This window comes from Taudactylus pleione, unplaced genomic scaffold (assembly GCF_031769625.1).
Source record: "Taudactylus pleione unplaced genomic scaffold, aTauple2 ptg000687l, whole genome shotgun sequence".
NCBI classification, from domain to species: Eukaryota; Metazoa; Chordata; class Amphibia; order Anura; family Myobatrachidae; genus Taudactylus; species Taudactylus pleione.
Window position 1 is genome coordinate 1,373,202 of NW_028285089.1, and position 72,089 is coordinate 1,445,290.

General features: G+C 43.5%; 2 protein-coding genes across 2 annotated transcripts; one reads left to right on the forward strand and one right to left on the reverse strand.

The window, feature by feature from the left end:
• Nucleotides 1-4,211: 4,211 nt before the first annotated feature.
• On the reverse strand, nucleotides 4,212-21,848 carry DERL2 (derlin 2). Its single transcript, XM_088456140.1, has 7 exons — nucleotides 21,622-21,848; nucleotides 19,312-19,377; nucleotides 12,850-12,923; nucleotides 11,939-12,032; nucleotides 10,767-10,962; nucleotides 8,347-8,437; nucleotides 4,212-6,219 (listed from the first exon to the last, which is right to left on the reverse strand). Exons 1-7 carry the CDS (start codon nucleotides 21,712-21,714, stop codon nucleotides 6,114-6,116), a joined length of 720 nt encoding a protein of 239 aa, XP_088312266.1. The 5' UTR covers nucleotides 21,715-21,848; the 3' UTR covers nucleotides 4,212-6,113.
• A 231-nt stretch (nucleotides 21,849-22,079) lies between these two features.
• MIS12 (MIS12 kinetochore complex component) lies at nucleotides 22,080-35,091 on the forward strand. Its single transcript, XM_088456141.1, has 2 exons — nucleotides 22,080-22,415; nucleotides 32,885-35,091. Exon 2 carries the CDS (start codon nucleotides 32,902-32,904, stop codon nucleotides 33,586-33,588), a length of 687 nt encoding a protein of 228 aa, XP_088312267.1. The 5' UTR covers nucleotides 22,080-22,415; nucleotides 32,885-32,901; the 3' UTR covers nucleotides 33,589-35,091.
• The last annotated feature ends 36,998 nt before the right edge of the window (nucleotides 35,092-72,089 follow it).

Consider the following 72,089-nt stretch of genomic DNA (forward strand, 5'->3'; position numbering starts at 1 on the left):
GGTGATGTCGCTAGCGACCCGCTGGAGCGAGCATATCATGGGTACACACTAGACCAGGGATAGCCAACCCTGGTCCTCGAGAGCTACCAACAGTGCATGTTTTCCATGTCTCTTCACAGAATCACAAGTGAAATAATTAGCTCCACCTGTGGATCTTTTCAAATGTGTTAGTGAGTAATTACAACACCTGTGCACCAGCTAGGTGGTCTGGAAAATGTGAACTGTTAGTAGCTCTCGAGGACTGAGGTTGGCTACCCCTGCACTAGATGGTGTACCCGATATGTTGCTCTGATCCGGCAATGGTATATGGTGTGATACTTTCCCAGCACTGTGTGTATTCGTCCTTTCAGTATGATAGTGTGTAATACAGTCCACACAGGTTGGGTACGGGATCCCGACACCGGCATTTCAACAGGGTTAGGATAATGGACACCCGCAGGTAAGTAGCCTAACCCTCCGTCCCCCACAGTCTAAACCTAATCCTCCCTTGCACGCAGCTTAAACCTAGCCCTAAAGGCCCCCATACATCAGAAACTGATTGCAGCAATTTGCAATCGATTGAAAAAGGTAAAGATTTTTATACACAATCGATTGTGGCAATTCTGCAATTGATTGAAAAAGGAAAGATTTTTATACACAATCGATTGCAAATTGCACGATTGCTGCAATCAATTGCTGATGTATGGAGGCCTTAACCCCAATACTTACTGTCTGGATGCCAGCACCGAGATTCTGACTGGTGTCAGGATTCCAGCGCCAGCATTCCGACATCTGGGATATAATCTACATCCCATCCACACAGTGTGTGATACAGACAGTATAGAATATCACACCAGGCGCACGCAAGGCTGCAATTAGCTTGTGTTGCAGTAGGCCTGTTTAAGTTATTACCTGATAATTGTAATGTAAATATAGTTCTCAAAATATTAATAGAATTCCAGGGAAATTGTAGACTGTTGGCAGCATCATCATAGATTATATTTATAAGGGAATCGGTATGAAATACCGATAGATGGAATGCCGGCGGTCAAAAGACCGACGCTGGCATCACAATAGTTAAAAATTCCGTTGGGGGCTGGTGAGTACTCTAGAGCTGCAAAATGTATTGGCACTATACATAATAATAATACATATTCTGCAGCAGAGGCACATACCTGGCTGAAAAGTGCATCCCAGGCTTCATGTGGGCCTGATCAATCACAAAAAAAATATGATTTGATGGAATGTAACTTCCTTCTTTTTACCAAATAAAAGACAGGGAGTTTGTGTAAAAAACAACCAAAAAAAAACAAAACACTTATGTAGCAGGGTTTAGAAGATCCAAAGAGACTGACCCTCCATTACTGTGGTCTCTTCTTAATCCCTAATTCTGGATTTACCAGTATTTCAAACCCTTGAAAATCCTCTTCACTGACAACTATAAACATTACTGCCATTTTTCTTAGCGACACATGATTGTTATTTCAAAATGTGTTCAGAACTGAAAGGAAAAACAGGAAATGTAACAAAACTGTTTGTCATTATAAATTAGGGGTTTATAAATATAAAAACCAATACCTCTACTATAGCACTTCTGAATACATTACTGTAGTGTCAAGATGGGCACTTTTTTAGGGACTTTTTTTTTTTTTCACTGCATGCTCAAATTACTTATTTGTATGGTCCGCACATCTGCTGGAATGTATTCTGTAGTTTGTAGGGGATGCGGTGAAGATGCCGAACTTCAGTATACCGACGCCACCATCCCAAAGGTAAGTTTGCAGGTAAATGTTAGGATTAGGGACCTCCTGTGGTGGGTTAGGCACCGCCCAGGGAGGGTTGTTTAGGGTGCAGGAATGGGGAGTTAAGCTACTTACTGGCCCCTGTCGAGATCCTTCACTATCGGGATGCCGCTGTCTTCTTTCCGCCAGCATCCAGCCAGCCGGGAAATTATTCAGATTCCATTTGTGGTGTATAATCTAGGTCATCTTTTAATTGCGCTTGTCATCTTCCAGGTTGGCCTCACTGTAGAAACACTTAACATGGCTCACATGCATATAGAACATATGAGATAAGGCAAGGGATAGTTGAGGAAATAATGTATAGTGAGGGTCATGATGTGCCACAGAAAAGAGGTGCTTGCAACAGGACCTCTATATGTCAAGGACAACTGAAAGTAAAATTTTGCCTGTAGAGTGGAGAACTATAGTATACAGTCAGGTGCATAAATATTGGGACATTGACAGAATTTTCATACTTTGGCCTCTATTCACCACCACAATGGCTTTGAAATGAAACAAACAAGATGTGCTTTAACTGCAGACTTTCAGATTTAATTTGAGGGTAATTACATCCAAATCAGGTGAACGGTGTAGGAATTACAACGGTTTCTATATGTGCCTCCCACTTTTTAAGGGGCCAAAAGTAATGGGACTATCAACTCAAAAGCTATTTCATGGACAGGTGTGGGCTATTCCCTCGTTATTTCATTATCAATTAAGCAGGTAAAAGGTATGGAGTTGATTCTAGGTGTGACATTTGCATTTTGAATCAGTTTGCTGTCGACTCTCAATATGAGATCCAGAGTTGTCACTATCAGTGAAGCAAGCCATCATTAGGCTGAAAAATCAAAACAAACCCATCAGAGAGATAGCAAAAACATTAGGTGTGGCCAAATCAACTGTTCGGTGCATTCTTTCTTTTTAAGAATGTTCCAAACAGCTCAGCAACACCAAAAGACCCGGAAGACCACGGAAAACAACTGTGGTGGATGACAGAAGAATTATTTCCCTGGTGAAGAAAAACCCCTTCACAACAGTTGGCCAAATCAAGAACACTCTCCAGGAGGTAGGTGTATATGTGTCAAAGTCAACAATCAAGAGAACACTTCACAAGAGTGAATATAGAGTGTTCACCACAAGATGTATACCATTGGTGAGCCTCAAAAACAGGAAGACCAGATTAGTTTTCCAAATAACATCTAAAAAAGCCATTACAGTTCTGGAACAACATCCTATGGACAGATGAGACAAAGATCAACTTGTACCAGAGTGATGGGAAGAGAAGAGTATGGAGGAAAGGAACTGCTCATGATCCAAAACATACCACCTCATCAGTGAAGCATGGTGGTGGTAGTGTCATGTATGGCTGCCAATGGAACTGGTTCCCTTGTATTTATTGATGATGTGACTGCTGACAAAAGCAGCAGAATTAATTCTGAAATGTTTCGGGCAATATTATATGCTCATATTTAGTCAAATGCTTCAGAACTCATTGGACGGCGCTTCACAGTGCAGATGGACAATGACCCGAAGCATACTGCAAAAGCAACCAAAGAGTTTTTTAAGGCTAAAAAGTGGAATGTTATGCAATGGCCAAGTCAATCCCCTGACCTGAATCTGATTGAGCATGCATTTCACTTGATGAAGACAAAACTGAAGGGAAAATGCCCCAAGAACAAGCAGGAACTGAAGACATTTGCAGTAGAGGCCTGGCAGAGCATCACCAGGGATGAAACCCAGCGTCTGCTGATGTCTATGCGTTCCATACTTCAGGCTGTAATTGCCTGCAAAGGATTTGCAACAAAGTATTAAAAAGTGAAAGTTAGATTTAGGATTGTTTAGTTTGTCCCATTACTTTTGGCCCCTTAAAAAGTGGGAGGCACATATAGAAACAGTTGTAATTCCTACACCGTTCACCTGATTTGGATGTAATTACCCTCAAATTAAATCTGAAAGTCTGCAGTTAAAGCGCATCTTGTTTTTCATTTCAAAGCCATTGTGGTGGTGAATAGAGTCCAAAATATGAAAATTCTGTCAATGTCCCAATATTTATGCACCTGACTGTATATACAGGATGAGATAGCAGATTAAATGCAATAGTCAATTAAACTATTGGGGGGGGGGGGCTACAGGGCTGTTGGCAACCCTTTAAATAGATTCCTGGGACATTTTACTGTTAAAGGGATTAACTGAAGAAACTTACATGTGACACTGTCTCTGTGGTGGTGCGGTCATAATACCAACTACGGGGATTCCACCGATGGAATCCTGACACCTTTTAGAATTCTGCCACAGCATTCCGAAGGTAAGTAGCACGGTTAGGAGGGTTAGCTTTAGGGGTTAGGCACCAGGAAGGGAGGGTTATGATACAGATTGACAGGTGTCGGTATCCTAACCCTGTCGGGATATTGACTGCCGGCATCCCGTGCCCACCAGTCTTCTGTGGACTTGGGCTACTTACAAATGCAATCACGGCAAGTTCACAAAATTTGATTAGAACATGATTTGTTGCATTTTAAATGGTAATTTATAAATAAATATGAATTCTCTATATACAGAAAAAGGCATGTTTTGTGCAGTTAGTTAAGTCTTGAAAGCTTATAACTGTGCCTGAACACAAGTAACCGATGTGGCAAGTGTGGTACTGCTAAGATCAGGAAGCCAGGTCCCTCTGCAGCAACATCATTTGTATAGCCAGGTGATCATCCAATTCCATTTTACAAAAAGGTAACTGTGCTGCATCTTTACTTTGTTTTTGTAAATTAATCTACCCATCCCTATAATGTACACATACCTCCCAACCCAACTCCTTTCCATTGTGTGCAAAAATTCTGGTTCTGCTTTTCACACTCATTTTCCAATTGCAAAAACATGGGTTTCCCTTTCTAAACTGATGTTAAAAAGGTCAATAATGCCACAAAAACATTGTTGTGTTAGATAGATCAGATGTAACCAAGACTTTGACTGTGGAGTAATATATGGTCACCTGCAATAATAAATCACCACTGTGGCCATGGCTAGCTGTGGGGCACATTGGCAGGTTGTCAATTTTATTGGAAGGGACCCCCACAATAATCCAACACTGCAGGTGGGACGCCTCTCCCCACCCCTTCCTGTGATCACAGCACTGGTTTGGTGGCATATTCACTTTTCTGTTTTAATACATTTGTACTTACTGTATTTGTATCAGGGCTATCATTTTTACTAACTTTCTATTTAAGCATTTACACTTTTTAGTTGAAATGCAAACCTAAATATTTATTATGGTTTAATTGATATTATGAACATCCTGCATTATTAGGACAAAACATCTTGGTTGACCTCCAACGTTATTTTAAGCAATAGGTAGGCCTCAACTCACAACTTTGGCAACCCCCTCCCTCCCCCATATAAATAAAGAGATTTTCTATTACAAAAGCAGGGTATACGATCAAAGCAGATCTTAAGCTCCTACAAACAATACTAAAGTCACAGGGTAAGCAAACCTGAAAAAGAAACAAAAACCCTGAACTAGTCAGCTGAATCCTAGATGTGATGCATTACAAATGAAAAACAGTTTATTGTGGATGATGGATCATCAGATATGTTCTGCGTTGCACATTTCTAGAAATATGGTTTTGGACACTATGGATTTATTGCATTTATTAAAAACTGCTCATACATGTTCCCCTATATGGTTATTAGGATGCCACCACAGCTCCATTATCTTATTTAAATCCAATAATAAGATAGAAATTGTGACATTTCTGATGATAAAATCAGTTAGTTATAGTAGAACCTATAAAAATCAGAAACCATTGCAGATTTTATATGCCACTGCTAAAACAGTGGATAGTTTATGTTGCTATTTGTGTGTGTGTAAAAAAAAAACAACAACATTGCATGTTAAGTTACACAGCAGAGGAATGGTTGGTTGAGTTACTCCATTCTATTTGTGCATTATTTGTGAATAGTTCACTTGGCACAGACATATCAACACTTCACATAATGTCTGTGTTTGCAAATAGCAATACATTTCATATGAATCTTCTGCATATCAAAAGGAAAAAAAACCATCAACTATTAAGCAATAAACAAGTCTGCACAGTCCACTTGGTAAGTGTTGGTTTCCCGATGTCCAGTTTGTGTGTCCTTGGGACCAAGAGCTTCAAGTACCAATGCAAACAAAACCTCAACCGAGGCACTGGTGGGAAAATAAAAAGATTTCCTCAGGTCAAATCAATGCATTATAAAGTGCTTCCTGTTCTGGAGAACTGTAAAAAGTTAACTCTGCAACAGGGCCAATGTGCATTCCGGAAGTCATAAAATAAAGTTCAGCTGCCAGTTGCTGTATTTCCATGGACATCTTTTTCATTAACCGCCAAGTCGTTGCCCTTCTCCCCAAGCAAAACCTCCAGGACGATCTTCTGGCAGCGGGTTGTAATTTGGGTCATCATCTGGAGTATCAAATATTGCTTTCCTGTAAATTAAATTCTGTTTAGAGACATGCACTATTTGATATTTTGTACTTAATGTATTGATTTATGCATAACAATGAATGAAGAGTTTTTATTTTTACGTTTTCTTTCTTTAAAACTAAATACTCTGCTTAATCAGCCTATGATCCTGTGGTTGGTGCTACCCAAGTCACAGAAGTTTTCATCATTTTTCAGCTATAGCAAACTGGAGTAGAAAGGCCACAGTTCCAACACACTCTACTTGAATTAATTTATAGGCAGTTTGCAATACAACAAGACGGTTTATCCTCATCTTACACTATAAAACATATGGGCAGGGGAGAATGTATGTATACTATATGCATAACCATGAATTGGAGCATAATGCTTCTCCATTTAAAAAAAACCGCAGTATACAACCTTGGAAGTTGTATACATTTCATTTTTCTATGCACTATTTCCACCAATATATATGAGTTTGTCATTAACAATACTTTCAGGAAATAGTTCTTGCTGCACTTTTATATCAATCAAACTGCAGGCTAGTGATTTATGGTTTTAGTAGCCTCTCACTCTGAAAGAAAGGAGGAGGGGGATAGAGGACCATCATTGCACAAAGTTGCAATGTTAAGCTGAGTACACACTGATACATATTGGCCGGACAATTGATCTGGTGCCCATCGGCCAGTGACTACCAGCGATATGTCTGAACGACGTCATTCACAGACATATCGCATTGGCTGTGCTACACAGCCGATGGACAGATACACACTTGCTGATAGATTTATCTGCAGACATAAGGCAGACATAAGGCAGACACATGCAACAGCAGCTGCAGGTTGGAGGGCCGATCCGCAGCTACCTGGAACATTATGGTTGTTCAGTATATATGGACGACCATCTGCAGATATATCTGGCACACCACTCATTACAAAAGGTGCCAAACAATTGTTGGGTTCAGAGGGGAACTGAAAGTCCAATAAAATATAAACCACTTTAAACCAGTGGTTCTCAAACATAGCCCTCACATTTTCCTAACATGTCATGAGGATTTCTTTCTGTGGAAGCAGGTAGGATAATTACTGACCCAAAATAGGTTAAAGCCGGGTACCCACATTCTGATATAAATGGACAACTGAACGATAACATAATTGTTCAATAAATAGTGCAGTGGATATGCTGGCAACTACCAGCTATGCGCACTCCTGCTGGTCGTTGTCAGCATCGCTCATCGTTGAACATGACAGTCAACCTGACGATATCATCAGGTTGAGCATGTTCGGGTGATGAGGGTGGGTTCCTGCACTGAACGACATATAGTTCAGTGTGGGCATTGCAGTATAATGAACAACAACATTGTGAAGTCCTTCATTGTCGGCAAGTGGACACCCGCCTTAACTCACCTCTGAATGATTAAAGAAATACACAAAACATAACCTGTTGGTAGTACTTGAGGACTGGCGTTGGGATTTCCTGCTTTGAGCAATACAGCCGAAGCAATTTTGTTGGAAAATTGCATATTAGTTTGAAATTATGATAATGTGCAAAGCATTAATTCCATTAATCGTATGAGGACAGGAGTCTAGACAAAAATGTATTGCTCCTGTATATGGTGAAAACATTAACATTTGGAACCTTAAAGATTTTCAACAATGCGACATTTCTCAAAGTAAGCAGGGCCCTCTTACCTCTATGTCTGTCTGTTATTACCCTGTTTTGTTCTATCAATGTTTCCAATTGTAAAGCGCAACGGAATATGCTGCGCTATATAAGAAACTGTTAATAAATAAAGTAGAAATAACATGAGCGATCCAAGCAGTTCTCAACTGCAGCACTCATATTATTGTCAGAAAATGTGTGGTGCACTAAAATACCACTGCAGGCCAGTAACCAGAATGCAGCCACCACTGTGAGTGCTGTCTCTTGATAATAATTGATTGCTGGAGAACAAACATGAAGGCAGCTGGAATCCACAGCTCTCGCTGTTCGGATATAAATGGGTGTTGCCTTACCTCTCGGAGCTGTAACTTATAATGTAATACCTCAACAGCAAAATAGTTAAATGTAAGGGGGAAGGGAAAAAAAAAAGGAAGGGGCGAGGTACATATGGGGCAAAGACAAGTAGTGGAAATGAAACCAAATTTACTTACAAAATATATGGAGTCTTAAGAATCCTTCCACCTCCAGGTTGGTTAGGGAACACATCCTCTAGAAAGAAATAAATGTGCCCAACTGCAATACCTAAACAAAGCCATAGATAGCAGAATAGGATAAAGAGAAACATGTACCTGATAAATATACACAGACACTCAAAATCATAAACCTAGATCAGGTCTGCAGAAAAGAACAATCTAGTTCATGAGTGTGTATTGAGTCTTACTCTGATTTGAAGCACAGGACTGAATATTTGAGAATGTAAAAATGAAATGATACCTGACTACCCCTGCTACCACATGGTTATCAAACAAACATGTAGGGACCATAATAGCACAATTTTTAATGGAGCTTAAAAGGTAAGTGATCCTAGGGGTATCATTTTAGATTACAGAACTATGCCTTCAAAAGAGATAAATTGGAGACCAATCAGCTCCTAACTGTCGCTTTATAGGCTGTATTTGAAAAATGGCAGTTAGAAGCTCATTGGTTGGTACGTCATCATCACTTTTCAAGGCTTAGTACATCTCCCCCTAGATCTTATGTCTTTTTTACATAGCTCTTGTTTAGGTATGAAGAGATACCCACAATAGATTACAGGTCCCTTATATTCCTCATGGTGAAAAAAAAAAAAAATATCAATACATAAAAACACAAACCGTCCCAAAGCCACTCATGACACCAATTTACATTTAAACCTATTTATTATGTATCAGTCATTGGAAAAGTCTAACTCTCATGAGCTATTGGTTTAGTTGAAAACTTGTTTTTGGAAACAGAAAATAATCTAAAAGTAAAATATCATGTATTTATCCCAAGCATTATATAAAATATATTTTATTGCTACCTATGGCATATTACACCTGACAGGAGTTTCAGGTTTCTAAAACTTTAGATAGATAGATCGATCTAAACATATAACAATTAATGAACCAGAGACAGGAGGTGAGTGCATTGCCAAATCATAGGAGATTAAGGGCTCAATCCAATTATCCTTAATTTACTCATGGGTGAATGCAAGTGCAGCTATATGCCTCGCCTATAGCACCCACCAGATTCATGGATTTTTGTTCACAGCCCATGCTGTGAACAAAAAGCCACGTATCTGGGGCGAGTTCGGACGAGTTTCGATGCAGATATTTACACCCCTTTTATATCAGAACCAAACCCGGTAATTGCAGGGTTAACCCAGGTAGCTCCTTGGTGTAAAAGGGGACTGGGTTGGATTCCCGAGTGAAGTGACCCGGCAATCTAACCCAGGCAACTTGGAGGGTTTTACACGGGAATAATCCTGCAGCGTAAACGGCGTGATCCGTGTCACAATGACCTGGATCGTGCTGCATGCCTGCCTCTGCACTCGGCTCAGGTTTGAACGGCACAGACTCGGGAATATCCTGGGTCGGCGCCAGCTAAATTCCAGGTCTGATCCAGTTAGGAACCCTGTTCAAAACCTCCGGGTCAGACCCAGGATTTAGGTATAAAAGCAGTACAACAGGCTGTTGTAATGGTAATTCACCCTCCCTCATTTGCAGAGGTGAGTTAATTGAATTTAGCCCTAATTGGTTTTTTTTTTGTTTGTTTTTAAATAAAAGTAACACTTATTTTATGTTCTTAGGGAAAAAAAAAAAAAAAGTTACCACTCTGCTACAAATGTTTTTTTTAGTATAACTTTAGTAAAATAACCAAAGGTCCGTAAGATGTGGTTTAAATGGGCTTTACATAATCCAATTTATAACTAAACTACAGGTTGAGTCTCCCATATCCAAAATGCTTGGGACCAGGGGTATTTTGAATAATGGAATATTCCGTATTTTGGAATATTTGCATATCATAATGAAAGATGTTGGGAATGGGACCCAAATATACACACAGAATGCATATATGTATTATATACACCTTATACACACAGCCTGCAGGTCATTTTATAGAATATTTTCAATAATTTTGTGGCTCAAGCAAAGTTTGTGTACAGATATGAAATTGATTTATGTTTCATATACCCCTTATACACACAGCCCGAAGGTAATTTTATACAATATTTTTAATCATTTGTGCCTTAGACAAAGTTTGTGTACATTGAACCTTCAAAAATCAAAGGTTTCATTATCTCAGTCATGCCAAAATTATTCCTATTTCGGAATATTTGGATATGGGAGACTCAACCTGTAACAGATTGTGACAGCTTAAAATGGAGAGGAGTAATACATTAAAAAAAAAAAAGTTGCCTGCTGCACTTTGTAGGTGGAATGGGCGATTGTGGAATGTTTGCACTATTTACCAAATATAATAAAACAGCACATTTACCATAGAGATTATGCAATTGCAGCAGTTGAAATAGTTTAATGAATGCAGCCAAGTGCGGCTTAGAGGTCCCTGAGTGTATGAGCCCTGAGTGGTCATCACATGCACTTCTTACCCAAGAGGTCCACAATGATGGAGTTCCCCAGCAACAGTGAAAAGCCCATGAGGACCCATGGAAGGAAGGGAGCCTGGAAATTTAGAAGTCCAAAAAAGTTCATCCGAACATAAGGATTTCTTCTGCTCCACACATACACAAGCATTATTGTAAAAGCTTGGCCTAGGAACACTAAATTAACAAACAGCCCAAAGATCTAAAGATAATTAAGGAATGTCAAACTCAATTCTGGAAGTGCAGAACACATTGCTTTCAAACAAGTTTCCAACCCCACCACCTCAGTTCATACTATGGCCTCGATACCAATTGTTTCACTAGCATCCTTTTGTGCTAGTAAACCGTTTGGTTGGCCGTTGTTACCCAGGTAACGCACAATTAACCCAGAAGTTGGCTTTAAATACATGGCTCACTCATGAACAACCTTTCCTTTTAATTTTAATATTGAATGCATTAAAAAAAAAAAAAATCCAAAATTCCTATATCTATTATTTGATCAAATCAAGTGTTTGATTCAAGAGCCTGGGAATCTAGGAACAAGCAGAAAACAAAAAGGAGCCAGGTAACATCTGCATCCATTGATATAAATAGATAAGATGCAATTTGTTAGTTATTTTTTTTTCTGTCTTATTTCTAAGATGCACTGGCCACCACTCTGCTACTAATATTGAAGTGCAGCTCACCATACTTGTTTGGAAGTACAAATTAAAACTATTAAAAAAAATAAAATGTTTTCTTTTTGGAACTCAAAAGCCTTCAAATAATTATGGCCATGCTACCAAGAGATTGATGAAAACAGCAATATTGTAGCAACTATTCATGCCTGCATGAGGGCCATCTGTTTCACAGCTAAGATCACAGAAGAACCCTAGCCCAAAATGTTATTTTTGGGAACACTTAACACCTTAAAAACCACATTATTAGATGCCCAATTTTGATTATTTCTGTTTCAGATGGCAATGACACCATTTCCCTTACTTTGAGCACTGCAAGCATGCACCTTCAGTTATTTGATGCCAGTGTTATAAAGATGTATGAAGGTAAAGAACTTTATGATGTTTGCACAAGTTTTAGCTGTATTGACCTACTGAGTCTACCATATGAAAAAGTGATTAAGAATATTCTGCCTTTATCTTCCTTTTATAAAACCAGTTTACTTATTGGAAGAAGGATACAGCCATTAAAAGCCCACCAAAAAGGAACATAAATACAAAATCTGCTGTGCGACCACGGAAAGATCCTTCTTCAAGCATCCGGCAGTATCTGTATCTGTAGTAAATGCCTAGTCAAAGAAAAGGTTTCTCTACAGGAATTTACGGAGCATACATTTTAAATATATTAAACATCTAACAATTCAAATGATGCATTAAAGAAGAAGTTCTTGGCTATTCAGGCTTCTTTAATACCATGTCAATGTAGAGCAATTTTAAGAGGCAAATTAGTCTAGTGCGTCAGCACCTTTTGTAGGAAGTTTCAAACCACTGATTTGTGACTCCACCTTTACCTGCAAATGGGCTGGGAGCTTTTCTGTATTTCTTCTCCATTTAACGAATGAAGTCTTTCTCAATGCATGCCTCTCTCAGTTGTTGTTCTAAGGCTTTTATCACATGCGCTGCAAGATTATTATTAACTAAAAGGGACTTTTATCAACAGTCATGGTGTATGGCCCCATTTTACTCCTAACACTGCCAGAAGGGTTCTAGGTGACACCAAAGGGACTGGCATTAACTGCAACATACTTATTGGCCCTTCTGTAACGCTTACAAATAAATAGTTTTGTATTTCCATTTTGGCTAGGATCATTTTTGTAGTTTGATAAGCATATTATGCAACATAGCAGAAGGTATCATTCACTTGTGTAATTACTTATGTAAAATGTGCCAAAAAAAAAAAAAAATACAAAAAACCGCAATACATCTCAGACATTTAAGATTTTTTGAACATGAGGATCAAAGCATACAAGCAATGTATTTGAATATTTCTAATTAAGTAAAATGAAACCTGAACACTTCTGGTAATGTATAGGATCTACTAGTACATTCATTAACAAGCATGCCATTTAGCTGCTAAAGATCTTAAAGGATACAGAAAAATCATATTAAATAAAAAATTAAAGCCAACTGGTCCAAAAAATAAGAAGTTTGTTATTAGTCGCCATACCTGCAGGAAAAAAAAAAACAACAAACATTTATACACAATGTTATTTCCGTTCCACATTAACATATAATAAAGATATAAAACAACCTAATCTACTCTGAGATGGAACACATGGATCTAGTTTGTTAGCATATAAAAGGCACTAAACCACCCTGAGGAAGAGTTGTTAAGTTTGGATCCCTGCCCCTCATCATTGCAGAAATAAAAGGTGCTGGTATCCTGACACATTAAGTAAAGAAGAATCCAGAACTTCTTTGCTTGTTATACACCACTGCCTTCTAGAGTTTGTTTGGTTTATAGCTTAAGAGTTGAAGACTCCAGCATTCTTCCATCAGAGGGATTCGATTGTACACCACAATCCACCAAAGCCTCCACATCTAAGAAAGATTGTGTATACACTGCATGCTGAAGTCTTACCATTTAAGGATACCACCTATAAGGAATTATTCCCTGAAAACCATAGCTAATGTCGTCAATACAGAATTCCCTTGTTGGTCCCCATTGGGCATATTCATATATTATTACACTATTGTTTATTCTTTCAATGTGTTGAATTATTGAGGACCACTGGATCTATTTTACCAGTCACCCTGTGCATGTGAAGGAAAGTTGTGTACTTCATTTTTCACATCTTGGAGATTTTAAGCACCTTGATGGTTTCCAAACTATTTTTGTCTTATGCATCTTGTATAGGATCTTTTTGGGTACAACCAGGTTTCACTCAGGCTACACCACATTCCATAGGAGTGCCATTGCATACAACGCAACTAACCTAATCTACTGCTTGAACACAATGGGGTTACTGTAAACTATCCTTGTGTGAAAAGGACCCCCCCCCCCCAAAAAAAAAGGCCTCTATGGACACCAAGTTTTACAAAAAACAGCAAGTAAAGAAAACCCCATTAACAAATATTTGCAAAAGTTCCCATACTTTGACAAAAGTAAATGAAATGTAAATCATTCACATTTGTTGTGCAGTGTACAAAAGCTACTGTTGTCAGGCATCTTCATGTCCTGCAAAATAGGTCTAAGAAATAATGTTTGAGGTGAATCATACAGTAGAAATACTAAAAGCCAGTCAGCTGTGTATAGAAAAGTACATCTTTCCCCAACAAAATGTTTCAAATATACACACTTTGAAGTAATTCTAGAGAGACAGTTATAGTAAAGAAAGCGGCATTCATCCAGACTTTGTTAACAAATGGTTAACAGTGTCTGCCCTTTAATCCTATAGAGGGCAGACTTTTGTTCATTTGTTACAAAGTCCGGACGAGTGCCACTTTCTTCAACATATTTATGTCTATTTCTTAAGCTGCACACCTTGCCTTGGCCATTTACCTTCTACTATTGGAGTGCCATCCTGCTGGTAAAAAAAAAATATATATATATTTTCACCGTAATGCGACATCTTAGTAATGCCCAGACCGGCATCGGTTGTAATCAGACATCTTGAGTCAGTTTGAACACTGGCTAGGCTGCTCACAGCAAGGCAGCATGAATTATCAGAGCTGGAACAGGGCATGATAGACGGATTGGACATTCCATTTCCAAAGTTGTGCAGACGCTCAACATTCCTCAATATGGTGTCACGCATGTACCTCATGGAAGGCATCACCACCCGCAGATGACAGCGCAGTGACCAACCACAGGTGCTTGCTTAATGGTCAGGACTAGCAGCGATAAGCCAGAATTGGGCGAAGTAACAGTAAAGCGACAGTGGCTCAAATCACATCCACAATCAATGCAGGAGGTACCAGACATATCCAGCAGTTCAGTGCAATCTTCTTTAGCTTCCATGGGATATGGGAGCAGAAGATCCCCCAGACGGACACAGCGCCTCACCTGTGTTTGTGACATCACTAATTGGACCTTGGAGGACTGGCAACATGCAGTGTGGTCGGATGAGTCACTGTTCCAGTTGTTTCGAGGCTGATAGGGTTTGGGTGTGATGCAGACCCAATGAGGCCAAAGATCCCAAATGTCAACAAGGCATCATGCAGGCTGGTGATGGTTCCATAATGGTGTCGGGTGTGTTCATGTAGCATTGGTTAGGTCCATCTGAACACATCAATGACCAGTAACCGCCATGTTGCATTGCTTATTGACCATTTGCAGCCCTTCACAGACTCCATGTACCCCCACAATGATGGAATTTCAGAGCAGGATAATGCAGTGTCATTGGTCCCAAATTATCCAGAAAGGTTTCGAGGAGCATTCTTGAGAGTTCTGACGAATGGTGTGGCCACCACGTACGCCTGAGAGATCCATTCACACCAAAGATCCTGCACCTACAAGTGTCAGGGAGCTTTGGGAAGCTACCCAGATGGCATGGGTCAACATCTCTCCAGAGGTCTTCGCTCCACAATACTGTGCATCTATCCCATGAGAAATATATATATATATATATATATATATATATATATACACATACATACATACATACACACACACACTTTCAGATAAGACTCGTGGAGGTAATGACCCTCACATCGCCACAGACAGCAGAAGCTTTCTCTACACATTTAGGAGTGTTCTGACTGACCCTCATACAGGTCAAAAAATAAGTGTGTGGAATCATTTAAGTTAATGCAACTTTAGCAAATAGGCCCTCCCAAAATATGTTCTCAAAATGCATAACATTTCAAAGTCTATTCTGTATGATGTTCTATCATTTTATATTCTGTATAAACATCGTGTGTAAATTGCTATTTTGGGTGCATGTCAGGTAGGACTGGGATTAGCAAAACATCAATCAATTGTGAGCTGTAATTCAGTGGATGGCTTTCAGATAACGAAAATAATGACCATCCCTCACGGTGTGAGGTCATGTGTGGAGAACTATCCCCCTTCCTTTTATGACCATTGGAACCCTTGATTGTAAACCCAGAACCAGACCTCTTTTTAAAGCAAGGTTCACTACTTCACTGCTAAAGGGTCCTGTATGCCTCTGCATTGGTCTGTAGAAGCTGAGATAAGAACTGTTTACTTTGACCTGGAAGGTGGGAGTTATGTGGTCACCCATCTTCATAGCAGGGACAGGGGCCCTGTATTGATCTCAAACCCTGCTGACCTGATAGAGAGAACCTGTTTAACTAGGAACAAAGAATTAGATATCTAAAAAAAGAAATGCCATCCAGCATTCAATGTCCATTTCCAGGGAGCAGCCTTCTGTGGTTGAGATGCACCCAAAACTAACTTAGCGAGCTCCTGCAAGCAGAGATGTATTGGTAAAATCATATTCTCCGATTTCTCCCTGTTTTTTTACTGGAATTATTTGCATATATAACCTTTCATTTTATTAATATTTTTGTAACCAAGTCTTCAAAATATTTTCTGGATTAAACACATTTAAACTAGCACACTTCTCCGTGATTCTTTTTGTACTTGCGAGCCCGTGAGGCCCATGCTACATACCTGTGGGCAACTGAAGGTGATTTATTAATAATTTGTTCAGAGATCGCAAGACTCCTGAAGGAAAGCTTGCACGGTGGCAGAAGAATTGTGCATTTTGGTAAGTGACCGAGGTGCGCCATCATCACGATCAGCTAATCCAGATTGCTGTATCTGAGAGTCAGCCCGAGATCATGACAGGAACATTCAATTCCCTGACTGAATGCATGATTCTACTAATACACGGTAGATTTGTGTACAGAAAACCTACAAAGCCATCACTAAACCACTGCTTAGTTACAGAAGCAACTCCCTCATAACTTGGCAACCTGCTGCAGAGGAGTCAGAATGATGAATATATCTGTGCAAACTAAGGACTACATTTTTCTGATATATATTAACGTTTCCACCAGTTGTTTTAGCGGGGTGCCGCACCCCGCCTGATTTCAAAAGGGCAGAATGCTCCCTGCCCTTTTGGCAGCACCCCACTAAAACATAGCAGGTACCTCCCCCACCCGCGGGCCTCAGTGTCCCACAGGTAGCTACAAAATAGCGGGGAAGCAGTCACCGCCCGCATCTATTCACACAGACAGAAGAGCTTGGGGGCAGCCAAGCATGTCCGTAAGTGCTGGGCAAATTACGACCCCCCCCCCCCCCCTTCCCCCAAGAATGAAAACAGGGCGCATCTTAAAGACCCACCCTTTTCTCGTGGCCATGCTCCTTTTTGGGAGATCCCCTTACTAGGTCCACCTAGAGTGAACACTAGTTATCTATATACATACTACACACAAAAGGGGTAAAAATAAAAAAAATAAAAAAATGGAAGCACTAGACCAGTGGTTCTCAAACTCGATCCTCAGGACCCCACACAGGTTCACGTTTTCCAGATCACCAAGCAGGTGCACAGGTGTATTCATTACTCACTGACATTTTAAAAGTTCCACAGGTGGAGCTAATTATTTCACTTGTGATTCTGGGAGGAGACCTGAAAAACATGCACTGTTTGGGGGCCTGAGGACAGAGGGCCTGATTCAGAACCGGACGCTCTGACCAGAGCGCTCGCTCTGAATCAGTGCCCTCCTATCTAAAAATGGAGCAGCCTCTTGGATGCTCGCATAGCTGTGGGTTACCACCCACAGCTATAGCGAGCGTCCATGATGATGGTCAAGACCATCGCGACCATCGGGCTTGTGACGAGACCCTGCGGTAGGCACTCTCTGCCGCAAGCCCTGGAGTGATTTTGGCTCTATCAGAGCCAAAATCACTCCCACTGACATCACTACTGATGTCAGTGGGGCCGGAACCAGACGGTAGGCGTTCCCATGGTAACGCCTCCGTCTGGCAGCCACGCCCCCGGCACGCCCACCAAAGGGGGTGTGCTGTCACTCACCATCGACAGCACGCCCCCTTTGGTGCGAGACCCCGTGCGACGGAATCCCCGTCGCTCGCCGGGTCTCGCGCATGACGGAGCTCCCTCCGTCGTGCGCATGCGCACTTCGGCACCATCGACCCACTTGCGAGCGTACAGCGCTCGCGAGTGGGTCAGAATCAGGCCCAGAGTTTGAGGACCTGTGCACTACACAATATAGGATTTCAAACGGTTTGTGTTGGCTATACCACAAGGACATTTGTTGTTGTGTTGATCGATTATGCTTTTGTATTGTTTATGCCGAGTAGTCGGGCGTTAATCCATTACAGATTGTTCTAAGAGTTTTTCGAGAAAGTACTGTACATAGGGATAACTCAAATATTCAAGGGATTTTTGAGAGTTGTGTATATAAAAAAAAAAAAAAAAAACCTCTTGCAGCAAATTTGCAGAACTCAATATTCATCTTGAAGTCCTGGTTTCCACTAAAATAGTTCAACGTGAGCTTCACAAACCAACACCCAAGGTAGAGCTACAAATGTCAAACATCTGATTAATGACAATGCTGAAAGGTGATAAAAATAGTTAGAATCAGAATACTTGAATATCTGACGCTCGAAAACAATGTCTTTTCAGAGGAGTCTTCCTTTATCAATCCAGGTTTACGTGTGGAGAATGCCCAAGAAAGCCTACAGTACAGTATATCCCGAATGCCTAGTATCAACTGTGAAACACGGAGGTGGCTTTGTACGGTTTGGCGAGCAATATCCAAATATTCAGTTGGTTCTATAATTACTGTCATGGGGCAAATAACTGCCAGTGAATAAATGGATATTTTTCAGCCAGGTGCATCTCATGGTCCAAATGTTGTTTCCCCAACAATGATGCTACTTTTCAAGATGACATTGTCCCCCATACACACAGGCTGGAGTATTCAGTCTTGGTTTCAGGATTATGAAAATTAATTTTCGCATCTTCCATGGGCAGCACAATTGCCAGACTTAAAGACCATTGGCCACTGTGGCAGTATTACAGAGTATAGTAAGAAGCAGATTCCCTCCTCCATCATCAGGTAACATGTAGATGTTATACATGAAGTGATACAACATTCCACTAGATACTATTCAGAAATGATAAGAGTATATTCCATAAACTGTATGAAAGACAACCCAACTCTTTATTAATAATGAAACGTGAATTTTCCATAACTGTTGCCATTTTTGTCCACATACATACATATGCATACACTAAGGGGGAGATGTTTGGGTACACCGACAGAGCTAACCAATCAGCCATTAGTTATCGGTTTTGTTGCACCCATATGCACTGGGTTTACCCATGTAAAGTACTGTTATGGGCGCCCAAACAAATGACTTTTTGAAGGTGTGTGTGTGTGTGTGTGTTCTAACCCATGACAACTATCTCTAGTCAGTCAATGCATATAATTATATACAGAGTAATTTCCTGTACAAGCAAATGTTTTCATTTAAATAGAAGTGAAACTATGAAAACAGGATACATAAATAGCACTACTTCATGTGACAAGAATCTGTACAAGATTATGGAGCCAAGTTTTCTTGCACACCTGGTAATCAAAACATTAAGCTTAAATAACTAAACTAAAATAATATTTACCTGATAATGTCTAAATATCAACTCTGGGTTAAAGTATAGCTGAAATGGTGTTATGAGTTCTAATTGCTGAAAGAGAAACAAAAAAGCAAATAGATTTAGTACAATTTAGCAAACAAAATATACTGCACATAAAAGCATGGAATGGGCTATAGCCTGCTTCTCTTCTGTTCAAAACCCAAAACATAATGAAAGATGTAATGGCTGCATTTAGATCACTGGCTTTCCTAAAAATGTATGAATGAGGATGCCACATCATGCAGGAAAACACTTTTAAATTAATGTATTTACTGCTTAATCTTTAATCCAATGCTTTTACAGGTGAAAGTGTTCCACATAATCAAACTTACTAAAATTATAACAAACCATCTATCTTTGTTTAAATATGATAACATTGCCACTGATTCAGAGTTGTATTCTATTGCACTGTAGCAGAGTCACTCTGTGTGACCATCCATTACTCAGGATGGTTGGTTGTTTCATGCAGCTGAAGCCAGTGAAGCTGCGTAAAAGGACGCACCCACTCGCTTCAGCGTTCCCAGAAAACTGGGCCATCACCCCTACATTTTCTGGGACGCTGTCCCTGCTCCGTCCCCAAATTACTGCATCCTGTACATCAGGCTGCAGCGTCTGGGCACTGGAGCTAGCTCGCAGAAGGAGATCTGCACATGTGCAGTACAGACCCTTTGCATGTGCAGATTTTTTAACTTCAGAGTTGAACCCAAACCATTAGGTTTGCGTTCAACTCTGAATCCATCCTATTGGGGCTAGGTGCAGACATTAGCCTGCAAGCCCTACTCAAAGACGGATATGTCTCCAGTACAGGCAAGAGCTAGATATCCTCTATTATAAAGAGGGTGTATAGAAATAATTCATATAGGGAATATTTTATAAAAAAACTTTTAAGTCCAAATTACACATTTATACCGAGTCTTAAGGTGCCCACACACTGGACGACTCACAAAAGATGCGATGTGAACGATTTCCCTTGAACTCCCCGGGCAACTCACCGGCACTAATGGACAGACAATATCTTGCTGATCTGTGCGATGCGACCAACAACCTATTGTGCGTCCTTAATGATTTCCAGTGCATCGTTAAGGAGATTGCCAGATCTTACCTGCTGTAGGCAAGATCTGAAGATACGACAAACTACCCGCAGGGACCGCGCATCAGATCGTTTTTCGTTCCTGGAAGCTGCACAATTTGTACATTTTTAAACAATGTATCATTTTGATGCGTCGTTTCTACGCAAATCGTGCCTAAAATTGTCCAGTGTGTGCGCACCTTTAGAAATCAACACTAGGGGTAGAGTCCAACTAATTGGAAAACTTGTTTGCTACAACTTTCATTATTTATTCCAAGAAAGCTTCTAACTTAAGCACCTGAAAGATAAAAGGAAAGATTCACATTTTTTTTTTTCTGACAGCTGAAACTTAGATCCCATTTCTTGTATACACACACACACACACGATACATTTCCCTAAATATCACTGTTATGATGTTATTACATGCAGGTTTTCTGACGCGGTTTGTACACACTGCATTTGCCACACAGCATTAGCTCATCAGGACCGACAAACGTCGTACAGCACTCCTGATATCGGAAGCCGATGTGACGGGTTTGTTAAGAATAGCTTTGTAATAATCGGACCAACCAGCTGAGAATTAGCTGATGAGTCCGATTATTGCACAGTGTGTATCTAGCATTATACTAATCGATATTGTACAAACTAGACACTAAAGGCTATATAGGTGACAAAAAAAAAAAAAGATATATAGAACTGTACTGTAGAAATTGAGACTTAACAATAGTTTTTTAATAAGATTTTAAGAAATGTTCTCATTGAGCAGACATAATCACTAGTAGCAGAAATATGCAGAATTATAAAGTTCCAGGACTTACAGTAACAAAGTCAGCAAGGACGTGTCACATAGATTCCCCAGGAACATGCATAAAAACCTTAAGCAACTAATGATAAGATGGCAAAGCAGCCTCCTCATTACTACAGAGGACTAGCCTCATTATGTAGTACAGAGGGTGTATGAGGGACGCTGAGTACAGTATCCTTCTATACTGACGTGTCCCTATGGCCAGGGGAGCACCGGCTCTGGGTATTGGTATTACAGAGAGCTCATGGTGCATGCAGAGGCAAGGGGTGACGGAGCACTGTGACTGGCTGCCTGGAGCGATAATTACTGGGTAACACTAATAAGCCAACACTGCCGGGACTGACCCTCAGACCGGTGACAGCTCGGAGTGGTCACAGCAGGCACAGGTGTGCCAGGAGCTGGGCGGAGATTAGCCCTTACCACTACAGCGGTGGTGAGCACGCAGGCCGTGGTGTAGGAGCGGGTCACCGGGGGGATCTGCATGTACTCCTGCCGGAAGGTCTGGTACGCCATCTTGCTGCCTCCCACTTCTCGCCCGCTCTCATCTCATCCGAGTGACTAGTCTCTGCCTCCTCAGCCAGAAGTCTCACATCGATCACACGGCCACATTCAAATACCAGTACACCGCCTGGCCAATGAGCATCAGACTGCGCTCACCTCTGCCTTTTTATTGGTCATCCGCGCTGTCGCTCCCACCTACCACGTGTCCTATGTCACGTCTGCCTGGCATTGGTCCGCGTGGCGCCTGCTAGTGAGCCCTGATTGGTGGGAGAATAACTCGCCACTAATTGACACTGTTTATGCCCGGATGCGGCTTCCTTATTACAGATACGGAATGCAAAACACGGGGAGGGTTGCAACACATGCCACATACAAGGGGAGGGGCTGCTTTGGGGGCAGCCCCAACCTCACACAACAATGACAGAATCATTAACAAAATATGGAGACAAACGTACTATGAATTATGTCAGTGATTCGTAACGTGTCAGCGAGGAGGGAAGTCGGGAACTATTCATAAAACTAAACGGCTGGGTTTTCCCATATTAAACATGGCCGTTTCTGATCTTCCGGGCTGCGCGAGACGTGGACGTACTGTCTGTTATTGGTGGTGACGGCTAGAGAAGGGAATCGGATTACCTGGCTGTTACTGGTTTGTGTTGGAGAGTTGGCGGGAAGGGAGAAGGCTGTGGCAGAGCGGTGTCTGCGGATAACAGGTAATCTGGCCGGGCCCCGCTTCCTGCCATGATGCAGTGTGTTGCTGGAGGCTATGTATAATGCTGCTCTTCTATGTGTGATCGGGGCATAACATATGAGGAGAGATGGAATCTGCTCTCTGGTGCTTTTATTGTAGGGATGTACAACAGCTTCCAGTGGTTTGCAACCATTGATGTTTTACTTTAGATGGTAGTGTTTTCAGCATTCGATGGTTACTTTCTAATGGTAGCTGTCATCGAATGGTGTGGAAGCGATGGCCATCCGATATTAAAATACAGCTGAATTCTGCTGTTTAACATCAGAAATGGCCACAGGTTGCTACTGCACAAACATGGATATTTGCGCATATGCGAACCGTGGAAAGTATGTTTTTGCCATCGAAATTCGTTTGATATGATGGTTCGCCACCATAGCATCGAAAGTTTAGATGGAGTAAGCCCAGCCATCATTTGATGGTGCGCTTCCGATATCCATCTCTACTTTACTGGTGCAATATGTCTCTTCACCTAGGCCCAATATTATTTGCATGTCTACCAATTTTTAGATGGCATAAGGAATTGATATCAACCATTGATTATTCTCCGCCATTGATGGCTCTGAGGCAGCAATACTTCTTTTTTTTTTTTTAAATGTTCTCTCTGCACAAGGGGTACAAAACTTAGCCGCAGCTTGCTAAACCCTGCCCCTTCCCTGATTGGCCTGCTGTTCCCCACAACAGGAATGTCCATCGATGGGTGCAAACCATCAGTGATTTCACTTTGATGGTTTCAATGGCACCATCAAGGGTTAACCCATCGATAGCCATCCCTAGTTGAAAGATAATACGCATGCACATAATTTGTGTTTCCATGGAAAGCAATGCATTTGGTGCTGAGGTATTAGAGGGGGAGGAATAGTAATTTATTCAGCTTTTTTGGCTAATGAAAAATGTCAATTGTAATGACAATGGTTAAGGTGAACTCAGGGAGGACAGAAACCTCCCGTGGAGCAGAAGGGCAAAAGCTCTTCTGCCCATCTGCTCCACGGGAGGTTTCTGTTCTCCCTGAGCTCACCTTAGGAAACCTGCGTTATGGGTTGACAGGTGTACCGCCCGAGTCAAACTCCCCACTTGCCACTGTCCCTGGAGTGGGTCCAAACACAGCCAAAAGCTCCCTGAGCTCGCCAAACACAACATCACTGTCATTATTCAGTATTGCAACAAATCTAAGTACATCATACTTAAATATTTCAATATATATAATGTACATAAACCCAAATATGTACTAAATAATAAGGGTGAAAAGAAAGCCCTTTTACTTAAGTGAAAATCTGTTCTCCCCATACACTCCTAGATTATCATTTGTCCCCAGAGTGAAATGACAGCAAAATTGAATTAAGGGGCTAGACCGCATGAGCACACAGGAAGGGGAGAAGCAAGCAAGCCAAAAAAAAAAAGTGTTGGCATCTGCCCTAAGTGCTGGTCACCCCAAAATCAGTAGAAAACCAACATGGTGTCCTTCCTGATTTTAAATTAACCAGGACTAGGTGGGACCACAGAGGGGAGACCTGCAGTGTGTCTGTTCCCTAGAGGTTAGGACATGCATAAAAAAAATTACAGCCACCGGCCCAGGTATACCAACCCCTATTGTTGTAGTACTGTAGATATTCCTTTACGCATGTTGCAGTAGGTATGGGTCAATGGTTGTACACAACAAAACATACAAAAAATGATCTCTGTCCTTGGCATTTATAACAGATACAATGTTTCACGTTCACTGCAGGGTGGCTGCAGATTTAGGTAGGAAACAGGAGGTCCCCACCTCCTTATAAATCACATAGAATAAATATAGTCAATTCTGCGCCTGTAGTTTAAACTAAATGTATAGTTATGCTGTACACATGAGGTAGGTCTTTAGGCACAAAAACACCAAACAATAGGGCTGTATGTGAAACAATCCTTTAATATGAGACACAATGCTCTAAGGGTTATTCAAATGGGTAAAAGCAAACGGTGTCAATGGGGGGTTGGACACCTAAAGTACATATGATGCAAGGTAAGGATAGAGTGGAACATAGGGGAGGGGTATAGGTAGCTTTTCCCCAAAAGTGTGGGGTGAAACTGAGGTCTAATGCTCAAATAAATATGTCAGTAGGTAGGCGTCCCTCACCTGCCGTGTAGTCGGGCTGCAACGAGGGGAATTAAACAGTGTCAATGGGACGTTGGACACCTAAAGTACTTACAATGCAAGGTAAGGATAGAGTGGAACGTAGGAGAGGGGTATAGGTAGCTTTTCCTTGGCATGCTACAGGTACCAGCATGGCCTGTTCAGTGCCAAAAATGGATACCAGGGCATGCCAGCACTTGGAGAAGCATAAGTAATGGGATGTCCTGGCACCTGGGTCTGCTGGCACCAAATGCTGTATGTTTGTATATATATGTGAGTATATATATATGTGTGTGTGTGTGTATATATATATATATATATATATATATATATATATATATATGTATATATGTATAGACAGTATGCAACTAGCTTTGGATCATTTAATTATAAGGAGGCTTCTATAATAATTAATACACAACTTATTGCCCCAATGCATCATGCAATAGACAACCATCAATGTAATGTTAAAAGTCTGTTTAAAAAAAAAAGATCCCACTATAAACATACAGGAAAACATATATTCTACCACTGCATATAAAACAAATATAAGAAATAGACTACGAAGTTCAAAAACATAGTTTTGATATTGCACAGCTTTAGCCTAATGGAGTCATGTAGCAGCAATTTAGTAATACAGTATGAGCAGCTGGGTAAAGGATCTTGAGAATGCAGAAGTGCAGTGTAATCAATATCACAGTGCTGCTTGGAACATGTTTAGGGCATCGCTGCCGAGTACCCGCAGCTGCTGACACTGGTGCCATGCCGCTATTGAAATTTTGAATGGCCTGTCTAAGGAAATAAATTGTGAGAGGAAATGTGCTGCCTATCGCTGTGCTACTTGCAAGTGTAGTAAGGCTCCATGTGTATACAGGCTGATATCAGAATTCATGCTAAACCAGTGGTGCCACTCATCAACGCGTTTCGTTCTCTAGTATGAGAACATTTTCAAGACATAGGTATTCCTATCTTTACACTTTGTCAGGGAAACACTATGCAATAATAACAGTCTTGGCATTTTTCTTGGTGCACTACAGGGCCAGGGTCTGCAGTGCTGTACAAGGGGGTAACATAAAAAGTAGCAGACTACAAAACAGCTAGCCATAATGTAAGTACAATCATATTGCATGGTAGAATAATTCAGCAATTGACTGGAAGACAGACAAGACAGACCTGAGCTTAACAGTTATGCAGAATAACATAAGGTGAGGCAGCTAGATATAGATGCATACAGACTCAAATCAATTCAGTATAAGACATGACAGGGACACATAAGGAAGACATTAAACAGACATGAAATGTAAGGTGGAGGACTCTGCCTGTGAAAGCTTACATTCTCAAGGTGATAAGAGACAATAGGCATAGTGAGGTTAGGTGGGCGGGTTGATGCCTGGATTGTTCTATATTGGAGTTGGCACCAAATGGGGTAGAAGGAAGTCCTTAAGATTGGCCCTGTGCTACTCCAAATGTTGTGGATGCTTGAGAACTCTGGAAAGGAACTTATGGAGGCAGCATCACGGTAGTAGGGTGCAGACAAAGCCATGTTTGCTAGTTCTCAGACTGCTGGAGCACCAGGGTCATCATACATGGTTGGGGCAGCTGGAACAGGCCCAGCACCTCACTCCCTGTACCCGAGAGATAGTGAATCTGATAGCTGCTACATCGGTTACGAAAAGGAAGAGGTGGATACATGTTTTTTGTGGACCCTGTCTCCTTAGGAAACTCAACTCAGGTGCCTAATTGTCTAGGGCAAGTTAGAATCACATTAGGGGGACAAAAACCTAGTGTTGGTTACCCTAAAATCAGGGAGTTACCTCTTCCCGATGTTGGTTAACCAGTGCCATACTGAAAGCACTAGTGCTGTTATTTTTTGTTGTTTTTGTTATAATTTACAAAAAAAAAAATTCTGAAACATACCTATGTGGATTTTACATATGTCTGCCTGCAAAGGTTACATTTTATTAGGACATTATTGGGTGAATTGTCTGCAAATCATGGATGAAGTACTATACACATCAAACATATCTGATGAAAGAAAGTCTAGCAGATTAACCATTGTGGCAAATCAAAATATTATTTTTTGTTTATTTTGTTGTTTTTGAGCTTTGACAGATTATCATTCATGTCCATACAGTAACAAATAACTGTTCAGAACTGACTTTTGATTGTTTATTTACCTGATTATCTGTTAGTGAATGGCCAGCTTTACTGTTCTAGTGAGAAATTTTCTCAAACCTCTGATGCTCAAAGAGTTTAGTATGTGATATGAACTACTGACAAAATGGGGTATATATAGGGGTATTCAATATGGGAGCGAAAACTCAGTTTTTGCGTTAATATCGCACCTATGACGTCATTATCACAGGTTTTAGTTTTACACTGTATTCAATTTCAAAGACTTTTCGCAGGTTCAAAAAGTCTTTGAAAAAAAACGGGGATAACTTTTCACCACTGAATAGCTGGCGAAAAAAAAGTGCAGAATTGGGGTTTAGGGGTGCAGGCTTAAAAAAATAGCCTGCACCCCTGGGAATGACATTTAAAAAATAACTGTGTCAAAAAAAGTAAAAAAAAAAAATGGGGACACCCCAAAAAATTATTTTCAAAATTGGGGTGAAAAAAAAAAAATGGGAAAAAATTGTTTAACAATAGGGAAATACTTGCAGAATAGCCCTGAACCTATGCGGCAGGTGTTTTCTAGAATAGGTTTATAGCGGCAGGTGCACAAATGCAGAATTTTTAAAAACTTACTTTAGGGACATCAAAATATACTAGTACCCATTTTCATGTACCCCAAATTTGATGGGACCACTTAAAAAAAAGAAAAAAAATAACCTAAGTGCTCTTCTGCATCACTTCTTCAATGTCGGGAAAAAAACACCTGCTGCGGCTATTTAAATCCCCGACTTTCATTTGCAGGCTAAAATGGGGATACCCATAGTGATCCCCCATGTTTTTACAACTTTAGGGGGGTCCTACAATTTTTTTAAGGAAAATTTCGTAACTTTACGCAAATCCCACTTCGCAGGCTCCCGTTTTCGTTAGTTTCATATTGAATACGGGTATAAGCGGGCGCGCGCCCAATACTTTATCCCAGGTAAAAGCTCCGATATGAAACGTAAACGTCGACAGCGAAGTTTACGTTTCATATTGAATTCCCCTCTTAGTTGGTAAACTATAGAGCGCACCTTCTCCATATGCAGCCTTAGTTCTACCACTATGGGTATCCCTTCCCCATGGAATAGTATAGAGGGAGTAGGTTAGTGATTTATCTGGGCGCTGGGGCTACTGTAGTTGGTAAGCAATAATAAAAAAAAAAAAAAAAAAAAGATAATAGTTCTCTCATGAGCAATGTGACTATCGTGCAATATAGATAGAATTAGATAAGTACAATATACATGCAATGAGCTCTCTAGAGCAGACGTGAACACTGTGCTGAGGGTATGAATGTCAACAAGCAATATGATAAAAATCATGAATTTATTGATATAAATCTAAAATGAGCTCTAAAGGTGCATACACACAACGATTTTTTGAACGATTATCGATAACGATATAGTTTATTGTTCAATCGTTGAAAAAATCGTTCACTTTCTGAGTTAAAACGATGAATGATTATCGTTCATGCGCGTTCGTGTTCACAGTTCAGTCAGACTGACCAACTGAACGATTTTCATTGAGAATATGCAAACATCGTTTGTAGTTCAAAAGAATCGTTCATTACACTAAAAAATTTGACAGAAAATCGTTCATAAAATCGTTGTGTGTGTATGCAGCTTTAGGAGCAACATGATAATGTAAACAATTAAAACAAGTACAGTAATCAGCTCAGTAAGAATTATCCGGATAAAACTCATGCCAGACACTCACCAGCATAATACTCAGTCCTGGTTGTTGTAGCTGCACACAGGGGGCCAACGCATTTGCAGAGGAAGAGCCAGCAGAGGCTAAAAAATGTTTGTCCACCTGTGTGCAGCTCCAACAACCAGGACTGAGACTTATGCTGGTGAGTGTCTGGTGTGGGTTTTATCCGGATAAATCCGTACCTTTTACATACCTGGAAAGACTCTCTCCTCCTCAGACCGGTACAACTTGGTCATATTTGAGCTACAGTGCATTGCAAAAGTATTCACCCCCTTTAAAATGGATTGTGTGAAGGTGTGCATCATTTCATTCACAGAACATGCCTACAACTGTGAAGTTGTGGGTTTTTTTTATATTGTGAATCAAACAACATTTAGGACAACATAACAGAAAACTTCAGCGTGCTTAACTATTCACCCCCCGCTAAAGTCAGCACTTTGTTGAGCCACCTTTTGCGGCAATTACAGGTGCAAGTCGCTTTGGATTAGTCTCTATCAGCTTGCCACGTCTTATCCCTGGGATTTTTGCCCATTCCTCAAGGCAAAACTGCTCCAGCTTCCTTCATGTTGGATGGTTTCCGCTTGTGAAAAGCAATCTTCAAGTCTGACCACAGATTCTCAATTGGATTGAGATTGACCATTCCAACATATTTACATGTTTCCCCTTAAACCACTGGAGTGTTGCTTTAAGCAGTATGCTTTGGGTCATTGTCCTGCTGGAAGGTGAACCTCCGTCCCAGTCTCCAATCACAGGCAGACTGAAACAGGTTTTGCTCAAGAATATCCCTGTATTGGCACCATCCATCTTTCCCTTGATTCAAATCAGTTTCCCAGTCCCTGCTGCTGAAAAACATCCCCACAGCATGATGCTGCCACCACCATGTTTCACTGTGGGGATGGTGTTCTTGGAGTGGTGGGATGTGTTGGGTTTGCGCCAGACATTGGGCCTGATTCAGAGCTGAACGCTCTGACCAGAGCGCTCGCTCTGAATCAGGGCCCTCCTACCTGTTTTTGGAGCGTCCTCATGGACGCTTGCATAGCTGTGGATTACCACCCACAGCTTATGCGAGCGTCCATGATGATTGTCGCGATGGTCAAGACAGCTTGGCTGTCGCAGTCCGGGTCTCGCGCATGCGCACGACGGAGCTCCCTCCATCGTGCGCATGCGCATTGGGGTAACATCGACGCGCTCGCGAGCGGGTCTGGATGACCCCCATAGTGTTTTCCTTGGTGGCCGAAAAGTTAATTTTAGTCTCATCTGACCAGAGCACCTTCCTCCATGCATTTGGGCAAACTCAATTCGTGTCTTTTTATTTTTATCACTTATGCTGGCCATACACTCTGCAATTATCGGGACGATCCGCCCGATATCGGCGGATCGCCGCGATAATTGCAGCGTGTATGCGGGTGACCGAGGGTTAAATATTGCTCAGTCGGGCATGCTGGATTGTCCAGCATGCCCGTCCGATGCGATATTTACCCGGGAAACTGTCGGCCGCATCGGGCAGTGTATGCCCAGCGCGGCCGACAGACAGACATTTCCTGTGTTCCTTCCTACGGAAGGAACAGGGAAATGTCTCCTCCCCCGGGGGCGGAGCGCGGATGTCGGGCTATACACTGTGAGATTTCTCTCACAGTGTATGCCGGCGACATCTGCGGCTGGCAGGCAGCCAGATAAAATGTCTGTCGGTCTGACAGACATTTTATCTGGCAGTGTATGCCCAGCATAAGTAATGTTTTTTCTTGCCACTGTTCCATAAAGCCCAGCTTTATGGAGTGTACGGCTTATTGTGGTGTTGCAGCCTTCGGGGCCTTTCAGAAAAGGTGTGTCTATACTGACAGATCATGTGACACTTAGATTTCACACAGGTGGAATTCATTTCACTAATTATGTGACTTCTGAAGGCAGGGCCGCCTTCAGATTTCGTGGGGCCTGGGATGGGGCAAATAGGCAGGGCCCCCCACCCCCTTCCCCAAGTAATCTCCCTCCCTCCCCCCTCCACACAACGAGGGACCCGGGGCCCGTCCATCCACTACTTTTTCCCTGCTAAATTTACTTTCACTGACCGGCTCGGCTGGGGGTCCGCTTCTAAAGCGCACAGCGACCTGCACCCAATACTATATCATCTCCCTTCCTCTCCAACCGCCCACCGCTGCTGTGGTGTTTATGGCTGCCTGTGGGAGGCAGTCAGAGAGGATGCTCTCGGCTGCTCAGTTGTGTTATAGGCTGGGAGCATCCACTCTGCCTGCCTCCCACAGCCAGCCATATACATAGCAGCGACAGGCATTTGGAGAGATGGTGAGAGGATATACTGTAGGAGTGGGCGCGGGCGGCCGCGGACCCCCGGCCGAGCCTGTTTGTGAAAGTAAGTTTAGCAGGGTAGAAGTAGTGGACAGGTGGTAGGAGGAGCAGGCAGGCCCCCAGAGTGTCCGGGCCCGGCAGTCCCCCCCCGGCCCGGCAGTCCCCCCCCTGATGGCGGCCCTGTCTGAAGATAATTGGATGCACCAGAACTTTTGAGGGGCTTCATAGCACAGGGGGTGATTACATATGCACATGCCAATTTTCAGAATGTTATTTATAAAGATTCTTTTTGATATATATTTTTCTCATTTCACTTCACCAAATTAGACTATCTTGTGCAGATCCATCACATAAAATTCAGATAAAAAAAAATAAATTACTGGTTGTAATGAAACAAAAATGGTAAAAAGCCAAGGGGGTGAATACTTTTGCAAGGCACTGTATTACCTGTTGCTCCCTCTGAGCTAATTACTGTACTTGTTTTAATTGTTTACATTCTCATTTTGCTACTTGGAGAGCTAATTTTATATTTGTATCAATAAATGCATGATTTTTATCATATTGCTTGTTGACATTCATACCCTCAGCAGTGTTCACGTCTGCTCTAGAGAGAGCTCATTGTATGTATATCGTACTTATTTATCTATTTATTTCTATCTATATTGCACGATAGTCACGTTGCTCCTGAGAGAACCTACTGCATACCATATAAATGATTTATTTATTTTAATTGCTTACCACCTACAATACCCCCAGCGCCCAGGTAAATCACTAACTTACTCGTTCTATACTGACAAAATGCACCTTCATGTAAAGCTTTTATATAACTTGTTGATGGCTTACCTTCAAGGCAAGATATTACTCTCATCCAAGCATCATGAATAATTCTGCAGTTAAAAAGTCTTCATAAATTGATTTAAAGTTTTTTTTTTTAATCATTAATGAAAATGTATCATAACATGAAAGATACACACCTATACAATTATCTGGCCGATAACAGGATATCGGCTGACTGGCCGATAATTGTATAGGTGTATATGCAGGAGTGTTAGTCGATAAACGATTTAAAACGCTCCTGCAAACGATTGAGTAGAGAGGTTGCATCTTATGTGAATTGTAATATTTAAGATGCTAGACTTCCCGATCCATTGAGGAACGTACACACTGAGCTAGAAATAGCTCTGGTGTGTAAGGGGGTCACACTGATCAGATAATCGTTCCGAGGATCGGAGCGTTTATCTGATCTGCCGAGTGATTGGCATAGTGCAGTGGTTCCCAAACTGGGTGCCTCAGGACACTTGCTGGGATGCCACGGGTTGGTGGTCCAGTACCAAATAAAATTATTTTTAGTCAGTGTGATAGGCAAAACCAGTGCTAATGGCTGCCAATCACAAAATATTTGACAAAAAGAAGTACAGCTCTGTCCACCACAACATTACTGAGCCTTAAGCTGTATACACACGGTACGATCTGTACCACCAACGACTTGAAAGATATCCTTTCATCCTGCCACATCTCTGATCAGGCAAAATTGACAATATTGTGCAAGTTGGCCTGCATGTAAGGACAATCCTAAATATCGTTATCGTTCATGCGGGAACACGCATCGTTGGTCGTTCACTGCATAAAAATGAACGATATATCGTTGAACGATATCGTTATCGTTCATAGATATCGTATCGTGTGTACGCAGCTTAAGAGTGACTTATAAGCACAATGTACTGCATTTAATTTTTGCTGAATTTCTCAATAAGAAACTTTTGGCTCAGGTGTGCCATGGAAAAAATGCTGATACTCTAGGGCGCCATGATTCAAAAAAGATTGGGAACCACTGGCATAGTGTGTACCTAGCTTAATTTGTTCCCATGACTGTTTGTTGCAGTACTTGATCTTGACACTAGATGACAGCAAAGCCAACAAGTTTACAAAAGAGAAATGTGACAAATTTTCAATAAACTTTTTACAAAAGGATGCATTTAATTCATTTCCCCACCACCGTTGTAAGATACATTAAAAATGTGACTACTTATAAAATCACAGCTTTTCTAAAGCATACCTAGCTTGTAAGGATGCTGAAACGTACACGTGCGCTAAGGGCTATATGTGCAAGATCACCTGGATAGATATTTCTAATACTTTCTTTTGATATTTTGTTATTACAGGTCTCCTCTGAAGATTTATGATGTCTATTGCTCCAATGTGCTATGAAACCCAATTTTTGGGGTTTACACCACAAACCTGCATACTCAGATTATACATTTCATTTCAAGACTACATATTTGACATGCTGCTGCTTGTGGAAACTGTAATCCTAAAGAAACTAGCGAATTTCCCAGACTGTGGGATAAGTCGCTTTGAGATTCGAGATAGCACTGAAAAATATCTGAGTTTTATGAATGAATGTTTCAACCACTTGTTTCAAAAAATGGAGCATTGTCTTTTAAAACTGGTGTTTAAAATACCCAGGAATATTCTGTTGTCAGAAGATAAGGTTCATGCAGAATACCCTTACAGTAAAGAAAAGTTTGATGATCTGCAGAGTGCAACAAAGACTTTACAGGAGCAGTACAAGTCAGAAACATTTGCTACTAGGTCTCTTTTAGCTGAGCTGGAAGAGCAAAGGATTGTGCAATCTGAGCTGGAGGAGATTCTGACTTTATTAGATAGGTTGGACAAAAGTCGCAGAGAGCGTGGAAATATAGACTTGGAGAGTTTTGCCTTTATGGTTCAGGCTTCAAAGAAACTGGAGGGCAACGTGAAAGAAATGGATACAAAACATAAAAAACTTAAACTTGATTTGTCCTGCAATACTCCAGTCCGATTAAGACCACGAAGATCTAAAAAGGAAAAAATAAAATTTTGGTGAAACATTTGGAATTTGAATGCTATAATAAAAATATTGATATATATATATAATTTATATTCCATCTGCCCTTAATAGGATAGTGGGGACACTTACCCTAAGATTTCTTTCTTTGGGCGGAATTCAATTGATTACGCGGTCCGGATCTCCCGTCTAAAGTGACAGGAGATCACGGGCCGCCATTCAATTGCTGCCGTTCTTCGCCGTGATCGCGCCCATAGAGGTCAGGTTTAGCCGCGTAAAGCAGCTAAACCCAACCAAAGTGCTGGGCGCGATCGCGAAAAGTGATGTTTGGGCGCCCAAACATGTCACTTTTCGCACATTTCAGCTCTCATCCCCCAGGGGCTGCGAGCTGAAATGTAGCGCTGGCAGCTGATCGCGCCCTTTGGTGTTTGCAATGAAATTGGGTTGAAGGCCTGATTTGTGAATAGGCTGCAGCAAATCATGGTTGTTCCCACCACTTCCTATTTACAAATTAAGCTGACTGAGGACACAGATCAAGGGAATATTATGGGAGGGACACACACTTCAGTTAAGAGCTGGAAAGGATGATTACTATGGAATATTGGCAGTTAATTGCATTTTTACCCAAGTTAAGCTTTTTGAAGTGATCTAAAAACACATGTATATTTCTCTTTTGCAAAGGAGGCAATTCACTTACACGTGAACTGCTGGCAGTTCGTCTGCACTTCTCAGACCAATTGTGATAGGCTGTGATCAGAAATCAGCCTTTGTGACACATTTGGAGGTAATTGTATCAGCCCCAAAATTTCAGGAGGATTCAATGTATACAGCATTTCTCACAGTAATGGTCTAAAATGTAACCATTATTTGAATATAGAGTGAGGGCACTATTGTACACATGCCAAAGTTCACTTCATAAAAATATACTACTAAGAATCAGTGTACTGTATATCACAAATAGTAAAGGACAGTAGTTTGCAGTGACCTAGATATGCCCTGGCAGACATCTTGATTACTATCATGACATGAAAGTGTTGACAAAAAATTGTGTCTTATTACACTGGTATTACTGGTCTAGTGTTGCTCCTGAAGACAATGTATTGAGCCGTATTTATTACAATCCCAACAAAAGGCGTTGCTTGACTTTAGAAAGCAGAGTGTGCTGTAATGTGGTGGCCACTGACTGTGCACTTTCAGTTGAGAGTATTCTACATGATTAGTGTTACAAACAAAGAAGCATATAGGTACTTACAATGATACAAAATACTATTCTGACCCCTCTTACTTTAATCAAATCAAAATAATCCGTTTTGTTATCAGGCGATTTCCAAGGATCTAGCGTTAGCAGGAGCTTATATGGCAAATACAAAAAGCTTTTTAAAGTCATTTGAATATTCTATTTTTCTTTAAAGCCTTTTTACCTTATAACAATAAATATTTGCTTTTAAAATACATTTAGACTACTGTATTACTTTATGAAATTTTGGTAACTATCTGTACAAGGTAAAATAAATACATAGATTTTATTTTTAATTACAATTTATCCACCTTCAATTTCTCTTTTTTTTTTTTTTTTCTTTTTTAATCAAGAAATCTGTAAAATGTGCATATATCTGTTTTGGTAACACACAATTATTTTGTGCTACATTACTTAAATTGTTTAAGCAAATAAAAAAATGTTTGAACCGCAGAAGTTATTCATATTTTGTTGACTGTCACCATGTCCCTATTCATCATGTCGTCAATGTGCTTTTAGTCTTCTTCCTTTTTTTTTTTTTTTTTTCAATACAGGTTGAGTCTCCCATAACCAAATATTCAGAAATATGTAATATTCCAAATTACAGAATATACCATTATCTAAAATACCCCTGGTCCCAAGCATTTTGGATATGGTAGACTCAACCGTATTGCTTTTTATTTAAAGTATATAGAGAAAAGAAAAAGGGGGGGAATTAGGTACACCCCAAAATTACTTCCAATACAGTGCAATGCAACATGTCGGCATACAGTTTTGAGATAATCAAATACAAACAAAAACATGCAATAATAGACATAAAGATACAAAGGAATATGTATATAAACTTGGGAATGGGCAGAAAACACAGAGATGTGTTTATAATTTTTTATTATTTTTCAATTTTTAATGACTTTTTGACAACCAATACTCGTTCCAGCCGAACCATCAAATATGTGAGTTGGAAGCCGAGGATGAGTACGGGACTCCGGCCACTTCTAGCTCATAATGGGATTGTACGCTTCTCTCAACCCCTTCCATAGTAGGAATAGTAGAGGTGCGCCAATAGTGGGCTAGAAGAAGTTTGGTGGAAATGAGGATATGGCCCATTATGTACGTGTCATTAAGTACAGTAGCTCTGTCTGATATATGAAACAGAGCTAAGATCTGGCATGGGGTGACGGGAATGTGAAGTCATTGAAATGAGGGGGAAAACCGATTTCCACAAAGTGGAAATCTTGGGGCAGTACCAAAAAAAAATATGCAGTCAGGTCCCTACATGACCAATCGGGTTGGATTGCCGGGTCACTAAATTAGAGGTAGATGGCTGGATGGTATGCATAGGTTAAGTATAGTCTATGAAGCAGTTTATAGAAATGCTCACTATGGGTAATGCATTTAGACAAGCGAAAACAAGTTTGAAATACCGTATGCCATTGTGCCACAGTGAGGGAATGAGAGAGGTCTCTCTCCCACTTTTTTAGTGAGAAGTGAGCCAGGGTCTGAGGATGGGTTAATAATGAGTACCTCCAATTTATACCGCCCTTAATGCTCGTTTTAAAAAGTTTTTCCCGAATATAACAGGGTAATACCGTAACAATGTGAGTAGTAGGTGTTGCTGGATATCCAATGCCGTAGCTGAAGATATTTATTGAAGTCTCTTATTACCCCTTTCCACCAAAATTCCGGGTCTGACCCGGAGTTGGAACAGAGTTCCTATCCGGATCAGACCCGGAATTTAGCCGGCACCGACTCGGGATATTTCCGGTCGGCGCCGCTCACACCAGAGTCGGGTCTGCATAGACCCGGTGTGAAAGTGGACGCTTGGAGATATGTCGCTCTGATCCGCGGGATTGGACGGCATATCATCTAGCGTGTACCCAGCATAACACTAATGTAAATTTTTACATTTATTATTATTTATTTTTCTACTTCAGGGTCCATAGGGGGTCCACAGGGTTGACCTTGGGGGTATAGCTGGATCTGGATCCATGGGCACCACGCAGTTAAAGCTTTAGCTGCTCCCAGGATGCACTTGGGTCCGTCCTCCTCTATACCCGCCCCCGAGCCACAGCACCTCAGTTTGAGTTGGTGCCCGGCCGGAGTCGGGTCACCTGCGCAGGGGGGCTGCAGGAGCAGCCCCCACAAGCTTTCTATTTAAAAAAAAAAAAAAGAGCCTGTTAGATTTTTTTTTTTAAACAGAGGCTCTCTAGTGTGGCAGTGACGGGCTGTCTATGCAGACGCCCACGCTGCCGCTCTCCTTCCCCGCTGCCACCGCGACGCCAGTACTGCACTGGAGATCGCGGCGGGGGGGCCAGAGTCCGTACTAGCCGGACTCTGGGTCCCTCCCTGGACTGCTGCCGGAGTCGCCGATTAGCGGCGGCTCGCGGGTATTGCCTGCACATGCAGTCCTTTGCCCCCGGTCCTAGGGGACAGACCGGGGGCCGCTAGCGGTGGCGGCGGGCTCCCCCTCTAAGGAGGAATACCCCGTGGAACCACTAGACTACCAGGGATATATTGGCAAGCGGGAAGCCGGCAAGCCCTGGGGTTAATAGGCTAGCCAGGGGAGGAAGCCTTCCCTGTCTTGCGGCTCCTCCCCTCGGCTCAGCGCGCCTTTCAGCACGCAGTCTGGCGTCGCTGAGCTGCAGACTCTTCGGCCACTCCTCCTCTGAGGTCTCTGGTTGCCATTTTCTCTGTGGCAACGCAGATCTCGGGGAGCACGCGGACCGGTCCCCCTGTGTACCTCTCCCCCGATTTAAGGACAGTGTACACAGCACTATAGCCCTCCCAGACACTGAATCTGGGCAGGTTGATTGTGGTGAAAAGGTGCAGTGAGTATATCTTCTCTGCATGGTATGTGACTTTTGCTAGTGCTGCCTGTCTGTGCTTATTTTCCGCTTACTGTCAGCTTATACCTGTCCCTTTACTTCTCCTACAAGCCCTACAGGTGTGTGGGGGAGGGGCGTTTCTTCAGACCTCACCTATATAAATCACGTATTTGTGAGGTTCGTCACATACAGTTGTGTGCTACACAGTACCATATTGTGGGCTGTTGTTCAGCACACCGGTGAGTGCGTTTACTTCTGCCCTGTTGCCAGATATATTTTTTTGCCTATATAATATATTCTGTCATGTCAGACGAGGAGGTTGAGCGCTCAGTGGCTCCGGTGTTAGCCTCCTGCGGACGCTGTTCTGCAGGAGTGGATAGGGAGGATTTGTCACAGGATGGCTTGTGTAGTCGGTGCCAGGTGGCTCCTGGCCCATCCAGACCTTCTCTGACGCAGGAACCACCGTGGGCGATGTTTTCTCAAGTGCTGGTGTCTTTTGCGGACCGTCTGTCGGTCCCGACTGCTCTCCCTACTAGGGCGTTACCCCAGCCGACCATCCCCCATTCCCCCGGTGTCCCGCAGTTGTTGCGGAGTCCTCCTGGGTCTCAGTCTGTGGGTCCATATACGGGGTTGCCTATGTATATACAGGCTTCCCCTGTGCCGCAGCAGCCTGCGGTACCTTTTCAGGCCCCTATGGCGACTCCTCCACCCTGGGTGGATGTGCTCTCCAACTCCGTGCAAAATTTGGCGGCCGCATCCTCGGCTTTTCAGTCAATGTTGCAGACTGACATGCCGTCTAGGGTTTCAAAATGCCCACTCATGGCACGGGCGGCTCAGGTATCGGACTCAGAGGGTTCCTCAGATGATGGGGAGGTCCCTGATGACACTGACTCGGACGCCTCGGTCCAGGAAATTGATACCAAGTCGTCCATTAATGTGCGAGCACTGGTTAGGGCGGTGCGTGCCATTCTTCTTATAGAGGATGAGGCACCGGCTTCTAAGTCGAAGTATCCTAGTTTAAAAAAAACTAAGGTGACTTCTGCGGTGTTTCCCCTGTCGGATCAGTTTACGGATCATATGGCGGTAGCTTGGCAGGCGCCCAGTAAGAGATTCCTTCCTCAGAAGCGGTTGGCTTCTAATTATCCCTTCCCTGAGGCACATTGTAAAAAATGGGAAACTCCACCGGCGGTGGATTCCCATGTCACCCGTTTAACTCTGGGCGCTACCTTACCATTACCGTCTATATCCTCGCTGAAGGATCCCACGGACAGGAAAGTTGAGACTTGCTTAAAGTCTATTTACTCCCTCTCCGGGGCGGTGGCCCGACCGTCCATGGCCATCTCCTGGGTGGCCAAGGCCATTGAGGGGTGGGCCAATGCATTGGATGATACCTTCCCGGACGACGCTCCAGATGTCCAGAGGGCGTTGTTGGGTCAGATGAGGGACGCTGCTTCTTACATTGGGGAAGCTTCTTTAGATGCTAGTTTGCTGACTTCGCGGGTATCGGCTGCAGCGGTGTCTGCCCGCCGATCCTTATGGTTGCGGTCCTGGAGAGCGGACTCTGATTCAAAGAAAGGCCTGGAGGCCTTACCTTTCAATGGGGAATTACTATTTGGTCCGGACTTGGACAAAATAGTGGATACCCTGGCTAAATCCAAGTCGGCTTTCCTCCCTTCGGCGGCACTGCCTGCTAAGGTTCGGAGTTCGGCTTTTCGTTCCTTTCGGGTTCAGGGTAAGGCAAAAGGTCAGTCCTTCCCTAGACAGTCGGCGAGTAAGACTGCCTCTAAACCCAAGAAGCAAGCCTGGAGTGCTCGGCGCCCTTCTTCCAAGCAGGAAGATAAACCTGCGGCCTGATGGGACGGGCCTCCCTCTGGGGGACCTCAGAGTGGGAGGCCGACTTCTTCGATTTGCCCAGTGCTGGCACAATACCACCATGGATGCCTGGGTTCGAGAAGTGGTCTCCCAGGGGTACGCCCTGTCTTTTCGGCACAGACCACCCCACCAGTTTTTCTGCACGAGTCCTTCTCAGGACAAGACCAAGGCGTTACAGATTCAGGAGGCTATAGAGTCCTTGCTGAAAGCAGGGGTCATTGTGCCCGTTCCTCAATCACAACGAGAGACGGGGTATTATTCGTCTCTGTTTCTGGTGCAGAAACCCAATGGTTCTCATCGCCCTATCCTCAACTTGAAGTCTCTGAACAAATTTCTCAGAGTTCCCAAGTTCAGGATGGAAACGTTACGTTCCATCATTCTGGCGATGGAACCGGGGGATTACATGGTGTCCCTGGATATCCAGGACACCTACCTCCAAGTTCCGATAGCACCTTCGTACCAGTGGTATCTGAGGTTCGCTATCCTTCAACACCACTATCAGTTCCGGGCGCTACCCTTTGGTCTCTCCATGGCACCGAGGGTGTTCACGAAGATTATGGCGGTCATGGCCGCACATCTTCGGAACCAGAATGTACGGCTGCTGCCGTATCTGGACGACCTCCTGTTGCTGGCGAGCTCCCCGGAGGTACTGCTTCAACATCTCCACCTGACGATCGCTTGCCTGCAAGCACACGGGTGGTTGATAAATTGGAAAAAGTCCTCCCTGATTCCATCACAGCAGATGGTTCATTTGTGAGCCCTGCTGGATTCGCGCCAGCAAAGGATCTTCCTGACTCCGGAGAAGGTCGCCTCCCTACAGCTGCGGATATGCAGTTGCCTGAGCAGTTGCCGCCTGTCTGTCCATTCGGCTATGAGAGTTCTGGGGTCCATGGTGACGACATTCGACATGGTGGAATTTGGCCAGTTCCATTCCCGGCCCCTGCAGGGGCTGATTCTATCGGAATGGAACGGGTTACCTCCCCGGATCCGCTCTCAGGTGCTGGTGTTGTCTCCGGACGTTCGGCAATCTTTGGCTTGGTGGCTTCAGACAGCTCATCTGGTCGAGGGGCGCCCCTTTTGGATCCCGGACTGGGTCCTGCTCACGACGGATGCCAGTCTCCGGGGTTGGGGGGCAGTGACCGGCTCATTGTCTCTCCAGGGTCGTTGGTCTGGGGAAGAAGCACTTCTCCCCATCAACATCCTTTAACTGCGGGCAGTATACAGGGCCATGCAGTCATCCGGCCCCGCTCTTCACGGAAGGGCGGTACAGGTGCAGTCCGACAACGCCACCACGGTGGCGTATATCAACCACCAAGGAGGAACTCGCAGTCGGGCAGCGATGTCGGAGGTGTCTCGCATCCTGACTTGGGCGGAGTGTCACATTCCAGCGATCTCGGCGGTCTTCATCCCCTGAGTCCTCAATTGGGAAGCAGACTTCCTCAGCCGTCACGACGTGCATCCCGGGGAATGGTCGCTTCACCCAGAGGTGTTTCAGCTACTCGTGGACAGGTGGGGACTGCCGGAGCTGGACTTGATGGCCTCCCGTCACAATCACAAGTTGCCCGTTTACGGGTCAAGGACAAGAGACGCAGGCGCCTGTCTGGTAGACGCGCTGTCGGTGAAATGGATGTTTCACCTGGCGTATCTGTTTCCTCCGATATCCCTACTTCCTCGGGTTCTGCGGAAATTCAAGCAGGACGGCGGCACGCTCGTGCTGGTGGCTCCGGCGTGGCTCAGACGTCCTTGGTACTCCGATCTCAGGAGCCTCTCCATCGACGCTCCGTACTTTCTTCCTCAGGGTCGGGACCTGTTGTCTCAGGGGCCCTGCCTTTACCCGGATCTGGGCCGGCTGTCTTTGACGGCGTGGCTCTTGAGACAGTCGTCTTGAGGTCTCGGGGCTTCTCCAGTTCGGTTATTGGTACCATGCTCAGGGCACGCAAGCCTGCTTCAGCACGGATTTATCACAGGGTGTGGCACACTTACTTTCAGTGGTGTGAGTCCAGACATTATGATCCTCAGGTGTTCCGAGTTTCTAGGATCTTGGAATTTCTTCAGTCAGGATTGGACCTCGACTTACGCCTTGCATCTCTGAAGGTTCATGTGTCCGCCTTGTCCGTGTGGTTTCAACGGCGGATTGCAATACTGCCGGATGTTCACACCTTTTTCCAAGGTGTTCTCAGGATCCAGCCTCCCTTTGTGCCTCCTGTGGCTCCTTGGGACTTGGCGGTGGTTCTACGGGTCCTTCAGAGTCCTCCGTTTGAGCCTCTTGAGTCGGTGGAACTGAAGTGGCTGACATTTAAGACTGTTTTTCTCCTGGCAATTGCTTCGGCCAGGAGGGTGTCTGAATTGGGGGCGCTTTCCTGTCGCCCTCCTTTCCTGATTTTTCACCAGGACAGAGCGGTGCTCCGCACTCGTCCTGAGTTTTTGCCCAAAGTGGTCTCGAAGTTCCACATTAATCAGGAACTTGTTGTGCCAGCTTTTCAGTCCCCTGATCTTTCAGCTGGTGAGACTTCCTTAGATGTGGTCCGGGCGCTTAGAATCTATGTGGACCGGACGGATTCGGTTAGGAAGTCCGATTCCTTGTTTATCCTCTTTGGTTTTCACAAGAGGGGTTGGCCTGCCAACAAACAAACGTTAGCCCGTTGGCTTTGTTCTGTTATTTGTGAGGCTTATGCACAGGAGGGTTTACCTGTGCCAGCCTCTGTTAAGGCTCATTCCACTCGTTCTGTGGGTCCTTCTTGGGCTGATAGACGTGGCGCTTCTGCTGTTCAGCTGTGTAAGGCGGCCACTTGGTCTTCAATTCAAACGTTTTTGAGGTTCTATGCGTTTGACACCTACGCCTCTCAGGATGCATCCTTTGGGCGTCGGGTGCTCCTTTCAGCACAGGAGCGTCCCCGCCCTTAGTTGAACTGCTTTGGGACATCCCCAAGGTCAACCCTGTGGACCCCCTATGGACCCTGAAGTAGAAAACAAGAGATATGGTAAGAACATACCTTTGTTATCTCTGATTCTACGAAGTCCATAGGGTCCACAGGGCGCCCGTCCTGACGCACCTGGCTTCAAATGGGCTGTGTGGCTGGTCATCGGTTTTCCGTCTCCCATTTCTGTGAGTATGGTTTCTTGTGTGTTCCAGTCTTCCTTCTCTCTGTTTAGTCTCCTCCTCCGCCCTTGGCTGCTTACCAACTGAGGTGCTGTGGCTTGGGGGCGGGGTATAGAGGAGGACGGACCCAAGTGCATCCTGGGAGCAGCTAAAGCTTTAACTGCGTGGTGCCCATGGATCCAGATCCAGCTATACCCCCAAGGTCAACCCTGTGGACCCTATGGACTTCGTAGAAACAGAGTTAACAAAGGTAAGTTCTTACCATATCTCTTGTTATATGATGCCACAAGTGTTCCGCAGCGCCTTACAATGTACATAAACAAATAAGCAACCAGTGACTTACAATATAACCATGTCAACTTGATTGACATTTTAACCATGTCGACATGATCAATGTCAAACTTCTGCTGTCGACATTGTAACCGGAGACATTCTGACTGCATTCTATTCATTAAGATAAATGAAACATTAATTGTTTAATAGATATTGTCTGATACGTGAGAAGTGTATTATGCAGGTATACATATTGATTATTGTACATACTACCTGCCTGAGGGTCTCATAGTAAATTATACATAAATGTTGCTGGAACCTGATTTATACTTAGACACACAGCGTGTGCATGTATGTTATTAGGATGCATGGGTAACACTGACATATGGAAGGGTTTGGGATACAGAGGTTTCTCTACTACAATCAGTCTCGGGACTCCCTCACATTGTGGCTGAAGACAGAGGACCGAAAGCAATTATACGGTTATTACTGGCAACCATGGATGAGTCACCATACTTGAATCAAAGGAAGAATTTGGTGCTGTAAATGAAATCTGGGGAGCTGCCTTCTGTAGTATTGGCATCCCTTGTCACTATGGGAACATAGGTTAAAATAATAAAAGCACAGGCTCCTGTACTACATCGATATTTTCCTCTCAAGGAATCAGATAAGACATTCATGATTCTATAACACTTTATTGCGACTGTTCTTATCCATGCTTTTATTATTTTATTGTCTGATTTCGTTATGTGTGTTTTAAAATATGTCTGTATGCTGTTTGTATCCTACCTCTATGTAGTATTAATAAATTATTTTTTTATGTTTACTCATCCACTTGCATTATCCAGTCTTTTTAAAATCAGTCACATGGCACGTTTATATTTGTATAAACTTTTTTTTACATATACCTGTTCTATATGTACGTGTATTTTAACTAGCACTTGCACTTTGTACACATTTTCATACTCTGAGGCACTTTTTAGGCGCTCTGATCCAGTTCTGTTTTTTTTTTTTATATATATATATATATATATAAAAAATATATATATATATTGATTTAAACTCTGGATTAACATTTTATATATTACTTGTTCTATTCTTCTTAGAGGCCAAGTTGTTGTAGCTTTTTCATAATCAAAGTCTGTAGGATCTGGTCTCTAGTGAAATCAGCATCAGGTTAATCATATTTAGTGGGCTCTGTTTCATACGCTTCCTTCGTTCTAATTCGTTTTAGAGTAAAAAAAATCTTTAGAGCTGACTAGATACTGCCCACTTGCTATCTGGACACAGGTAGCCAGCCCCACTTGCTGGCTGGACACAAATGGCAGCACTGCCCAGATACTGCTCCACTTGCTGGCCTAGTAGTAAACATGCGGCCGCTGAAATGCAGAGTGGACGCAGGCAGTTCACTCTCTTCACTGTTCCCAACGGCAACCGCGCACACTTCCTTTTATACTGGGGGAGGGATATGCTCTGCCCTCCAGTCTGACGCTGTCCAGCGCAGTGACACGGCTTTAAGTTGCGTTGATGTTTTTAGCTCCCCTAGTGAATATAAGCTAACATTAATGTGACTTTTAGTGATCAGAAGCATTCTCATTTACTGTATATTTACCTAATGGTCCCCATAAAAAGCAGGAATTGCTATTCTTAAAGATCCTGAATGTCCACTTCTATTAAACATATCTCTGATAATTAAGATAAATAATTCTAATTAGTACACTTGAAGATAAACCAGTCACACAGGTCTCCTTATATAGCCCGAATGAAACCATTTTTTTTTTTAGAAGATGTATTAAACTCCAAAAAATTACACAGGGTTCTTTTTTAATCTTAGGTGATTTCAATATGAGTGTGCAACCCACCTTGGATATATCTCATTCTACCCTAAAACAAAAGGATAGGACATAAAATAATAATTTGAGTACCTTTTACCAAATTTTGGCTGAAATTGAATGTATGATCTTGGTGCGCACAGCATTAGTTTTGATGTTATACATTTTATTTTTACGCTCAAAGTCTACTCGAGAGAAAAAAAAAAGAAGAAAACTACTTAACGGTCTAGTGCTCTCCACAGCTCCCAGTCATCTTCCCTCCATCTTTGCACTGGGGAGGGGAGGGGGGGCTGCTGGGATGGGAGGTAGCTGCACATCACACATGGGGGTCACATTGACATACACATACAAAATCTCTCGCGCACACACACACACGCAAGCTGCTGCAGAGGACCGGGTCCCGACAGCCTGAAGGGAAAAGACACTGCTATGTAAGGTGAGTAATTATTTGTTTAATTAAGATAATTGAAAACTTGCAATTGGTTAATTAGTAATAGCAGTTCCCGACAATTTTTCCTAAAAATTATGCATTTTAGAAAAAATTGGTAATTCTCTGGATGTATGGAAAAAAATGACACTCAAAAAATGAAAAATCCTGCACCTAATTGAATGGCAAAATACTCTTACCTGCGGGAAAAACACAGCAGGTGCGGGATTTTTGCAATTCTCACACCTAATTGAATACCCCTCCAATATTGCTTAACAATCTAGGCCTTTGCGTGACTTCTTTATTGTGAGTGGACTTTGGCTTTATAGTTCAGACATATTGTTAAGGTATAATTATTTATTAACAAGTATTTATATAGCAGCAGCATATTCAGTTATAGGGCCGTATTCAATTAGTGCGAAAACTGCTGTTCTTTCCGCCATTGGTGAAATGGCCGTTTTCACCAAAAAACAGGCGAAAAAAAAAAGCAAAATCCCTATTGTTGAGTAAAAATGTGGGGATTTCTTTCAGAACCCTTTGGACACCCCTCCTAATGATAAATTACAGGGGGAAAAAATCGTAAGTTGCATACTTACTAGAGAAGTGGTATAGATAGAGAAGAACAGGGGACATATGACTGAGCCTGATAGAGGAAGCGAAAATAAGGAGGCTCTATAGAAACAAACACTGAAACGATCTGATAAGTAGGATGAGAACCAGGATAGGACTGTGTGAGTGGGCCACAGTGTCAAATGCAGCGGAGGGATTCAGGAGAATTAGATGAAATTACTGGGTTAGGTTTAGGTACTGTGGGGAAGTTAGGGATAGGGGTTAGGATACTCTCCACGTCGGGACTGTAACCTGGTCGGGATGTCGATGTTGGGATTCTGACCGCTGGCATCCTGTACCCAAGCCACTCTAAACTTCCCCCACATGCTGCAACATGCCATTCAGACCTCCCTGAATGCCACAGACAACTCCACCTCCTCACATGCCACTCAGACCTCCACCCATGTCCCTTACATAACAACCAACATTTCTAAAAGGAAAATGGCACAAAAGCCTCCCCCCTCACACATCTCTGTAAGCTCCACCCCTTTTGAGGTCCACTAATCGAGAAGATGGGAAGTATGTACGGAGACCTCCCAACATGCCACTCACACTTTCATACATTTTTTGGGACTCCTCACATGCCCCCCACCCTCTTCAGTGAAAGTCTTACCATACCTTACCAGCAGGAGCCCTACTCCTCATCTGATGTGCTGTGTAACCTCCCTGCAATGTGCAGAGGAGGTCACATCATACAAAAGCTGATCCCTTTCAGACTATTGAGAGCAGAGAATAAAAATGTAATAAAGAGAATAAATATTATAAGTAGGGGGCTGCAAGAGAAGGCTTTCTGGGCCCCTGACAGGCCACCTGTTGCCCATCACTGGTGTATAAAGTTTAAACTTCGTAGATATTTTCTCTACTAGCTCAACTTAATACCTCATCCCCCTTTCCCATCTGCATGTCATAGATATTTGTTCTGTCAGGATTAAGTTTCAGACATTTCCTGATTTATAGACTGCCTTCTACCCCCTGAAAAGATCAAGTTTTTCACACATTCTTGATCTTGATGGTAACAAGTTTCAGACTTTACAATCAGTGGAATACGTAAGCAGGGATCTGCAAATGATCCCGATGCAGATAACCGCTGTAGGATTGTGGGGATAGTGTGTAATGGTGGGTACAAACCTCAGCGATATATCTGCAGATGATGGTCATTCATACACATTGAACAACCATCATTTGCATGCTGCAGTGGGTCCCGGCGGCTGGTCGGGGGCATGTCCTGCCCCCATCCCCACGTCTGCCGTTGTGTGTGTATGGGTGGTCTGCAGACATATCTGTTCATCGGCTGTGCAGCGCAACCAATGCGATATGTCGGTGAACGATGCCGTTCACAGACATATCGCTGGTACACACTGGCCGACGTGCAGCAGATATATTGGCCGATCAATTGATCGGCTAATATATCTGTCAGTGTGTACTCAGCATTAGAGTTGTTCGGCTATCTGTAGTGCACAGGACAGGAAGTAATGATTAGTGTGTCAGGGGACAGTTACTGCAGGAAAACGCAGCATTAAAGGTGCATGGAAGGGGAGGCGGCTTGGAAGGACAAAAGGCTGATGCATGGAACCATCGTCCTCTTTTACGAAGGGAATCTATAGGTGGCTAACAACTTACACAAACACACGAAAGCCATCATATGTAAGCGGCTTATGCCTTGTGCCCCTTCCCAGTGTATACTTTCATAGGTGTATTTATACTGATGTAATGAAAACACTAAAATGTATGCTAGTTAAAGAAAGACATTTGTGAAGTCCTCTTATTCTGATTTATGGGATATAAAAGAATCAAGCTGTATTTTAGAATACCAGGAAAAGTATATATTAGCAAAGGAGTGGTCTTAAAATGGTCATAGCTTCAAATAGCATTTGTACAATTTCCTCTATACACATTTCCAGCTGGACCCACAGACGTTTATTCCAAACATATTGTGGAAGCTGCTACAAGAACTGGACTGTGGGTGTGCGGCACGTTATACATAAGCAGCAGGGCTGTGACTAGGATTGTGACCAGGGGCTGGCTGGCTGGCAACTATTATCCTGGGGGGCAAGTCCAGAGGACTGGCCCATAAGTAACGACCCATATTATATATATATATATATAATATATATATATATATATATATATATACACACACACACATACACACGCACGCACACGTTGCTCGGCACTCCGGATAATAAGGTGAAGCCAGAGTGCCCTCCTGAATATTGCAATAGAACAAAGAGTCATTTGTGATGTTATTGCTCACTTGAATACAATTATTTTTGGATACTAACTACAGGAGTGCCGCCTCATCTCTTTAAATTTGCGGGGCTGCTATGCCTCGCTATATGAATTTGTTCTATATATATATATATATATATATATATATATATATATACACACACACACACATACATACATACATAAGGCCTGCACAGTGGATGCAATGGCGATTATGGTCACAGATCGCGCAATTATTTGAAATCGTGCATGCATATAATCCGCAATGAGGGCCTGATTCAGACCCGCTCGCGAGTGCACAGCGCTCGCAAGCGGGTCGATGGTCCCCCACTGCACACGCCGGAGCCGGCTTTGGCGTGCACATACGCGAGACCCGGCCAGCGACGGGCGCTCCGTCGCTACGGGTCTCGCACCAAAGCGAGGCGACTGTCGATTTTGATTGACAGCTTGCCCCGTTTTGGAGGCGGGCAGGGGGGGGGGTAGCTGGCCAAACGGAGGCGTTCCCGAAGGAATGCCTGCCGTTTGGGGAGGCCTCAGTAGTGAGCTTCCGGCTCTATTAGAGCTGGAAGCTCACTGGGGCTTGCGATGCACGAGACCCTACCACAAGGGTCTCGTCGCAAGCCGATGGTCGCGACCATCACCTGGCCGCTCGTAAAAGCTATGGGTGGTCACCCACAGCTATGCGATCGGCCAGGAGGCCGGCTCAAAAAAAAAAATGCCGCCCTGATTCAGAGCGAGCGCTCTAAAAGACCATCCAGCTCTGAATCAGGCCCTGAGTGTGCACAGAAATCGTGTTGCAATAACAAACACACAGAGGAATCAATTGCAAAATGAGTGAGGTGCTGCCAGCGTTTGGGGGCAGTGAAGGAAAATGCAGGTGTTTAAACGCCGTTTCATGGGTGTGCATAAATGAGCTATTGCGATTACATACGCAGCATGAGAGCTCATGAGACTTGCAGTGTTTGCGGCTGCATGACTGGCTGATGTGCGTCGATGGTACCGATATTTACGCAGTAGAGCCACATTGGACGGATGTGAGAAAGCAGCAGGGGGCGTCTTTAAGCCGGCTGAGCTTTGGCAGGTATTAGCATGTTTTTGTAGCTGCGTTCTGTGTCAAATTGCAGCTGCAGTCCCATTAGCGTCCACTGCAGAATAAGGCCAAAATGTTCAAAAAGCCAGCACTCCCATGCTTACATAAAGTAACTTGCGCCAGCCCTCCTTAATTACCAATTCCTGGTCGGAACTGAATCCATCTGTAGTATGATTTTTGAGGTGGATTAGGAGGGTGTCCGGGCCCTGACAGGTAGAGAGCAACAACATATTTGAGCCATAATAAGAAACAATAAGATCGTTAGATGAGCAGTGGTAGGCTGGGCAGGTGTTATATTGTACTCTGAAAGCAGGGCCTGAGGGACATACTGTTGTAAGACATTATGGCTAATAAGGGTTATGTGATTATATTAAAACTAGGGGTGAGCGGATTCGGTTCTACTCGGTTCCGTTCGGATTTAAAAACCGAATCTTATTGCTGGGTATCAGCTGTCACGAGTTTTGGATAGCCAATAAGATTCGGTTTTTAAATCCAAACAGAACCGAGTAGAACCGAATCCGCTCACCCCTAATTAAAACAGTTATTGCAGAGAAAGGTGCTTTGCTTGGGCTGTACAATGGTCAGGGTGTAAACAAGCTGTCACAGGCTCGGATCTCCCCCTCCATCAATCATCCTGTCCTGAGCACAGGATCAGCAGAACACACATTTGTCCCCTGTGCATTATCAGCTTTCCTGTAACCTTTTCCCTGCCAGGCAGCACTGACTAGATGGCCGCCTCCTGAGTAGTAATAAAGCAGCATAGCATTCCCAGCACAAAAATATATAAACCCACTGCTGCCGACATCTGTCACTGGTGGGTGTGCCTAGGGCCATAGCTAGGGTAGTGCGGCCGGTGCCATCGCACAGGGCACCACAGGTCAGGGGGCACTGTTTGGACCTGTCAAATTTCTGTTTATTATCATTCTTGCTTGTAGCTTCCTCTTATTTCATCCCCAGCATCTCCTGGCCTCTCCTATCTCTTCCCTGACCCTTCCCCATGAAGCCATGGCCCTTCTTTGGGTGCATTATGTATCTTTGAAAAATGAGGGGGGCGCCAATGCTCTTTCTGGCACAGGGCACCAAAAAGTCTAGTTACGGCTCTGGGTGTGCCATGCTGGGCTCTGCCTCCCATCACCTGTCTAATTTGATAAGCTATGTGCTCCTGTGTGCACATCCTACCTGTGGAGGCCTTGCATGCAGGTGGAAGTTGGAACATGGAAGATCTGCAGAATGTGCTGCCCCGGGAACTCTGCTGCTGTTCCCTGTAATCTGCAGTGCAGGAAGGACGCAATGTGTAGCGCACAGGCTGTGCTAACTTACCGGGCAGGCTATGCAGCGCCAGCACCATCCCCTCCTGGGAGGAGCTCTACTAGGGGAGGGAGGGGAAGATCTGGCCCGGGCATTAACCCTGACACTGCTACAATACAGTATCAGTAGAGTGCTGCACGTCCCTATCACAATGGCACGGGGCAGGCAGCTGTGACACAATCTGACTGCCGACCAACCGAGCTTGATTCTGCAAGGAAGGGCAGAGGGGCTTTCTGATAGACACAGCCGCTAGCTGTAGTGTGGCCGTGTTACTAATATATGTATAATTGGCAGGGGCTGGCTGGCAACTGTCAACCTGGAGGGCAAATAAGGGCAAGTGGCCCAGCTTTTCTACCAGCGAATGCAATTTTAAAATGGGCGTGACAATAATGTTGGGGGTGTGGTTTGCCTAATGTGACACTGCAGAGCAGAAAATATTGTATTTTATTTTTGCAAGGGTCCTATCCTATATGTGATAGCTATTCATGGGATGAGATTAAATATATTGCAGCTGTCCCATGTGTTTGTTACGTATGTATCATGCAAATTTACATTTATGTAGGGGGCAAATGTAGTAACTATTTAGGTGATATGCATATGTGCAAGTACCATGTACATAAATATCAATGTGCATGATATATAAGTAACAAAAACATAAGACACCTACCCTATATATCATTCTATCGCCTAAATAATTTCATATAGTATAGGAGGAGCCCTGCAATATATAATAGTGAAGTGTCCTATGTGTTTGTTACTAATATAAAATATGCTGGCAGTGGCACTTGCGTTGCACTTGCGTGTGTAGTAATTGTTTAGGTGACATTCACATGTACATGTCGCCTAAATAATTACATGTGCAAGTGCAACATAAATGCATGATATTTTATATAGTTAGTATTAAACACTTAGGACCCCAGCAGTATTTCTAATACATACAGTATGCAGCCCATTGCCATAACATAAAATAAATGTGTGACAGTGACACACTCAAGTGCCACTGCCTTTACCTGTTTTGCCTCAGTCTTTGGCTGGGCATAGACACCCTGGAGTTGCTGGAGTCCACCGGACATGGATGGGGCGGAGCCGTGAGTTGTGACTCACGAGCTCCGCAAAGGCCCATGGGAGGAGCTGCTGCGGCTAGGCATGTGCAGCAGCCCTCCCCCGGCCATTTCAGTATGGGGAAGCCAGGACTCTGATGCCCGATCGGAGCTTCACTCGGGGTAGCTGCGGCGCCATGCGGCCTTGTAGGTAGTGTGAGCCGGCCCGGCATTGGGGGACATGGCACCGGCCCAGTGCCAATGGCCCAATCATCTCTCTCTAGCTGGGCAGGGGCAGGAGCATCCGCTGCCTGCCTGCTGGAGCCTGGTGGCCCTTGAATACTAAAATTGTACCGGTCCTGGGGTTGGAAACCGCTAGATCCCCTTCCATAGATTAACCATGACGTCATCAGCCAGTGTCCAACGTCATTCCCTACCATCCAAGTGGGCATAGAGGGGGAATATAATCATGTGGCGAGCGTAGCGAGCTCCCATACCCGAAGCATGGCGAGCGAAGCGAGCCCGCGAGGGGCTAACCTTTTTTTTTTGCTTTATTGTGTGTGCAGGAAACTGCACTTCCGCCCTCTCTGCACGTCACTTCCAGGTACAATATCTGAAGTGGAAATAGTCTTTACCCCCAAGGGGGTAAAGTATTTTACCCCCCCCCCCAGTCCGCCACTGACAATTGGTAACTGCTGGCCCGGGTCCCCTCCTGCTTGTGGCTGTGCACTGCCTCAGGCTGTCACTGAGCTCAGCCGCAGCACAGCACAAGCAGTCTCCCTCCGGTCTCTCCACTGTGACGGCCGCCTATGCGCGGCTGTATCACATTATGGTTTGTCACTAACTTTGGTCCTACAGGGCTTCCGTAACCCTATAGGACATAAAGTAACTGGAAGGAGGCAGCTGCCACCGAGTACTTGTATGTGTGTGATGCACACCTACTTACAACCACTGGACCACCAGGGTTTTTCTGCTGAGTGAGGAGACGGTGTGACCCAGGGGGCACATGGCACCCTGCCCCCGGCCCCAGCCTGCCCCTGCGTGTGATGCCCCATGGCTCTTGCTTCTGGCTAGCAGGATGCCTGGAATGGAACCCTGCAGCCAGGATCGCTGCAGCAGTGCCGCCCGTAGCGTCCTTTGGACTGCAGCACGAGCAGACCCCCTTACCCAAGAAGGCAGGGGTTGCCGCTGTACATAAGACAACCTGCAGTCAGCTTGTATCGGCACTGGAAAATCGAGACAGTGAATCCAACGTCGCTGGTTGTTTATATTTTTCATGACTAGTCCTTGAAACTAGTATCTGTATTTACAAAACTGACATTAGTGAAAAATGGAGCGTTAATGGTTTTTTTTTTTTTACCTTTGGAACACCATTGTACAAATAACATTAGGGAGTAATGTTTTTTTTACCTTTGGCACACCATTAAACAAATAACGTTAGGGAGTAATGGTTTTTTTTTTTACCTTTGGCACACCATTGTACAAATAACATTAGGGAGTAATATTTTTATTACCTTTGGCACACCATTGCAAATAACGTTAGGGAGTAATGTTTTTTTTTTTACCTATGACACACCATTGTACAAATAATGTTAGGGAGTAATGTTTGTTTTTACCTTTGGCACACCATTGCACAAATAACGTTAGGGAGTAATGTTTTTTTTTTTTACTTTTGGCACACCATTGTACAAATAACTTTAGGGAGTAATGTTTTTTTTTTACCTATGGCACACCATTGTACAAATAACATTAGGGAGTAATGTTTTTTTTTACCTTTGGCACACCATTGTACAAATAATGTTAGGGAGTAATGTTTTTGCCTTTGGCACACCATTGTACAAATAACGTTAGGGAGTCATTTTTTTTTTACCTTTGGCACACCATTGTACAAATAACATTAGGGAGTGATGTTTTTATTACCTTTGGCACACCATTGTACAAATAACGTTAGGGAGTAATGTGTTTTTTTTTACCTTTGGCACACCATTGTGCAAATAACATTAGGGAGTAATGTTTTTTTTTTACCTATGGCACACCATTGTACAAATAATGTTAGGAAGTAATGTTTTTTTTTACCTTTGACACACCATTGTACAAATAACGTTAGGGAGTAATGTTTTTTTTTACCTTTGGCACACCATTGTACAAATAACGTTAGGGAGTAATGTTTTTTTTTACCTTTGGCACACCATTGTACAAATAACATTAGGGAGTGATGTTTTTATTACCTTTGGCACACCATTGTACAAATAACGTTAGGGAGTAATGTGTTTTTTTTTACCTTTGGCACACCATTGTGCAAATAACATTAGGGAGTAATGTTTTTTTTTTACCTATGGCACACCATTGTACAAATAATGTTAGGAAGTAATGTTTTTTTTTACCTTTGACACACCATTGTACAAATAACGTTAGGGAGTAATGTTTTTTTTTACCTTTGGCACACCATTGTACAAATAACGTTAGGGAGTAATGTTTTTTTTTACCTTTGGCACACCATTGTGCAAATAACGTTAGGGAGTAATGTTTTTTTTACCTTTGGCACACCATTGTACAAATAACGTTAGGAAGTACATGGTTCTTTTGATATATGAAGATAATAATGAAATGCCTTTACACAGTTTTTGTCAGTCAATATTTTTAATATGCTTATGTTCTTACAATGGAATTATTTGCAGATTTTTGAAAGCCCAAACATTTAATTTCCAGATATCTATCATAAAAATGTGGCCGTGTATTAAAATCTACATCCCAATTATTCCTTTTTAAATCACAGATTTGTATAAGCAATGTAGAAATGATGTGATTAAAGTGCTTTAATGGGTCAAACAGTTTTTAATACTGCAGGAGTCCCTGATTGTCGGCATGGGGTTCGAGCCTTCTCCCCAGATGTAGTTAAAATGCCGGTGGACAGGATCCCGGCCTCTGAAATACCGATGGCGGAATCCCGACTGCCGGCAAAGTGCAGACGCCGCTATCCCAAATGAGATAAGGATAGCGGCTTCACCATCCCGACCGCCAGAAGCATGAATGTCTGGACACCGGTAAGTACGGCACTGTCCCCGGGGATAGGGGGGTTAGGTTTAGACACCCAGGGGGGACATTAGGGTTAGGCCCCCCCCTGTGAGGGCGGTTAGGGTTATGCACCACTAATGAAGGATTAGAGTTGGAGGGGGAGAAGGGAAGGGATAGGGTGTCCCCTGTCGGCATCTGCACTGTTCGGGGTTCCGGCGTCGGCTATCGAAGGAAGTCTGGTATTTCAAACCAGACTTCCTAGACCCGGCTGTCCAGTTCCAACGGCCAGGCTAAGTAAGCTTTTGGGTGCATTTGGTGGAAGGGTATCCTTACAGGAATAACATCCACCTATTGAGATCACAAGTGTGGAGAAGTGGAATACTGAGATCATGACGCACATAGACGATTATTCAGGAGGTTTGAAGAGTCCTACAAGGTGCTTACAAAGAAGGAGACACAATATAAGGAGTATTCATATAAGCAAGCTCACAGGATTTTCAAATATACGCATAATATCTACCGAACTGTTCATAGTGATGGCATTTATTAAGCTAGCTATAAACTCCTATTGGTGTTTTATTTTGTTTGTGGTCTGTATCAGGGACCCACCAAAAAGAGCAGCTTATTTCCTTATAACGGACTATTAATATTTCTGAAGTTTGAATAGAGGTAAGTTTGATAACACATAGCGGAGAATAAAAGTTTCAGTTTATATCTTGATACAAGACTGGAGAGTGCTATCAATTATATTAGAATATATTTATGACAAAACAGGGCACGGGTTAGTCTGCCCCTGAAAATAAATTCTGTAATCCACAAAGTAATATGTGTTTAAATTAAATAAAATAAAGAAATGTGAAGAGTGTGTCTGTAGACCATTTTAGTAACAAAACCAATAAAAAACCAATAAGTAGCATGGGACATAGCAGCCACTTACTTGTTTTAAAGTACATTTGTAGAGCTGCTGCCGCACAAAGATATTTTGATTTAAAGTAAAGGCATGTTTCTCTTTTAAGCTGTATAAAATAAAATCCTTATTATCGCCTGCTGTTAGACTATACATTTTTCTGTGCAGTCATGTGCTGAAATAATGTAATATCCTTGGGCACTTAGTTCTATTCATTGCTCCCTTCCATATTGTACCCCACAGTGCAGATCTGTGGAGCCGTGAGCTACATGAGTTCTTTATGCTGGTCCATAACCCATTAGAAAAGGTATATTATGTACTTTATTCTCCACTAGATCATTCTATCCGCCTTCCCTATAATTCCACCATTATTGTTCACTGCACATATAATGAATTTGACTGCTCCTGCTAGGATCCAGCATCCAGATGCTCAGTCAGTTCAACACATTCTAGCTTGGTTGTAGGAAAAACCTAAGGCTGTATGTATATTTAGTATTTTGTGCAATAGGTTTTTACAGAAGAGTATGTTATTAATACATGTATGTATGCCTTAAAAAGATCAGCTTACTGCATGATGAAAATATAGGGGCATATTCAATTGGGCGCGAGGTTTAGCGAGGAAAAAACCTTGCGCCCAATTTTGGATTACCGCCGGTATGCGCGCTCCCAATACCTGCGTTATCCATTAAAAAAAAAAGAGGTTGCAGGGTTTTCAGCTCTCCACTTACCTGGCCGGGGGTCTCAGCGGCTCCCGGTTGACTCCCCTCCATCTTCTCACTGGAGAGGGGGCTGCTGGGAGGCACAAGGGCTGCTGGGAGATGTAGTTCTTCCAGCGCCCATTACGGGGGGCACACTAACACTGGGGGGGGTGCACACACACCAGGGGTCACACACAACAACACTCATACACACACACTCATTCATAAACACTCACACACACTGACATACTCTCCGTTGCTGCAGGAGTCCGGGTCCCGACACTGGATGCAGTAGACAGCACTTCGTAATGTAAGTATTACAGACTAATTAAGCTAATTGGAAACTTTTCAATTGCTTAATTAGTCATTAGGAGTGGTGCCGCCGGGGTCCAAGAGCATTTCCCGACCTTTTTTCCTTGTGGATTTTAGGAAAAATTGGTCATTCTCTGGAGGTCCACAAAAAAAAAAAACTCCTGGCGCTCAAAATAGGAAAAAACGAGCACCTAATTGAATAGCAAAAACCCCCATTGGGCTGTGTACAAATATCAATGAGTCATGGGAGAGATCGGGCTGGCAGAGGAGGTGCCGGAGCTGGTGTTTCCACATCCTTGCAACAGCAAATAGCCCTCTTCGCAGCTAATTGAAGTGACCCCATAGAATGAACATTTTGAACCAAACAATGGTTAGTTATGAACTGTATCAAACACAGACCCATAATTCTTCTTTCTGAGCTAAAGTGTGCCTGCATGGTCATCTAACACATTTAAGGTGATCACACACTGTATGGCCCTAAGAATAGACTCCTACATTTAAGTTTTTACTCCTGAAAATATAGGAAATAGTACAAAAGTCACATCTGCAACTATGGTGAAAATGCGTGTGCCACGGCACAATACTGGGGGGACCTGTTCCAGCCTGGTATTTGGGAATTATCATTTTTATAAGAGGAGCTGGTCCTAGGTAATAGGTGCTAGCTCTTGCTTATGAGCAAACCTGGCGGTGTCCACACTGCTCCCTCATGCTCCATGCTGATATTTTGCTGGTGCCACCATACCCCTCTTCCTCTATCGGCAGGTGCGCTGCTTTCTGTGACTTTATCCTGTGGTCATGTGACCACTGACATCATGGGAGCAATCAAATCAATTATGCTTCCCTGCATAGCCCTTACTATGGCTGCAGCTAGCTGGTTGAGTATTACACTCACTATCTTGCTCCAGCTACTTTATAATTGACACTAATGGTGTGCTCCAGTGTATGACCTGGCTTGTTACTGACTTCTCTCATATTCACATTGCTTATACTAGACCACCATGTGTTCTGATCTTGGCTTGTTCATGACTTTTTGTGCATTATGCCTGTGACTCATATGTGACATCTAGTGTACAAGACCATGACTTTGGGGCCTATACATCAACACTAAATTAACGTTTTTAAGGACATTTTCCTTAAATAACGTTATGTTAGTATTCATGAAGCCACTTAGCACAGTTGATATCACTGATATCTCCTTGCTAAGTCCCCCTGCGTTAATTTCCACACTCCCCATACATTAGTATGGGGATGTGGAAATTATGGTATTCATCAAATTCCGAAAATTATTAATTTTCGGAATTTGATGGAGGTACTGTACGCCACTGTGAGGTTGCGAATAGTAGGGGAAACTTACCTGCTTCCAGCTGGACAGGTCCCCCGGCGTCTTCCTCCGGCGGCCTGCTGCATCTTCTGGATCCGGAGGCTGGTCGGACACTGTGTTCTCCCAGCAGACTGTGGTACTGTGGTCTTCTGGGAGACCATGTGACAGACCAGCAGGACGGAGCCGGAGGCTGCTGCATGGACAGGTAAGTGCTGAAGGGCGGGGGGAGGTGAGCGGGGGGGAGGGGGTGGAGGTGAGCGGAGGGGAACACACAAACTTACCGCATGTGTAGTCAGTTCTGCACATGCGCTGGGTTAACGAATTTAACAGTGCATGCGCAGCACTGTTTCCAGCTGCGGTAAGTTAGTGTAGACAGGGATAACTATCTATTTCCTGAAAAGCTGTCATCGCAAAAATGACAGCTTTTCGGAATAGATAGTTATGGAGAGGAGGAAAGATGAATTCCTCTGGTAATTAGATAGAACTCCATGCGAGTTCTAAACCTAATTACCTCCAGGGAAAGTTTAGTAATGATGAATAGGCCCCTCACTGACTACCTGTTATGTATACTTCTTCCAGTTTTTCATGCTAAGAACCAGTGCAATGAATTGTGACCTACTTAACAAGCTGAGGAAAACAACCATTATCTTAGACCAGTGGTTCTCAAACTCGGTCCTCAGGACCCGACACAGTTCATGTTTTGCAGGTCACCCAGCAGGTGCACAGGTGCAGTCATTACTCACTGACACATTTTAAAAGATCCACAGGTGGAGCTAATTATTTCACTTGCGATTCTGTGAGGAGACCTGGAAAACATGCACTGTTTGGGGTCCTGAGGAACGAGTTTGAGAACCTGTGCATTAGACTATACGCCCTTGTCTCCGGTAGGCTGATTGCTTTAGAATCCTGAATCCTCTGCAGTCTTCTGATGCATGCATCGGATCTTCCATGCCAGCAGGAGACGTCTTGTTCCTTTAGACGCCTACTGCAGGCATTAGCATAATTTAGCAGTAGCGGTTGCAACTGCTTACCATAATAATCTGAATTAGGCCCACAAGGTCCCTAATGTCAGAACTTGTGACCATGACATCAGCATATGATATTGTATGTTAATGTGGGGAGGGAGATGCTGATGTCACTGTGAGACTCTCTAAACTGACAAAGCCTCCCCTGGTAGGAGGAGTACAACTGTGCACACTGCACATATTCCCAGGTGCTTGCAAACCTCTTCAGCCCCATCCCTCAATGTTATCTACATCCTCAAGCCTCCCCTGTCTCTCCAGCCTCATACCCCATCTGCATCTCTCCAACCTTATGCACCCCAGTGTCTATCCAGACTCATAGTTCCCTTGTGTCTCTCTCCAGCCTCATGCCCCTCAGCCTCAAGTCTCACTCTGTGTCTCTCCAGCCTCAAGTCTCTGTGTCTCTCTGGTCTCATGTCCCCACTTTTGTCTATATCTCTCTGCCACCCTCCATCTCTCTCTGACATCTGTCACCCCCCCCCTTCTCCCACCAACACCTGTTTCTCTCAACTCTGTTCCCATCTAGCTCACTAATCTCTGTGGGTGTCTGTCTCTCTATTCTTCTTTCTCCTCTCTGGCTCTTTCATTTCTGTTTCTCTCTCTCATCAATGTTCTCTCTCTCTCCCCACCCCACATCCCTCTCATCTGTCTAATAAACACTTTAACATTTAACTTTCATCTACTTGAGTGCTGTGTCTTTATTGTACCTGCACAGACCTAAGCAGTAATTATCATTCAGATTAATAACATTACGACTGCTTATAAGTACAACATATTTTAATGAATTAGTAGCCAAATTAGGAGTATGTTTTATAGATACTTCACCATACTGATAGTCAATACAGAATAGTAAGATTACCAATAATCCCACACTTGCTAGGTTTATCCTCCTGCCATACTAAGAATGCCAATCTGTGTAATTGGTGATTTATGACTACAATGAATATCTTGCAACAGTAACACAAGTAAGCTGCTGCATTCATGTACAGTGTCCACCGTAATGTTGTGAAGGTCAAGAAGTATCTTATTATATCTATACTTAGGGGGTACATTTACTATAGTGAGAGTTTTTAGAAGTGAGTTTTAGATGTGATGTTGCCCATAGCAACCAATCAGATTCTAGTTATTATCTTTTAGAAGGTGCTAGTTAAATGTTAAGTAGAATCTGATTAGTTGCTATGGGCAACATCTCTTCTAAAAACTCTCACTTTAGTAAACTTACCCCTAAGGGTCTGGTTATTTCTGACGACACACTGCATCACAAAGCAGTACCTGATTACCTTTCACCCATACTCTGCTACAATCTTTTCTCAATATTAATACAATCTAGGATACCAGCTATTATAAGTTAGTTAACACCATAGAGAATTACAATCTATCCAATATCCATAAACTCTACTGTATGTTATATCCAACAAGCTTACTGGGATATAATAAGGATAGGTCTATGTACAGACATCTGAGGTGACAATTAATTGGCATCTAGCCATGGTACAAATATGGCATAAGAAGCTATAGCCACAGTAGCTACGCATCACTGCTTTAACACTTTTAACCACTTTGTTAAACTGTATGAGTATAAATCCTAGAGCAAAATCCTAGTGACTGAAGGACAACTCCTATGCAGTATTTGGAGTTATAGAAGTACTTAAAGGAACTAAAATATACATCTTCTTTCTATCATTCCAAAAATAAAGTTACACAATAAAAAAGAGTGTTAGACACATAAATACTTAATCAAAAAAATAACTGCAGGAATTGATGATATGGCAACATTTTCAAATTGCACTTTTTTAATTTTTTTATTTTAATGGTTTGCTTAGCTATATTCTCTTTGTGATATGTGGGACTCTACCACATTTGTTATTATGTATGGATTACAATAAAAAATATATATATTAATCATATCAGTAATATAATGAAGTGAATATAAAGTGAATTATTCAGTATACCTCATGATAAGATACTCAACTCTATTGTATTATAACCCAATCTAGTAAAGACAATATACATTCTTATTGAATGTGATGGGTCGTAATTAAGTATTATCAGGGGTGCCGAGAGGGGGGGGAGCGGGTACAGATTACCCGGGCCCGGGCTTCCTGAGAGGCCCGGCGGGGGCCCGGGTCCGGCGCCGGCCCCCCCTCACAGCAGCCCAGCACACAGCGTGTGCTGAGCTGCAGTTGGAGACTGCTCGTGGCTGCTGATCAGCAGCCCCTGCAGTCTCCTATGCCTGTGGGGGGGAGCGATCACACTGATCGCGCCCCCCCTAGCTTTGCGCCGGGCTGAGGGGGCTCAGAGCGCCCCCCTCCCCAGCGCGCAGCGGCGCTACAAATCTTTTTTTTTTCTCGGCAAGGGGGCATGGCCACGCCTCCCACGATTAGGCTACGCCCCCTATTACCGGGGCCCGCCATGGCTCTTGGCGGGCCTGAGTATTATAAACATTTGGACCTTATTTAGAAACAACATACAGTTTTGGTAGCAGTTATTATTATCCTTTATTTATATGGCATCACAAGTGTGCCGCAGCGCCTCACAGAGTACATAAACTAATAAGTGAACAAGAAACGAGTAACTTACAGTACATTACAGTGCAGGACAAGGACATGGTTTATATACATTGCTGCAATAGTGATTAAAACACTCACAATAAGCAGCAGGGAGTTAGCAGTCAAGTGATAGGTGCCCTTATGGGGAGTGACATTTCCTTTCTGTATTATGCATTCATTGTAGAGGGATTATTGTATGATACATTTAACCTGGGGCTTTATTTAAATATACTTTTAAAACCTTTAGTAATTTTAGGGCGCTGCACTGCCCTAATTAATTACTTGCAGCAAATAAATCCACCGCTTTGATATTTAATAATTCATGCTAGATAGTGATTTCACATGGTAATTGTAACCACATTATACGGCAATACATATATCCGGGAAGTCATTTATTTAAGTAGCACTGCAGCACATCCACATGAATTACACTAAGTAGTGTCTGGTATCTCCTTACATTACAAACTGTAAAGGGAGCTTTTGAAAATTTGTTATAAAACTAATGTACTTTTTATGCTTTCATTTATACATGGAGTGGCCTAGCAGTACCTATTCATCTACAACAGCAGTTCTCAAACTGTGGGTTGTGACCCCAAAGTGGGTCGCGGCCATCTCAGCTTGGGGTCGCGACTCACATGGGGTCAGGTTGATGACTCCTCTGATCTCTCAGCCAGTGATCTGAGGAGAGTGAAACCAGTTGGTCTGTTATTTCAGACTCCTCGGATCACTGGCTGAGAGATCCAAGGTGTCATCAGGCAGCCCCCTCCCCACCCCAGTGCTCAGCGTCTCCTGTCCTCCTGCTCAGCAGCAGAAACTGACACACAAGCAGCAAGCATCAGCAGCAGACAGACTCAGAGGAGCCAGCTGCTGGACTCTCTCTGCAGTCTGTGCAGATGTTCTTAAGTAAGTGCAGCCTGGGGGGCCGCAGCTGCCAGGGTGGGGGGACACAGAATATGTGATGATTGCTGTGGAGGGGGAAGAAACATCAGCAGAAGAGCATGAGGAATGAGGGGAGTGCTGAGCACAGAGCTCATGGGGGAACAGGGGTGCACATAGTGTGGGAACTGGAGGGGGGAAACAGAAAATAAATTAATTTATTAAGAACCCACTGCCTCCCCCCTGTCATCCACCACCTCCCCCTGAAATGTACTGCCCCCCTCTGTCTTTCTCACTTACTGCCTCCCCGTCACCCTCTGCCTCCCGTCACCCAATCACCCCCTGCCACCCTCTGCCTCCCCCTGTCACCCACTGGTTCTCCCTGTTACCCACTGCCTTCTATGTCACCCTTAGCCCCCCACCCCCGCTGCCTCCCAGTCACCCACTGTCTTTCCTGCCATTATCTGGCTCTCTCTGCCCTTTGCTGCTCCTTGCCACCCACTGCCTCTCTCTGTCACCACTTCCTCCCGTCACCGACTGCTTCTTGCTGCCTTCCACTGCCTCCTCCTGCAACCCACTCCCTTTTCCTGTCATCCACTGCTTCTCCCTGCCACCCACTGCCTCTCTGTCACCCACAGACACCCTCTGCCTCCCCCTGTCACCCACTGTTCCTCCCTATTACCTACTGCCTCCTACATCATCTATTGCCTCTGTCTCACCCTCTGACACTATCTGCCTCCCTCGTCACCCTCTGGTTCTCCCTGTTACCCACTGCTTCCTATGTCACCCTTTGCCTCCCACTGCCTCCCCAGTCACCCACTGTCTCCCCTGCCACCATATGCCTCTCCCTGTCACCCTATGCTGCTCCTTGCCAGCCACTGCCACTCCCTGCCTCTCCGTCACCTTCCAACACACTGCCTCCCATCACCCACAGCTTCTCCCTATTACCCCCTGCCTCCTACATCACCTATTGCCTCCCCAGTCACCTTCTGCCTTTCCATGCCACCCTCTACCACCATCTTCCTCACCCCTGTCACCCTCTGTTTCTCCGTTACTCACAGATTCTCCCTGTTATCCACTGCCTCCTGCGTCACCCTTTGCCTCACCAGTAACCCACTGTCTCCTCTGACAGAGCCGTAACTAGACTTTTTGGTGCCCTGTGCCAGAAAGAGCATTGGCGTCCCCCTCATAGGTACATAATACACCCACAAAAGTGGAATTGCCTCATAGGGAAGGGCCAGGGAAGAGATAGGGGAGGCCAGGAGATGCTGGGGATAAAATAAGAGGAAACTGCCAGTAAGAATGATAATAAACAGATATTTGACTGGCCCAAACAGCGCCCCCTGACCTGTGGTACCCTGTGCGTTGGCACCGGCCGCACTATCCTAGCTACCGCCCTGTCTCCTCAGTCACTCTCTGCCTCACCTTGCAGGGACAGGGGCTTTGAAAATAACTCGTCCCTGCAATGTCTAAAAAATTAAATGATTGCATAATCGGACACCTCACAGTTTTGTGTCTCCATAGTGCTACTGTGCATGAGCAGTCTGCTGTCCACACGTGTGGCAGTCATTCTGCAGTAACATGCTGGGGTCCTGTAATAATTTTTATTGTTAGACGGGGTCCCAGAGCAAAAAAGTTTGAGAACCCCTGATCTACAACTACCCAGTGAATGACAGCATTATTAGGCTGATTCTGCGTTGCACGCTGCTGCGACTGCTTAGTGTCTTTTGCCATAGTCACATCTGCAACATTATGCTAATGCTAGTGAAAGCCCTTTCCCTGATCTTTATACCAACAACAATTTCATCATTATATAGTTATAATTTCTCACCTGCTATTCAAAAAATCCAGTCCCAATTACTACACTGGAAAGACCTTAAATTATCCTTATTAGGCCGAGTGGTAGTAGTTAAAAATATAATATTTCCCAAGTTGGCGTATCTGCTACAAATGCTACCTATTATGATCACGAAGGCTGATGCTCTATTATGCACGCAGGCCTTTTCTAAATTTATTTGGCACTATCGTAAACCTAGGATGTGTCGATCTCGCACTTATCTACCCAAAACCAGAGGTGGACTCGGGGTGCCACATATTGAGGGGTTTGCCAGATCTGCCCTCTTCCGTTATATAACTGATTGGCTGTTACATACTAGTAACTTCACTGATCCTGTTCTAGAGGAGGCCCTTTTCCATCCGTATGCACCGGCAGCTCTACTTCATACCCCTATTGCACAAATCCCCTCAGGGATTAAATCTAATATATTGTTTAAGGACACCTATAGAGCGTGGATTAACATAAATAAAAGTCTAAAGAGGTGCCCCTTGTCATCTCCCTATATACCCTTCTGGGGCAACCCATCTTTCACCCCCTCCCTCGCTAATCCGAATTTCCGAGCCTGGTATCAGAGAGGCATAATGTCTATCAAAGACGCATTTGACCCAGGTGGTCATCTCCTCTCCTTTTCAGATTTGCGAGAAAAGTATGATATTCCCCAAACGCACTTTTTCATGTTTTTACAAATTCGCCATTACATTCAATCCTTGGATTCTCCTATGATTACTTTTGGTTCTCCAGATGTATTGTTATCAATATTGTCTTCGTGTAAGCTAATTAGATTTCGTATCAGACACCTGTACTCCCATCTGGTTGAAGCATCTCCTCATACGTGGTCATCCACCATCCAGGCATGGCAATTGGAATTAGTTGACTTACCAGATTTTGAATCCATTCTCAATTGTTTAGACAAGATTTTGCCAGCCCTTAAATCCGCTCGTTTACAGGAAGTGCACATTCGTACCCTAAACCATACTTATATAGCCCCTATCCAAAGAAATAATTTTGTTCCCTCTGACTCGGGCAACTGTGTTAAATGTGGTCAGTCTGACGCTTCGCTATCGCACAATTTCTGGCACTGTGGTAAGGTTGCTAAGTTTTGGAATAAATTATTAGAATACATAAATTCTATGTTACATACACGATTACCCAAAACAGCTGCGCCGTTCATATTTGCGGAATTCTCCTCTTGGGAGACTATCCATTCTTTGCAACCTTGGAAATCCCTGTTGACTGTTATGGTCACAGTGGCTAAACATTTGATCCTCAAACATTGGATTTCTAGTTCAGCACCTACTTTAACTAAGTGGAGGTCTGCTATGCTGGAAGTGTTATATCACGAGAGGCGGATGGCTACGTATGATATAGAAAGAGGTGTTCTAATCTTCTCCAAAAAGTGGGAATTATATATTGCACAGTTACCTGATCATTTGCAAGATAACATCTGGAAGGTGTTCGAACATACGGATTGGTTTTTACGAAGACAAATTGTTTAGTTACTTTTTTAATTACACTTTCACCACCTCTTCCTCTCTATCTCTTATATGATTAGGTGCCTGGTTTGAGAACTTAGGTGCTTAAACTTGTAAATGCACTTTCTGATATTATAAGTTCTGGCCCGAGCGTGGCGTGGGAATTTTTCGGATAACTCTGCTGGAAAAATGTAATTCTCACAGGAATGTGAACCTTGTTGTATCAACCGAAATATTATTATGTGATGCACATGTCGTTTATTATATTTTATTGATCTTATTTTATTTTTCTTCTATTTCTTTTTATTTATTTTATTACTTATTTTATTTTATTACCTTATTTTCTGGTTACTTTTATCTCCTCTATTTCCATTCTATTGTAAAAAAAAAAAAAAAAAAAGAGGGACAGTAATTATTGTATTTGTCTTTAAAACTAACATTGTTTGTATGTGTTTATGCAAAATCCCGATTGGTGGAGATGTATGTTCATACAATATGTGACTTTTCTCTTATGCTGTTCAATAAACAGTTTTAAAAAAAAAAAAAAAAAAGAAAGCCCTTTCCCTGGCGTACAAGTGGGCGAGTACCCCAAGTATTCTAGGATTTGTGAGAGTTTTAGTGCTTGAGATAGAGTAATGTTTAGTAGTTTATCTAGTGTAAGGGCTTGGGAATGTTAGCTCTAGATGTCAAACTTCAGACAAGATTTAGGGCCTGATTCAGTGATGGACACTAATGTGATTGCAGCTGCGATTTCGCATGGAACGCAGCTACGAAAATATGGTAACGGTTCCAAAGCCTACCCGAGCATAGGGACGCCCACTGCTGCTCTCTTACCTGCGTACGGCGTCACTTACCTGTGTAAATATCAGTAACATTGACGCACATCGAGCACAGAGGGCTGTCATGCTGTGTAGGAGATCGTAATGGCTATTTTACGCAGCCCATGTAATGGCGTTAAATGGTCAGATACACCGGCGTTTTTCAAAATATGAACAGAAAGGCACTAAATTGAAAGAGGAGTCTCCCCACTTCAAACAAGGGGACTCTTGTCCAGTGACGTAACAACAGTCCCCGTAGACCCTACGGTAGCTTGGGGGCAATTAAGGGTGGGAGGCGCAGGGCCCGTTGTTACACCAGTGCAATGTACATTCTACATGGCACAAGCCAATTCATAAGTCAACCAGTGCCAGCTGCCTTGCTCCGGGGATTTGCGTTCCCCTGTGGAACACAACCCTGAAGCTGTCATAAGCAGTGTCAGCCTCCCTCAGCCTCCGCTGCCTGCCCACCCCCTTGTCTCTATGTAATGAGTCACGCTATACCCTGGAGCTGCTCCCTGGACGTCCGCTGAACCACTCAGGGAGCAGAGGGGGAGGATACTCAGGAGAGGGGTAGGCGCTGGCGTACTGCGGTGTGGATGGAAGTAGGAAGAGCAGAACATGGCAGGTGCTGCTTTCCAGTCACACTCCACTGTTCTGTGTGAGGCTGCTGCAGTCAGCGCTGTTCATAGATGGAGAGACAGCGGCTGGGACCTGGGAGCAGCAGAGATGAGGTGACCCCCATAGAGTCTCCTTCAGATTACTGTGACCTTCTTCCCAGCGGGTCCTTCCAGTTCAATGCTGTCCTCTGCTTCCCATCACCGCTCCTATCCTGCCCCCTGCCTCCCACTGCTACTCCCATCCTACCCCCTGCCTTCCACTGCTACTTCCATCCTGCCCCCTGCCTTCCACTGCTACTCCTATCCTGCCCCCTGCCTTCCACTGCTACTCCCATCCTGCCCCCTGCCTTCCACTGCTACTCCCATCTTGCCCCATAGACCCCTGCTTTCCACTATTACTACCATCCTGCCCACCTGCTCCACACTACTACTCCCATGCTGCCCCCTGCTCTGCACTACTACTCCCACGGTGCCCCCTGCTCTGCACTACTACTACTAATCTCATCCTGACCCTTGCCCCGCACTACTACTACTACTACTACCACCAGCAATAGCATAATGTATGGAGCTTGCAAAGTTTTTCACTGTATTTATTTCTTAACTATAATAAATTTGACATCTTAATACATCTTCTTTGTTTATTGGGGTGGTTTTTTTGGGAGGTGGGGGTAGCAGAATTTTTTTGGCAGGAGGGAGCAACATTTATAGTTACGCCACTGCTCTTGTCTATCGGGAACAATTACTTCACTCATCACTTGCTAAGGATATTTTCAATTAGAACTAAGAGACAGTGTGGGGGAGATGCACTAAGCTCCTGAAAGTGATAAACTGGAGAGTGATAAACTACCAGCCACTCAGCTCCCAACTGTCATGTCACAGGCTGGCTTTGAAAAATTACAGTTGGGAGCTGATTGGCTGGTGGTTTATCACGCTCCAGTTTATCACTTTTCAGAGCTTAGTACATCTGGCCCATCTTTATGCAATCTTTATAAGCACTCACTCCTGCCAGTCTTTACATGAGCAAAGTTGAAATTTAATTTCTCTGTTGGTGCTTCAAAGAGTTATAGTTTATGTTTTTGATTATATTAGCTTCGTCCCTCACAATTGAACATTCTCCAACCCTCAACTTTATGTTCGTCTATCACAATTCTGCCTTCCCCAACCCACTGACTTCAGTTTTGTCTGCTCCAACTCATCCTTTCAGGACTAAGGGGCAGATGTACTAAGCTTCGGAAAGTGATAAACTACCAATTAATCAGCTCCTGTTATTTTTCAAACAGCCTGTAAATGACAGTTAGGAGCTGAATGGCTGGTAGTTTATCACTTTCCAGTTTATCACTTTCCAGGGCTCAGTACATCTCCCCCTAAGCATCTTGGCAGGTCATGGTGTGCTCTATTAGCTACCCAAGGCAAGTGGTTATCTCTTGGAGTAACCCTCATGATGATATTGTGCTATGATATATGCCTCAACATGGACCACACTGGGGAAGGGCAGTGGTTTCATTCTTTGCAACACTTCTCAGAGATAAGCAGCAGATATTTTCATATCAGAGAGCAGTCCCAGGGGCAGGTTGGGATGAAAAACCAGCCCAGGATATTTCTCAAAGCAACCCTAATGGGGTCTGTTGATGGGGGGTGGCATACTCCCTCCTCATGGGGCCTGATTCTGAGTTGAATGCAGTTGCAGCCTTCCTTGCATCTTTTGCAGCAGTTGTGTCTATGACTTTATTCTAATGCCGCTACAAAACCCTTCCCTGGCGTCAGGGGCGTCTTAAGAGAGGAGGGGGCCCGTGTGCACTCCCCGTGCGGGGCCCCCTCCTCTCTCCCCGGTGGCCGGCAGCCGACTGATGCGGCTAGCCAGCCACTGGAGCCTTAGTAGACTCCAGGCACTAGAGTGTGTCCGGAGTCTACTGCGCATGCGCAGAATGCTGGAAAATGTCAGCAGTGGTCATTTTTCTGGCGTTCTGCGCATGCGCAGCAGACTCTGGACATACTCTAGTGTCCGGAGTCTACTGCGCATGCGCAGAAAAATGAAAAAAATGGCCGCGGCAGCCATTTTCCGGTGTTCTGAGCAGCGCAGACACTCGACATGGGACCACGGACAGGTAAGTCTAAAATAATATGGGTGCAGTGTGTGCAGAGCGGGACCCCCTGGATACTGGGGCCCGTGTGCCCCGCACACACTGCACCCATTATAGATACGCTACTGCCTGGTGTATATCCGTGCTTCCGAACATGCAAAGACTGAGATGCCCAGACTAAGGGGACTATTTACTAAGCAGTGTTAGGAGACAGAGTGAAAAGTGATAAGAAAGTGATAAGGTGCCAGCCAATCAGCTCCCAACTGTCATCTCACAGGCTGTGTTTGAAAAATGACAGTTGGGAGCTAACTGGCTGGCACCTTATCACTTTTCACTCTGTCTCCTAACACTGCTTAGTAAATAGACCCCTCAGACACTGCAACCATGCTTTGTGCGTCTTTAGACGCCACCATTGGTCACTCCATTGAATCTTACACCAGCCCTATGCTAAATGCAGATCATCCGTCTGAGTATGGCCTCCAATGTGAGCAATTAATCGTCTCTGTACGCAAAAATCTTCAGCAACATGTCCGTGTCATCAGGGACGTTTCAAGAGAGGAGGGGGCCCATGTGCAGTCTCCGTCCGGGAACACCTCCTCTTTCTCCGGTGGTCGGCAGCGCACTGAGGCCCTGATTCAGAGCCGTACGCTCTGACAGAGCGCTCGCTCTGAATCAGGGCCGTCCCTCCTCCTTTTTGGAGCAGCCTCCTGGCCGTTCGCATAGCTGTGGGTGACCACCCACAGCTATAGCGAGCAGCCAAAATGATGGTTGCGATGGTCAAGACCATTGCGACCATCGGGCTTGCAATGAGACCCTTGTGGTAGGGTCTCGCTGCCGCAAGCCCTGGAGTGCTTTTGGCTCTATCAGAGCCAAAAGCACTCCTACTGACATCACTAGTGATGTCAGTGGGGCCGGCCCCAGACGGTAGGCATTCCCATGGGAACGCCTCCGTCTGGGCAGCTACGCCCCCGGCACGCCCACCAAAGGGAGCGTGCTGTCAATCACCATTGACAGCACGCCCCCTTTGGTGCGAGACCCATAACGGCGGCTTGGCCGCCGTTATTCGGGTCTCGCGCATGCACAAGACGGAGCCGCCTCCGTCGTGCGCATGCGCACTTGGGCAGCATCGACCTGCTTGCGAGCGCTCAGTGCTCGCGAGCGGGTCTGAATCAGGCCCTGAGCGCAGTGCTGCAGTGGTAGACTCTGGGCACTAGTCTGTGCCCAGAGTCTACAGCTAAAGCGCAGGTCACCGGGAAAATGGCCACCACGGCAACCATTTTCCTAATGTTTTCCATACTGTGCATGTGCAAAACGCAGGAAAAATGGCAGTGGTGGCCATTTTCCAGGCATTTTTTACAGCGCTGGCTCCGATGTGGGACCCTAGAGTGGTACATATAAAATGGATGTGCGGTGTGTGCACTGCACACCCTGCACCCATTATAAATACGCCCTTGCGTGTCACTCCAATAACCTGTACATACTACAATACATCTGCGTGTGATTAGCCAACCCCATGTAACTGCCAAGGACACCCGAAACATATCTATTAAACTTGCGTGCATGCATCTGAATCTGTACTACATACTGGGGTTTGCCATATATAATTAACTACAAAAGGGATATTAACATAATGTTACTCCTCTTTGATCTCACTCATAATAATGTTCAGAGGCACAATATATAGAAAATAACAATTACAAATATATAAATAAATAAATACAATAAATATAACAATTATTCTACCTGGCATTGATATGTTAGTTATAAGAAGCTGGCTAGACAGTATGGTGAACATCACACCAAACATGCTGCAGCATACTTAATCATATGGCAAATATATGTATCACTTTTAGATATCTTAACAATATAAGAAACTTATATATATATATATATATATACACACATTGTCTCCCAGACGAAAAACAAATACATTAGCCCCAACAGGAAAAAAATAAAAACACACACACACCAGGACAAAGCAAGATTTGAGAATTCCTCATTGTTTTTAACCATCTGTCAGTAAGGGGATATCCAAATAGAGGTTATTAAAACATTCTATCTTAAGGAAGTGAGACCTTCACCATATGTTTTCATTTTGTTTTCGCTATTAATTTAATGTCATGGTAGGTTGGAGTAGGCAAATCGTGGCTCAGATTTCTTGGAGGTAAATAATACTTAGGGGTTTATTTACCAAGTGTTAGGTTGTAAATCCAGACACTTCTGATTGTGTTTATGCCCAATATTTAAAAGAGCAATGCTTTTCGTTGCCATGTCTTGCTAATTAAAGCACTGCCCTTTTAAATATGGACTGAAATGCAGGAGTATCATGCCTGTTTGCGTGATATGTCTCAGCCTTCAACTGCGATCCCAAATACAAAAAAGGGGAGTAGAGTCCGCACAGGTTCACAAGTAAATAAGTAATATTAAATTAATTCAATTTGATTTACAAAAAAACAACATAGAAGGTCTTGTAATATATGTTTAATAATGAAATGACACTGGGTTGGTGGTGCGCCCACAGGATTTGTGCATACACAATGAAAAGAAAGGGGAATTTTTGCAAAGAACAAAAAATCAAGGTTAAAGACAAATATGCCTATGTGGGGCACTCTTAAAGAACAAATTAATTATCAAAAGTAAATGGTAAGTAAATAGTAAGATTAAAACTTAGCGTTTAATGCACAACCTAAAATAAATTCTCTCATTAGAAGCATATAATAATGTATACATAAATATAAATCTCCCACGGTCTATTATGGGCAAAAATTGCCAAGTAGAATTTTGCCAGATGAGCAATGTACACGAAATTTATGCTAAGTAAGCAATATACAAGTAAATAATGTAACGAATAAACATATATTAGAAAAATAATCAAAAATATGGCGAAAATATAATGGATCTCACACACTGTTAAATCAGTTGAAATTCTAAGGGAGATAACTGTAGAACATCAATGTGTATAGGACTACAGTGCTTGAGTACACTCTTCCAGAGACATAAAAAATGAATATTAATATACTGCAGCCATATATAAGCAAGATCGAAAAAATATTCCTAAATCTGAATTTATTCTGACAAGAGATTGTTCGGAGCTGCAGTACAGTGTAGATATCCGGCTGCTGTCAGCAGCAGAATGAGCAGGATGCGTGTTTCGCCGACAGGGCTTGGTCACC

Bases quoted from the DNA above. Each gene is read 5' to 3' on its own strand.
- DERL2 (XM_088456140.1), bottom strand. From the start codon at position 21,714: ATGGCGTACCAGACCTTCCGGCAGGAGTACATGCAGATCCCCCCGGTG. The intron at 12,033-12,849 runs GTATCCTTTAAG...CATTTACTACAG, and splicing joins TTATTTAATATGATTTTTCT to ATACAGATACTGCCGGATGC. The intron at 10,963-11,938 runs GTATCCTTCTTC...AATTATCTTTAG, and splicing joins TTGGTGGGCTTTTAATGGCT to ATCTTTGGGCTGTTTGTTAA.
- MIS12 (XM_088456141.1), top strand. From the start codon at position 32,902: ATGATGTCTATTGCTCCAATGTGCTATGAAACCCAATTTTTGGGGTTT.